Source organism: Halichoerus grypus, chromosome 2 (genome assembly GCF_964656455.1).
Source record: "Halichoerus grypus chromosome 2, mHalGry1.hap1.1, whole genome shotgun sequence".
Classification (NCBI taxonomy): domain Eukaryota; kingdom Metazoa; phylum Chordata; class Mammalia; order Carnivora; family Phocidae; genus Halichoerus; species Halichoerus grypus.
In genome coordinates this window covers 27070770-27127843 of record NC_135713.1, presented here as the reverse complement: position 1 = coordinate 27127843, position 57074 = coordinate 27070770, and the positions used below count along the sequence as shown (strand labels likewise).

Here is a 57074-nt window from a genome sequence, read left to right as displayed (position 1 = left end):
TATTTTTAGGATTTTTTTTCTTCCTGTGATGGTACTAGGGGTACATCAATGTAGTAAGTGAACTTTAGCAGAGGTGTCATTAAAAACCACTCTTCCAGCGAGTTCCATTCGGCACCACCACCCACCAGGACCTGGCACCGGGACTTGATCCATGCTCCTCCAGGGGTCCTGAGCCCGTTCCACCAACCTGGGTTAGAGGGCCCTCTTTATCCTTGCTAACAGCCCTGGAGTCAACTCCTAGACCCCTCCAGTAACACCCCTTCCTTCTTTTTAGCAATATTCTACCCTCCATCTTCTTTTTAGCAGGGAGCTTTTCCCCTTCCCAGGAACATTGCCTTCCCCTACATGTACACCTCTTTTTATAACTTCTTTAAGTAGAATCTTACACCCAGAATTAACTCCTCCCTTACTTGTCTAACTCATCCAGAAGGATTGTGGGGAGAGGTGGTGGGTTTGGGTACAAGGAAGCAGGATGTATTTTCACTCAATCCTTTTAGTGCAGCAAAGAAAGGGTAAAAAAAAAAAAAAACAGTTTAGTTTCTGTATTAAAGTTCTGAAGATTCAGATTTTGCCACTCTCGAAAATACCTTTCAGAAATGCATGCTGTCTAGATGCACAACTTTAAAAGAATATATTTGAACAAGAAGGACAAAGCTGAAGGATTCACATTTCCTGTTTTCAAAACTGATTATGAAGCTACAGTAATCAGAACAGTGTGGTACTAACATAAAGACACACTTTTAGATCAAGAGAATAAGATAGAGAGCCCAGAAATAAACTCTCTCGTAAATGGTCAATTTTTGACAAGGGTGCCAAGACCATTCAATGGAGAAAGGATAATTTCTCAACAAATGGTGTGAGGCAAGCTGGATACCCATATGCAAAAGAATGAAGCTGGACCTTTTCCTTACAACATATACAAAAATTAGCCCAAAATGGATTGAAGACTTAAATATTGAGCTAAAACTTTAAAAGTCTAGAAGAAACACATAAAAAAAAATCTTCATGCCATTGGATTTGGCAATGATTTCTTGGATAAGGCAAAATAGGTAAATTGGGCTTATTCTGAATTAAAAGTTTTGTGCATCAAAAGCACTGAGAGAGTGAAAAGACAGCCCAAAGAATGGGGTAATCTGTTTGCAAATCATATGTCTGATAAGGACTAGGAATTGAGAACGTATCAAGAACTCCTACAACTCAACAAAACAGCCCAGCTCAAAAATGGGCAAAGGACTTCTCTAGCCATTTCTTCAAAGATAATATACAAATGGCCAATAAACACATGAAAAAAATGTTCAACATCACTAGTCATTAGGGAAATGCAAAGCAAAACCACAGTGAGATACCATTTATACCTGTTAGGATGGCTATTATCCAAGCATACACACACACACACACACACACAGAGTAACAAGTATTGGGGAGGATATGTAGAAATTGGAAACCTTGTACATTGCTGGTGGGAATGTTTTCCATTATGGAAGCAGTGTGGTAGTGTGGTAGCTCCCCCCAAAAAGTGAAACACAAAATTACCATACGATCCACTTCTGGGTATACATCCAAAAGAATTAAAAGCAGGAATTCGAACAGATATTTGTATAATTGTGTTTATAGCAGCATAATTCAGAATAGTCAAAAAGTGGAAATAACCAAGAGCTTTCTGGATGAATGGATAAACAAAATGTGGCCTATGCATAATGATGGACTAGTACTCATTCTTCAAAAGGAAGGAAATCCTGTCACATGCTACCACCTGGATGAACCTGGAAAACATGATGCTAGGTGAAATAAGGCAGCCACAAAAGGACAACTACTGTGTGGTTCTGCTTGTATGAGGAACCCCGACCAGGCACATTCATAGAGAGAGATAGTAGAATAGAAGTTAGCAAGGGTGGGGGGAGGCAGGGATGGGAAGTGATTGGTTAGCAGGTCCAGAGTTTCTGTGTGGGGTCATGAAAAATGAATAAATGGGTAGTGGTGAGGGTCGTGCAACACAGAATGTGCTTAACACCACTGACCTATATACACTTGGAAATGACTGACATGGTAAATTTTATGAGTTTAAACATTTTTGCAAAGAAGATACTCACGTGTAGGGAACACTTTCTCCAGCAAGCACAGACTGCAGGATTAATATAGAGCTTTGGATTACATAAGGCAGTGCAAGGACACAGGGAATCCGTTGCCTTAAAGCCAACAGGCCTCACTTCTCTGTATCTGGGTGAGAAAAAAATGTTCACTGCAGCACCGAGAACTCATGTCTTCTCTCTGCGTCTGGGTTTCTCCATACCAGACCTTTGGTGTGCGGCACCTACAACTTTCGTCTGTAAGTAGATGTAAATACCAGCAGTGGTCACTGTCCACTGAGCGCCCTTACCAAAGTAGGGGACAGTCTGTTCCCTGCAGCAAGTGCTCTTATCTGTAAAACGAGCAGGTTGAACTAGATAGAACAACTTGAAGACCCATCTCGGTGCTAGCATTTTCCTGCTCCCCGAAACTTTAAAGCAGTAGGTACATCGAGAGGGCTTCGGTAGAGTTCTTCCTGGAAACAGAGCTGAAGTGGATTCTTGAAGGGTCTGGGCTCGGTGACTTCGGGGCGTGGGTGTTGCAGCCTCGCTCGGCCCTGAGTTCTAAGGTCTCCTGGAGAACAGGCGAGTTTCTAAGCGGCTAACAGGATGCAGATGGTGCTAACGATGTGGGAAATTGCCAAGACCTGGGAATATATGGACTATGGAAGACTTTCTTTCCTTGACGGGTCAGAAAATGCCTCAGGCTTCCCTTGACCGCTTGAATCCGTTCTGATTATGCTGTCTCTCGGCATTCTACCAGGCAATCTGCTCTTACGTCCCATTGTTTTCCATCCTGTGATGAAGCTGATGGCTCGTGAGGAAAGTGTCAGGTGCAAATGATAAATGATTGAGAGATGGGAGGATTTTGCTTAATAAGATTACCGTGCGTTAAAAAAAATGACAATGAAGCTTTAGATGTTAAGGCTTCCACAGGAATAACAAATCAACCCCTAAAATTTCAAAATAGACTATTTAAAAATGTATAATGCTATTATCAGCCCCCCACCCCCAGCAAAGGGTGATAATGGGGAGAGGTCATTACTTCATCTTCTCAGGAGGCGAGACGGTGCTAATCCTGACAATGATAAAGAATTAAACTGAATGTTAATTAAATTTTAAAGAAAATAAGACCTGGGTCTAACAGGCTGAAGTTTCCATTTGGAAATGGACTAGGGGATCGAAACACAACAGCCCTCACCGCCTATTTCTGCTTGCCTTGGGCAGAGTGACTTGAGGAACAGGCTCCCCGGCAGTGGTGAATGGAGTATACCCTTCCAAAAGTTCCATTGTTTTGCTCTGGAGGAAGAATATAAGTGTCAGATGGTAGAGGAATTCAGAAGAAGAAAAACTTAGACTGAGGAAATATTGGGGAAGCTTCATGGAAAAGGAGTCATTTAAACAACATTGCTCCAAGGCAATGTTAGGGGCATCAGGGGCTCCTGCTCGGGGCCCTCCGCTTTAGAGGGGTCCCATCCTGGTCTTGCTTTGAAGTCTAGGCCATAATCCAGACACACAGTTCCCCAGAACTCCCACATCCCCTGCCCAAATAGCTCCAAGCTCATGTGCAGGGTGTCCGTGGGTCTCCCCTCCCCCCGAGGAGCTGGTTGCAGGCGTTTAGAAGGAACTTGGAAAGGGGTGCTGGGCTGTCTACAAAGCCGGACGGAGCTGAGGCTGGGAAGACAGGGGCATGAGCAGTCAGGGGTCAGGTCTCCCCATGCCACCACTCTCCGGTAGGGAATGCAAGGAATCTGAGGACTCAAAATCGGAACCTGACCTTTTGGGTCTTTATCAAGTTATAATTAGCAGGGAAGGAGGATAAAGCATATTTAACTTAATAGTTTGTTAGCTTGATTTATAACTCTGAAACATTTTAACATCTGGTGTGTGGATCCCCATTTGTTCTCCTCCCCCCAGGTCCCCAAAATTTGAGGGTGTGCCGAATTCTAAGTGCAAAAAGCACCCTTGGACTTCTGAGCCTTAGGGGGAACCCACTACATAGTATTCTTTTTCCCAACTGAGAGAAAATGGACCAAAGCAAATGAGCATCAAAATACCAGCTTTATTATTATCCATCAGTGGAAGGTGTGTGGCAACAGGGGCTTCCTATCACTAACCCCCAAAGTGAGCCAGAGACCACCCAGTCACAGCCGCACTGCACAGCCACGCGTTTCGCCCCGCACCCCATTGACCCTCCCTGCTGGCCACTCCCCGGGAGCAGAGACTTCGCTGCTTCGCTCCCCTCACTGCGGACCTGCGTCAGACCATTCACACTCCGCAGGCACACTGGCTAACCCAAAAAAGAAGTGGAGTCACTCCACCCACACCCAGTTCCTCTGCCAAACCCACCAGTCAAATAACCATACATTCTCTTCTAGGGCGAGGATAGGGGCAAAGAGAGGCTGGACGGTTACACTCAGCAGGATTGGGAGATTAGCGAATCACCCCCGCGATTGCCCTGGTATAATGCTGCTTTTTGAGTCTGTCTCCTACAAAGTATAGGAGGGCTTGAGGAAAATATTAGGAAGCTGACAAATTTCAAATTTCTTAAAAAAAAATAATCGGTTCCTTCCGAAAACCCGCCGAAAACCCAAAGCTGCATGTGATTTCACTTTAGAAGGGCCATGGTGATACTGATGGAGGAAATGCATTTGATCTGGAGCTGGGTGGAGAACTCCAGGCCGGTGCAAAGCTCCCCCTGGCCTGGATATTCAGGGGGTTTAAATGGCTCCACTTCTCATCACGTGTGTATGGAGAGCGAGTGAGGGTCTGCCCTCTGGGGCTGGAGAGCAGCTCAGTCTCCTTGGATGGTTTTGTCGTGTAAGCTCAGCCAGGCTCGGTGCTACTGAACAAGAGTCCTCCTGCAATCGCCCCCTCCGCGTGCTGCACGTGCACACAGAGCTGCACGCGGAGTCTGCGTTTCATACATCCAGAGAATGGATCGCTGATGCGCATGTATTTGCCGCAGAATGAACCACCATGAGCAGCCAGAGCACGCTTACCACCGTCTGTTTTCTGTGTGCTCTGCATTGCCTGAATTCCATTTGGGGAGCATTTCCCAAACCGGCCCTGGGGCTCCAGCACTGGGCCAGGTAGGACGGAAGACAGAAAAGGAGGACGGAGTCCCTACCTGCGCTCAAGGGGCTTGAAGTCTAGTTGCAGCCCAAGACTGGTCAGCCCAGGGCGGTTGTGCTCAGGCTGAGTGCCTAGTGCTTCCTGCTTCGCAGACACGACCACTTGGGTCTCTGCCGCCGCGCTGGGTTCGGGGCCTGTGGCAGGCAGCACGACGCGCCTCCCGCCCCAAAGACCTCTACCTCCTCATCCCTGAACCCGTGCATACATTTCCTCACATGGCAAAAGGGACTTTGCAGGGGTGAGGGAGGATCTGGAGATGGGAAATTATCCTGGGAGAGCCAGGTGGGCCTGTAATTACAAGGGTTTTTATAAATGGAAGGTCAGAGTCAGAGGAGATGGGACAAGTAGCCATTGCGGACTCTGAAAATGGTGGGGGCCACGAGCCAAGAATGCGGGCGGCCTCTAGAAGCTGGAAAAGGCGAGCAAAGGGACACTTCCCTGGAGCCTCCAGAAGGACCCAGCCTTGCTGATTGATGCCTTGACTCCAACCCAGTGAGACCCATTGCAGACTTGTGGCTTCGAGAACCTTAAGATAATAAATTTGTATTGCTCGAAGTCCTCAAGTTTGTGGTGATTTATTACAGAAGAGGAAACTAATACGACACCATTACCCTCCTTCTGCAGATGGGGAAGCTAGAACGCAGTGAGGTTAATAAGCTCAAGGTCACGCAGCCGGTGCGAGAAAGTGCTGGGATTCAAACCCAGCTGCGTTCCCTTGCAAAGCCCAGGCTCTCTGAAGCACACGGTCCTCCATTCAATCTAGAACAGGTCAGTGAATTACAGGACAGCACAAGGCAGCCCGTCAGCAAGCGTTCAAGTAAAACAGACATTTCGTGGCTTTTACATATGCTATTCTCAGCTGAGGATCCCAGGGAGTTGGTGACATTTCCAGAGCAAAAGAGCTTCCCAGTCTCCAGCGGGAGGAAAGGGCCCTAGTTTTCCATGTGTTTCTGTCACGTTCAACCCCTCCGGGGGGCCACTGAGGAAGTGGACTTGGTGTCCCGGGACTGGAGGTGGTGGTAAGTGCCTCTCGCAGCGGCCCCAGGACAAGAGAACTCATGAAATCAAGGTCCTGGTTCTGCCTCCCCATAAAACGGCAACGAAATTGAGATCCAGAGAAGAAAACACCCTGTTCAGGGAGATCTGGGTGCAGATCGATTGGCAATCAAATCCATGCTCCTCGGTGCACTCCGGGGGAAGGGGACGGGACCGGGAAGCGGGGTGAACAGGCACCTGTGTACCACGCACTCCGCTAGGCCATTCGTAGAAGAGACGTCATGATTTTAGCCACTAAGCTAGGACACAGCAGTCACCATTTCTATTTTACTCTGAAGTTAACAGGCTCAGAGCCTTGACATAATGTGACATGGTTAACAAACCTTGTAAAGTCTGCAGCTGAGAGATCTGAACCCATGTGGCTCTAACTTGAATACCTATACCCTCTCCACTCCGATCCTCAGTGGAGGAAAGAGCGATCCCCACCTTTGGGGTTTGAGGTGCCTCAAAAGCCTGCTCGCGTACCTGCCTTTTCTCAAACTGTCGCCGTCTCGGAGGATCTCCTCACTGTTATCCAGGACTTGAGGAGGGCAGGGTCCCTGGGCAGCAGGGCCAGGAGGGACACACACGGGAGGTACCAGGATTAGGGAGTGGACATGGATCCCAGGCCCACGTCCAGCTGCCAAGGGGCCTGAGGTCAAGGTACCTCCAGAGAGTGGAGGGGAGAGCACTGAAGGACGTGTCTCTCCAGCTGCACAACGTTCTCTCAGGCTGACCGGGATCGCAGAACACACTCAGTTCAGCTCCTTATTAGCTGAGCAGACGGGCCTGCTCACCTTGGGAGGGGATTTCTCCTCAAAACTCCTTGCAGTGATTTGCCATCTTCCTCCGCGCCACCTTTTCCAAAACACGATTCGTGTCTGGGGAGAAAGCAGATGCATGAAGTACTGTGTGATCACCCGCCCCTCTGCAGGAGACCCAGTGGGCATCTCCAGCCTCTTCGGCAAGGAAGCTTCCTGAGAAGTGAGATGCTCCACTTAACACAGACTGCTAAAAGCAGAACCACCGGGACCTCGAGAGAGATTTTCAACACTGGCTGTGCCCGCTTGCTTTTTGTTTGGGGAAGGTACAAAGAAAGACCAAAAATAAGCAGATCAAAGCCAGAAACGATTAAGATCTCTCTTCATCCATGCGAGGACTCTGGAATTACATTAAATGCCTAAATATTCGGGTGGTCTTGGGTGTGAGAGTGGTGTGCGGCTCTGTGAGGTTCAGTGCGGCCATGTCGCTGGCAGCTCTGAGAGCGTGCCCCCCAGTGGCTCCCTACCGCAGGCCCTCGGTGGCTGTCACAGAGGAACACGGCGTCACTCAAAACAACGTCAAAACAACGCTTTCACTTCGGTTTATGTTTAAGACGTGTTGTGGACAGTTCTGTGGTTTGGCCTGGCCATGCTACCCTCTCATGCACGGTGAAGAGAACAAGCAGATATGCTTTTGGGGGAAGGCAACCCGGCAGGCGGGCCAACGTTTTAAACGGGTAATCCCTTTGACTCCACATTCCCCCTTCCAGGAACTTACCCGAAAGGGGAAAAACACAACCAGCGTAAAGGTAAGTCTAAAGATAGCCATTAGAGTGTCGCGGTGAACAATTTTAGGACCTAAATGATCAGTTCTATCAACCACATATAGTCCTTTATCGTGCAGTCTTTAACATGATAATATATAATAGTTGACATAGGGCATGTGCCTAAGTGGAAAGGAAGTTATAAAACTGTATCGAGAGGACAAGTTCAGTTTTTACGTATCTTTATCTGCCTAGAAATAGTCTTGGGAGTATTCATTAAAATGTTGATACATGTGGGATTCCAGGTGACGTCCGTCTTCCTTTTAGTATTCTGGGGGATGTTTTGCAAACCGCATTTCCAAAGCCTATGGTTAAAACACCGAAGTTTCAAACACACACAAAATCAGTTTTTGAAAAACTGTTGCTCCTTTCTGAAAAAATGAAGATTCAACTCCAAAACAGAAATACGACAACTTGTCCCTGGCGGTCTTGCCAGCAAGAGCACGACTCCCAAGACGTTCAAAAAGTACGTCCCAGCTGCTCAACTGGCAGGTTAGAACAAGCGTCACTTCGGGAATCAAGAACGACAAAATCAGTGCCAACAGAGGTGTCCTGAAAACAAGGTTGCCGGAAACGCAGAGCTTGAGCGCGAGCCAATGGCTGGGACAGGTGTCTGCAGGTGGGGACCAGCCCGGGCCCCTGCGGTCACCCGGGGCTCCTCCCCACAGCATCTCCCCACGGCTGCAGGTATCCTCCTTGGCATTCTTGACAGTGAATTCTCTTGGAAAGTCTGCTTCATAACATGCTGAGACTAGGGTTACCTTTGAACTCACAAAAGTAGGAGTTCTTATTAAATTTGAATAAAAGTACCTGAAGAGATTATATAAACTATATACCATGTTATCCAAATGCAAAGAGATACCATGATCTTTTCATTTTTAGAAATCGTTAGAAGCTTTCTCTAAGAGTGACATTCAAATGATCTGTAACTCAAAGGATCATTTGAGCCTTTTCTATTTTCAGAAGGCACTTTGTATCTGAAAGGACATTAACGATGTTGGGGCCCTGAGTGGCTTTCATGGCAAAGTAATTATGTGTACAAATGCACTGAGCCTTCTAACATAAATTAAGATCACTGATCTGGGAAAGTTTCCGTTTGTGTCACACCACCACGTTGAAATAGCATATTTTCAGCTTCAGCCTATAAAAATTTTGTTCCAGTTAGGCAAGAATTTTAACATATACAATAGTACCTTTTTAATACATTCCAGGATCAATATAATCATGGATTTCTCTCACGTCATCACTTCACTGTTTGGATTATTTCAGAAATCAAAGTAACAGTCGAAGCAAGAAAATTTCTAGCAGAAGAGATGATTGAAAATAAGTGAAAGCCACATCACTGAATGCCTACTATGTGCAAGCACGGTGCTCACACCTGAAAACTTTAACCTTTACAGTTCTGCAAGGTTGGTCTCACCCCTATTTTACAGATTTTTTTTTGTGAAGATTTTTATTTATTTGAGAGCAAGTGAGCACGAGGGGCGGGGGGCGGGGAGAGGGCAAAAGCAGGCTCCCCGCTGAGCAGGGAGCCCAACTCAGACCTCAATCCCCGGACCCCAGGATCATGACCTGAGCTGAAGGCAGACGCTTAACTGAGCCACCCAAGCACCCTATTTTAGATTAAGGAAAAAGAAAAGGCTTAAAAAGTTTGAATGACCTGCCCAAGTTTGTCTAGTTAATGCTGGTGCTGGAATTTCATCTAAGATCTCTCAGAGTTCAGAGCCCACGCCCTTGGCACTGCTGAAGCCACACCTGTGCACATGCTGAATCAGTCAGGGCTCGCGTCACCTGTGACCCGAAGCAGAGAACAACAGAGGCTTCGGGAACGGGCGAGTTTGTCTGCGGCGCAGAGGTAGCTGGTCCAGGGCTGCAGGGTCCCTCTGAGGCGGCAAGAACAGAAGCTGCTGTGTTCCTGTTGCTTGGCCCTGGGAGGACTCGTGGCGCCAGGCTGGGCCAGAGTTCCAGCCACTACCTCTTCGCTTAAGCTGGCCAGAGGAAGGACATCCCACATCTTGAAGGACATGTCCCAAAAGTCGCTCAAGCCACTGGCCAGAAATGACACCTCGCTCCCAGGGCGGCTGGGAAGGTAATCGCATTCTAGATCAGAGCTAAGGGAAAAAGGGGACTGAGACATTGGTAATGGCCTCTGCCACCACGTGCTCACAGAACATGCCAGGGATCAAATGTACGTCTTAAACCCTTTAAATTCCCTTGTGTGACGGTGTATCTTGCTGGCAAGAAGGGAAACATTAACTCGTATTTCTCTGGATGTTTGATTATTTCATGAAAACCAGTAACAAACCCTCACTACCCACCATCCAGAATGAACAAATGCTAACATTTTCCTTCGGATCTTAGAAACAAGTGGACTCTGATGAGGCCGCCCTGCTGGCACACCCCACTTCCGTTCCTCTCCCGCCCTTTCCGGGGGGAGAGGGGGCAATTACTTTTCTGAACAATGTTTCTCAGTGAGGTTGCTGTGCTTTCTCTTCATAAATAACAAGAGTGTTTTTTAAAACTTATAAATGACATTCATTTCATCTTCTGACAGCCTATTTTCCTTCAATACATTCTCTGCCTTTCAAGATGACTTCATAATTTTACTGTACAATAATATGTGATCAGTATGCCCTCTTGTTCATCAGTATTCCTAGTCTTATTACCGCCAATTCACCTAGTTCTAATTAGAGGAGGGTGGCAAGTTTTCAGACTAAGCCTGAGAGAAGAGCCCAAAGACCTGGCTGCTATTTCCCCTGAAGGGACAAGAAAGGGACAAGGTCGGGGGGGGGGGGTACGACAATTAGGAGGAATTAGAGATAGACGTTAGAGAGAAACAGAAAAGAAGAAGATAAAGAAAATCTACTTATGGGGTGCCTGGATGGCTCAGTCGGTTAAGCGTCTATCTTCGGCTCAGGCCATGATCTCCATGTCCTGAGATCGAGCCCCACATCGGGCTCCCTGCTCAGCGGGGAGTCTGCTTCTCCCTCTGCCTCTGCCCCTCCCCCCACTTGTATTCTGTCTCTCAAATAAAATCTTTAAAAAAATCTACTTATATCTCTAAACGAAGAAAAAATTAAAATACAATGCATATTTTCAAGTCCATCACACAGAATGATCCACATGCTCAACACTATCCATGAGGCTTTCAGAAAAGTCTTTGCCATCAGAGACTCAAGTTTTAGAGCTCATACATAACTGAAGATTCCTTCACTTGAAGATTCAAGGATATAAGGAGAGAGCCTCACTGAACACAGAGTATATATTTTAAGCCGTTGAGTTCAAAGTTACTCTCAAGACCAATTGTAAAAATTGCCTGTATAATCCATCCTCATCCTAAAAATTGACTCATCACTGATCCATATACTTGACCACACTCACTTTCGACCATTCTCCGTTTTTCGAGTTAATATTCATCTCTGCTACAGAATGGATGGCATAAATATCAGCCCTATGAAAAAACTTTTATTAAAAAAGTTGTTTTCCATAAATGATGAAAAAAAAATTAAATACTTCTGAAAATAGTGAAGAAAAAAATCCCAAGGCAGAATATGCTTTGTTAAATCTGAGCCACCCGCCTCTTGGATCCGTCACGCTTTATGGCCAGCACCGTGCCAAAGGAGGAAGTGCCATATACATTGATTTGCTTCCACCTCCACAATTTAAATCAGAGCAAAACACCAAAAGATATATCTTATTGAGAATTACCTATAAAATCTCAAATTAAATCACCATGGTTATACCCTGAGATGCTAGTCTTGAAACATAACCATATATGTTCAATTAGTTTCTACCTACCACTGTCCTTGAGGGAAAAAATACAGTAATCAACAATAGGTTAAATCAAAATAATTTAAAAATCAGAACTGGAGTCATGGAATCAGGTGAGAAAAAAAATCTATGATGATTTTAAAACAAACTGAGTCTTTGACAGATCATGAAACAGAATACAAAAGCACTGAATCATATAAAAATGCTACGTGAAATCCACAAAATAAAACAGAAAGGAGCATTTGTATGTGTTAAAATAATTTAATTCTCCCTGTACACTTCTGTCCATGTGAGCCAAGAGAAATCAAGAATGTATACTTTACAATATGTACCTGTTTTGAGACATTCAAGTCAATTCAGATGGCAAAGTAGAATTCAATCACTAATGAAATGTTTAAAAAATATATATTAAACAAAAAAAAATGTTTTTACAAGATAAAAAATAATCTTCCACAATGCAATAAATTGCAGATCACCGAAATTTTAACTCTTTAGATGACTTCAGTTCAGTTTTTGGTTTCAAAATCTAGAGACAATCAAAAAGAAAAAGAGTTGGCAGAATTTCTATCTGTTTTTACGTTTCTCTTTCTTACTTCGACTACTTGTTACACTGTTTAAAGAACATGATGAAGGTGCTCTTGCATGACCTGTGGCCTTCAGATGGTCAAAAAGTTTATTCCGGGATGGAAATTCACTATGGCAGGTTGCACAGCTGGTAAGAACATCACTCTGAAGAGGGAAAAAAATCATAAATAAGAGCAAGTGTTATTAACTGAGAGCAGTGATTTAGGTTTTCGTGTAATGAAATAATAATACAAATAATTCAAATAATTCAAAATAAAGACCTTTTAACAAAATGACGGCCATTAAGACAGGCTCAAAAGAGGCAGCTGTTCATAGAAGTCCCATCAACCGCCTCCATCAACTTTAAGAGGCCTGAGACATTCAACAGTATGCACCGTGTGGACTAGACTGAGGCTTTAGATTTCAAGGTAACAGAAAACTGAGCAGTAACTGTTCTGTGAGTCTGCTATTCCCAACGTGCCTTTTACTTTTACAGAACAACGGTAACAGTAGCACAGATACAAATTCGACATCCGTCAAGAAACACTGTTGGTGGAGCCCCACCTGTACGCAGGTGCAGAAGGGCTCACCAAAACGTCTTCAGAATCCAATTAAGAATTTGGATTATATTGCTGAAACAAGGTCCACTGAAAATATGTCAATATGATTTTGACCTACCACTGTCTGTGGTTCAGCAGGTACTTTGACAGATTTTTTCATATCTTTGGCTTTCTTTCCTTTGGGTTTAGGAGCACTGGAAAATAAATCATAGAATTCTTACAATCCAATAATAATGTATATATAATAATGTATCCCTTTTAATTGTTATTTTGCTCCCAAGAAGACTCAAAAGAGTGACATGCACTTTAAAGGCTAATTCATTAATTTTAATGGCAAACCTAATTAATTTTCACATCTTAAATGAAGAGCTTTCAAGAGCAACTTTAAATCACAGTAGATGTCAAATTTGACACCAAAACTAAGGAATTTACTTAAACAGCTGAAACACAAGCTACGACACGTTACAGGACTGTGCGGTTCCCTACCCACCTTCTCCCAGAGCTCCAGGCCCAGCCCCAGGCCTCCACCACTGTGTTTGCCCCATTGACACCAACTCCTTTTTTTTTTTTTTTTTTTTTTTTTAATTTATTTATTTGACAGAGAGCTAGCACAAGTAGGCAGAGCAGCAGGCAGAGGGAAAGGGAGAAGCAGGCTCTCTGCTGAGCAGGGAGCCCGATGCGGGGCTCGATCCCAGGACCCTGGGATCATGACCTGAGCCGAAGGCAGCCGCTTAACCGACTGAGCCACCCAGGCGCCCCAACACCAACTCCTAAATGCCCACGTGCACTGCGCCGCCCCGTCGCTGCTGCTCCAATGGTCATAAGCGCTGGCAACTCAGGCTCCCACTTTACTCTGTCATTTGAACTTTTTTTTTTTTTTTTTAAAGATTTTATTTATTTATTTGACAGAGAGAGACACAGCGAGAGAGGGAACACAAGCAGGGGGAGTGGGAGAGGGAGAAGCAGGCTTCCCGCGGAGCAGGGAGCCCGATGCGGGGCTCGATCCCAGGACCCTGGGATCATGACCCGAGCCGAAGGCAGACGCTTAACGACTGAGCCACCCAGGCGCCCCTGTCATTTGAACTCTTTATCACGGTCCTAGACAGGGACCTGACGCTACCTACTGTTCAGACCTTTCCTCAAGGAGTAAGCAATTATTCTCTGCTCTGGAGGAACAGAGGAGGCTGGAGACAAGAAAGTAAGACAAGGCGGGAAGGAGAGGACCAGGAATGCTCTCTCCCCCGAGAGAGACCTTCCTCTGGCCAGCCACTGTGACCCTGTGAGGCGAGAACATTCCGGGGCCCCTGCCAGCAGGAAGGCCCCAGGCTGTGGATACAGATCCTGGTGACCTGCACTGTGGGGCCCAACACAGGACGGCAGCCATGAGCATGGACACACGGTTCCGGATGCTCCAGACAAGTGGGGCGCAGCCTCATCAGGAGACTTGTTCTCATGTGAGTGTCAAGGATTACTGATCTAGGATAAAATAAGGACCTCAGCAGGATAGAAACTGGATCAAAGTGCCTTTCTGATTCGGGCCATGTTGCTGAAATGTCTGTGACCACATTCCCCTAGCATCCTCTTCCCAACACACTTCGTCTGTATACAGTGGGATGTCTGTCTGGATAAATGTACAAGTCACTGATACACCTGATCTGCTTCATCAATTGTGGGAAAGGTGTTATTTGAGATATGAAAAAATATTTTCCCTACCAACATTAATTAGAAAACACCATCAACTTGACTTACTTCTTAGCTTCACTTTTTGGATCATCACAGAGTTCAACAGTCTCAGTGACACGGATACTTTCTTGGGGACTCCCATCCAATTCTTTGGCACGGTTTTGATTTAAGTTGGTATCTTCTAATTCAACCTTTACTTCTTCTCCAGTTCCATTTTCATTGAAATTATCATCATAATTCTAGGTAATAAAACATGTATGCATTACAAAATAAGTAACAGTAATAATCCCAGCTTATGATACCAAATAATTATACTAAACAATTACAATGTCCTGTACGCTCTGGAGGAGTAGATCTTCAGGAAGTAAAAAGAAAAAGCAGGTAATAATTTAAAAACATGAATGCTCATTACAGAAATATTAGGAAAAAACTGGAAACAATCCATATGTTCAGTAAGTGAATGGTTGAATTATGGAGGGAATTATGAAGTTCTTAAAAATCATGTTTGCAAAGACACTGATTCAATTTTGTGGAAGAGTACTTACAACATATTAGCTAAAATATAAAAGAAAGTTATACATAATGTCTGATTACAATTTAATTCCAAGTAGTATCTATAGGCAGAATTAGGAGTGATATTTATAGTTCTCTATATTTCCCAAATGATCTGCAATGAGCACCTATTACTTTTGTAGTTAGAAAAAAAAAAAAACCAGCAAAAAACATTATAAAAAAGACAAAGCTTGGCAAACATACCTTCACTCCGTGAAGAGTGTTTGTTGCTGTTGGTTTGGGTTGGGGCAACATCTTGCCACATTTGCTTTCCCTTCCCTTCCTCCCTCCTCTCAGCACACACACACCCCACCCCCATACCCAGAACGATGAAAGTAAGTTACAGATGGATATCATGACACTTCCCATGTGTCTCCTAAGAACAAAAACACACTCCTACATCCCCACAATACTCTCTTCATACTCAAGAATTTAATGCTGATGTGATCTGCTCCATAATCCATATTCACAACCCAGTAACATCCTTTCCTTCTGAGCGACAATCAAGGACCATATGCTGCGTGTAGTGGTTATGCCCCTTGAATCTCCTTTGTTCCAGAACCACAGCCCTACTTTTTGTCTTTCATGATATTGACAATCTGCTGGGTATTCTATTCCACAGTCTGGCTTTGTCTGATTGTCTCCTTAGGATTAGATTCAGGTTACACATTTCTAGCAAAAATATTAGCACCAAAATATCTATTAAGTTCAAGATTTATTTTTTTGCAGGAAATTTTGTCTTTGGAATGTGTCCCATGGAGGGTGTTCAGAGTACTGTGCTCAAAGATGACTTAAATTCCTCCTTTCTGTCAGCCAGGGTCCTCTGTTTACATTCAATTTCAGTTTTCTGGGTTTTCTTTTACCATCCTGTTGGGTTATACAAATTTTTTTTCTGACCATACAGAAAACTCTCCCAGTCTGAAGTTTCCTGATTCTCTGTATTTGCTGCTCTTCAATCTACTAGTTCACGTCTCCACGCTACCTTCCCTTCAAAAAGAACTGAGAAAACATTGGGAAAAGTGCTACATACAACTAGGTCTGAACTGGGACTTTCTTCCTGATAGAATCAGAAATCATCAACAAGAGGTATTACTATAAAGAAATACAGCTTTGGAGGGGAAAAAAATGGGGTAGTAAACGAAGCATTTTCATTGGTAAGAAAACACAAATACATGTGTTTATTACTGCAATCTATAGGACCTACCCTTCCTGACTCGAGACAAGATAGGCTTGGGTTAGGTATAAATCTCTCTTGTGTTTATTCTAGTGGTTCTGGAGAGAGGAAATGTTCTAAGCTAATGACTATAGAGTCTCTGGGTAGAAGACGGTATGAGTCATTTTAAAAAGGAACACAGAACTTGCTATGTGGTTTTATAATTGAAACAAAAGTTCCAAGTCACAAATTTTAACAGTGATAAGTTCATGTATCATGTATCATTTTTGGAATATGAGACAGATAAAAACTACTTTCAAATATATAACCATTTAAATAGATAAGCCAAATCTAAAGTTTTACAAAAAATTATTAATGTGTTAACTAAATTTTCTTAAAAATATTTTCAGTTTTCAAAAAGAACTGTAACATTTAATACTTAATATAAGCTAATATAATGAGATTATATTAAAATAGCACAGAAATCAATTCCATTCCCTTAAGAACCACCAAATATCCTTAGTAAAATGGACAAGCTCGTTGGGTGTTTATATGTCTACAGGATTGTTACACATATATAACATAATAACTTTTTATTTAAAAATATTCTTGAGATTGGATTTAGATGCCAGTTGTGAAATTTTAAGCTACTTACATTTCTGAGTAATACTAAGAAACATTTTTTCAAGAATCATAATCATTACACATTTCTAACCAAACGTTTCTTTTGCAAAATTTCATTTGTTGTTGGCAAAAGAAACCTAGATATACAATAATCAACCCTCAGATTTTCACATATTTCTGATTTTAACTGTTATCTTGATTTAAAGACCCAGTCATCACATGTGTCCAGATATTTTTTTAATATGATCACTCAGCTAATTAGTATCTGGGAATTAATTTCATCTGCAAAATTTTAAGACACATCGACAACAGTAATTAAGTAAATTAGCTACGTACATATTAATGGAGGTAAAATGATGAAAAAAGAAAATTGTTTTCAACTCCCTTCAATCTGTTTTATAATCAACATAAAACTATAGAGTGAAAAATCCCTTTCCTTAATACAAACTATACTGAGTAAACAAAAGCAGTCCAACTTTATGTTTGATATTTAATGTTAATAAAACTTTTTCAACATACCTGTGCTGGTTTCTGTTTCTTTTTCTTCTGCTTTTTGGAAAGCCTAAGAATAAATATAAATCAAAATGTCAAATATTTAACTCTGTGACTACTTACTAAGTGAAGAAAAAAAGTACTAAAACACTACTGATACAGAGAGAAGTGAAATTTTAAAAGTATTTAATATCATAAGATATTAAAAAGAAAATATTCACATTATCATTAGAAAATTAGAACGGTGGTTCCATTGATGGTAATTAGCATATCAATTACCTAGGTACAAAAGTGCTTTTAATAGTCATAATATATTCTGTAAAAATTCTATTTGACATCATGCTTTACCCGTTTCAATACTGTAAGTTCCCTTATGCAGAAAAAAATATGGAAAAATATTAGCATAACAGAATAACTTCTTAGATAAAATAGCATTTAAATGCAATCTCATCTCTAATGTGGTATGTCTAGAAGCATTTTTAGAAGTACTTTTGTTTTGGTGCATCTTCTATTTCTTCCTCAGAATTGGCATTCAATGGATTTTCATCAGTTGGAGGTCCTGAAAAATTTTCTTCCTCCTCCTCCAACTGTTGTTTTAATAAGGCAACCATTTCCCGATGCTTCTTTGATTTTTCATGATTCCTCATGCTGAAAGAACAATCTGACATTAGTAACCACAACAGGATTTGTATGTGCCCAAATATGTGACTGAATAAATGCAACCACGTTAAAATTCATTTTTCCCCAGTACCGGAAGCAAAATGTTGGGGATCCTACAAAGAGAAGCAGAAGAACCCTGTCAGACCTCTCAGGCAGGAGGACACGGCCAGCCCACAGTGGTGCTCTTCTTCCCCGTATCCCAGCATTCTCCTTTCCCTCTGTCCTTTCATCTACATATTTTCTTCCAATTTTTTTTTGGTCAAAATCTCTATTATTTTTATTTTCCAATTCTTAAAATTCAAGACTTCTCCACTGTTTCCTCTTAATCACTGAGTATTAGCCAAGCATGTGCACGTTCCAGGTTGCACTGTGGGCTTTGGAAGATGCTGAGAAATTACAAGACAACATTCCAACTTGAAGAGAAGACTGCTTGGGTTACGATGTGAGGGCCTCAGGTACCAGAGTAGTTTACCCCCTTTTGCTTTTTTCAATAACTGTCTTTCGCCTTCTCAAGAGGGCTCTCTCTTCTCACTCCCACCTTCCTAAATGTGAGTTCAGACACATCTACACCCGTCTGCCTAAAACTTTCTGAGTCATGTCTCTTTCAGTGCATCTGTGGGCCATGAAGTAACACTCCACAAAATAGGGTTGACAACACTTAAGTACCAGAGTAATCAGATGAACAAGAAGGTAGGAAACTTACGTCCATACTATCCACTTTATCTCATCTGTTCAGACTTGGGTTTTCTAGTCTCAGTTGCTACTCTTCCTTTCCACTAAAATTCTCCTTCATACCATGGTATCTTAGAAAAATTGGAACATCTTGTGCCAGAAAGTAAGTGCTCAAAAAAATGACTGGGACATGTCAAAAGGACACAGAAGCCACCTTGGAGGAACTCTCACTAATCGTATCTGGAAAAGTTTGAGCATGAAAAGTACAGGAATAAATTCGAAAACACTGAAAAACTTCACAAATTCATACTCATAATAGACAGCTAGATGGAGGAAAGGTAGGGCTCTTACTGAGAGCAGAAGGCCTACTGAGGACTAATAACGGAGAAGGAGCACTGGTACTAGAAAAGCCCCCTTTTGGAACCATTATGGTGCCAAGTAGCATAAGCTGAAATCATCAATGAATGCCAAATCTAGGACATTCTGAGGAGCAAGATACTTGCCTAACTTTAAAGTGTCTCGCCACAGATTAAATAGGCTATAAGGTAAAATCCGTCACAAGGGGAAAAGAATGCTAACTCTACAGTGAAAAAATCAGACAGCGTCCTGGCTGGCTGATCAAAACTATCACCACCAAAGAAGGGCAGACAGATGCAGACATTGTATGCTTCTAGAAATGAAGACCCGAGAGCAGCACATGTTGACGCAGTATTCCAGCTGGAGACACAGAATCTAATCATGAGGAGACGGACACTCAAGACGATAAGTACTCCAGTAAAAAAAAAAAAAAAAAAGGTTTTAAAGGGCCCATATTCTGGAGTTAACAACGGCACAGACAAGGGAACTGATCCAGATTAAATAAGACTAAATAAATGAACACAATCCATGAACCTAGACCGGATCCCGATTGGAGTGGAAGAGACTCCGTACAGGACGTGAACAGAGGATGTGCTGACAGAAGGGGGATTCGGGCGGTAAAGGAGATGAAAGGAACATATCAGTGTTAACAAATTTCCTGAAGCTGACAGTGGTCCCGTGATCACCTACCAGAACAGCCTTATTCTTAAGGAATACATACTGAAGTATTTAGAGGTAGACGAGCATTATGCACATAACCTACTCTCAAATTTTTCAGGGAAAAATGGTGTGTGGAGCAGGGGAGGTGGGGGGAGAGAGAGAGAAGGGGTGCACCAAATGGGGCAAAACGTCAGGTGAATCGGGCGCTCTGTATTCTATCCTTGCAACTTCTAAGTCTGACATTGTTTCCAAATAAAAAAATAATTTTTTAGATCTCCTTCACTGTTGCTTTTGTCTTCCCGTTTCTGACTCTTCTGCCCTTGCCACATCTCTTACCACTCTACAGTTTTTTCCCCCCGGGGTTCCACACCAACACTTTTACAACTCCCACACCCCCACTGGCATCCTTCGGTCTCCTTTCTCCTTCCCTGCATGTGTTTTGTTTCTTTGTCCCTTGCTGACTCTACTTTTGTTTTCTGCCCTATTCTTTCTCCTCTCTTTATAATAGTATCCCTTTAAATACTTCTCTCTTCTTCCTTGTTTCCAAAAGGCGAAGTCCCTCCGCTTCAGCAAGTATAATTTAGGCAGGACACATTTAAAGTTCCAGGTTGGCAGCACATGGGGGTGTGATGGCTGGAAGAGGGTCTGCCACCAACAACAGAGACTAGTTTTGGTCCAGCCTCCTCGTCTGTGACCGTGCCTTCTTTGTCGCAACAAGCAGCAACATGGAGGCGCATCCAGGTTTTAAAAAGCAGCATGAATGAGAATCAGCACAACGTGCTTATTCACCACCAGTACAAAATCCTTCCTCCTCTGCTGGCCAGAAATCCCCCAAGAGAACATGGAGGAGGGCTGGTGACCCACTGCTACGAGCACTTTCTTTTTAGGGCTTTCAGTGTTCTAGTTCACCTTGGAAGAAAAGGGGAGTCCAAAGATCTTAAACTTACGCCTTTTCCGTCTTGAAAGATTTGTCACACGCTGGGCAGTAAAGGTCATCGTACAGCTCAGCATCCTCAGCCTCATCACTGTCTTTACCTGAGAGAAGGAAGCCGACAGTAAGAATCCTGTTTGAATAGAACACACATCTAAAACATGTTAACAAATTACATGTCTTTAGTAACAATCTAATATCGCACACAAGTTAGAAATTGTATTTCCTTACAAAAAACAAATAACGTTACCAGGATTTGAGCTTTTTAAAAGCAGTCCTGAATTATAAGGGGAGGCTTCCAAATCAACCACATTATCTTTCCAGTTCTTCTCATAAGTCTACTGAGAAGACTCAAAGTCTTCTCAAAGTTCTCAGTGTGAGCTAAGTTCAGAAAATCAAATGCCACTTTCATAGTTCTACCACAAAGCAGTTCTTTCAACAAAGGTTTTTCAGTTTCCCCCTTGAGCAAGATTCGATGCAAACACATTTGTAACTGTAATCTACTCTTAAATGCTTTAGTTTATAACACTCCATCACTATTTGACAGACTGGTCATTAAAGAGCATATTATATGTAAACTTTAACATGTCTTTATACCCTTGTTTTTTTTTATAAGCTTGGGGCTTTATTACAATGAAATAATTACTATCAATAAAGTCCACAAAATCTAAGCAACTCAAAGCCTGAACTAAAAGTCTTTGCAAAATCCCATCTATCTTTATAAGAAATAAACAAGTAAATTGACTGCTACTGAGATCAATAAATGGGATCATACAATGAGATCAATAAAGATCCCAAGGTATCTCTTCTATAGTCTACATTTTGGTTCTTTATAAGTAAGGGATATTAACAGGACTTTGAAAGACATTCTCATTGAAATCATAAATGATCAAAACTCATTCTACCTAGTATTAATGTTTAATAAATGGTGTTATTGTGCAATTACCTGTACCCTTTCATTATATAAACGATTAATCAAATAGTTAATAAAGAATGTTGGATTTGAAGTCAAAATCTGGATCTAAAAATGAACATATGGCAGGCCTCTATGCCAAAGCTTCTCAGAATCTTATCTTCCTCTTCAGTAAAAGGGAAATCATTCTATGAGCAAAACATACATGTAAGGGATATTGTGTAAAAGCTCTTCCATGTGAAAGCACTTCATAAATTTTACATAAAACTCTAATTATGCCACCTCACGTTTATAGAATGCATTATAATTTTCAAAAGACTTGCACAAAAACTACTTCTAAGTCATTAATAGAAAATTTCATAATCATTTTGAGTAAATAAAAGTCCATCATTTTGTCATTTGGCTACTAGTCTAAAACAACACATTTATAGATAAGGTGAAACTGTGCTAGATCCTTCCACATTATTCCTCATGGAATAGCTAGAGACAACTCAAAAGGTCAGGTTACTCTCCATAATGCCTACTCCTCTCCTGTTCAGGTAGTCACATGCTCTCACGAGAGAGGCACCGAAAGGACAGTTCTCAGCCCACCAGGAGGAGCCCCTCAACAAAGTCAGAAATGAGAGGAAGAATTTATATACGCTACGTAGACTCCTGTACAATTTTTTCTGGAAAGAGCTGCTATTAAAACTTGACCTACTGAGCTTCATTGCAGGTTTTTAAGTAACCAACAGTCACACCTGTCAATATGCCTATTTGCCAAATTTACTTATGCAGCCAGAAGCATAAACTGTTTAAAGCATGGTCAGGAAAGAGTTTATTAATCAGATAAACTCTTGTTTATCTGTAGTAGTCTCGGGATTAGACGACGTCAGTGGTCTGCCTTTGCTTGGCCTATACAATATTGTTTTTCATTTTAATTGTCTGCCACGTTTAAGAACTGGAAGAGGTCCCCTAAAAATCCAGATTTCCAGCTCTGCTTAGAAAGCAAATGGACACGAACACCCCGGCAACACGGGGCCCAGCAGCAGTGGAGTGGACTCTGGCGTTCCCAGGATGCAGCCAGGCCCCCGCTTCCGACTGCCCCTTGAGAGCACCCTGGGTGCACAATGCCTGCGCACAGAAACATTCACTTGCTCGAGCTTCCTAAGGAATGAAGTTACCATCGTGCCCATCTTTGAGCTCAGATTCCTCTGTGTCATCTTCATCTGATCCATCTCCAAACTCCTTCTCATAGCGCGCCTCCATCTCCTTGAGCTCCTTCTCCAGGTCGGCCACGGTCATCCAGCTCTGTTCCTTGTACTGCTCGGCCAGTCTACACACACAGCACAGCCCCACTTACGCTGAGAATCAGGTCCCACGCTGGTTCTACTTACCCCATAGGCTTCCAACCCATGCCCTATAGAGCTCTTCCTCCACTGTCAGTGTTGAGTTCAAGTGGGGGCAGTTGCTTATCTGTTATGGGGTTGATTTTAACTACTCCATTAGATAATGGGCTTTGAAACCTATAACTCTTAGCAAGTTATTAAAAGTCTTGAGGTGTTTTTAAATCCTAAGTGGCGAGTAAAGTGCTAATTTTCCAAAAATGAAGGGTGGGGGGGTAGAATTTATAAGAGGTGAATAATCTTTAAAAGAATGCTACAATGCTCTGGACACAATGCTTTTACACTAACTGCAAGTAACAGAGCATTAAAGGCACGAAAACGAACTAAAGATCTGGAGTGTGCCATCAAAGAGGCAGGACTGCGAGGTGGGGCAGAACGGGGGCACTGCGCCGGCATCTTGGGTCCGAGGCCCGCCTCTGTGACTTCCCAGCTATGGGATCTCGGACCCGTCTGCCTCGCCTCCTCAAAAGGACAAGGAGAAAAGCCAGAACTTACTTCGCAGAACTGCTAGGACAAAAGTGCATAGAACAGGGCCTGATCCAGAAGAAGAGATCAATGGACAGTCATTACTATTACGTCTCACAAGAGTCTGGAAAGGATCTCAAGTATAAAGGACCTCTGAAGGCAAACATGCAATGCAAGGGTGGCTGATACAACCAGGATGTGGATGTGGCCCTCCCACCCCTGTGAAAGCGCCCCATCAGGCCTGGCCCCACATCTCTATGGGGCAAGGGGCATCCCAGCGCATCCCGTACTTGGCCTGCTTCAGCTTCTGCTGCCGCCTCATCTCCTCCGCCTTCCTGGCTTTCTCGGCGTTCTGTTCCTCCACGAGCTTCCGATGCGCCTGCACTCTTCTGTCTCTCTTACGGATGAATGCGACCAGCTGGCGCACAAGCTCGTTCTTCTCCTTCCTTGCTTTGTCGCGAATCTTTTTGTTTTCTTTTTCCATGGCTCGTTTCTCCCAGCGGTTTGAAGCTTGTCGTGTATCATATTCTTCCTTCCAAGCAAAGTTCTTCTGAGTGCAGAAACTCTGCCAATAGGCATAGAAAGGATGGACTACCTAGAGACAAAGAAAAACAAGTAAAATGCTGAGGTGTAAGATTTTTTTCCTCAGCAAGGCAGCAAATATCAGTGATGCAAAACATCTTCACTTTTTTCATATACATAACATCACTACTAGTCAATGGAGAAGACAGTCCTCTTAGGGCTTTACAGAATAAATCACTCTCCAGAACAAACTGAATGAGGTGATGAATGGGATGGGACCCCGCTTAAAAAAACAGGAAAAAGTAAAGAAGGATGCTCTGAGGGCGCTGAAAGCCCCTCCAGGAAGGGAGAGAGAGGAAGAGACTTAGTCACAGTATAGTACCAAGAGCTAGGATCCATGCTTAACTAAAGAAATGGGGACGGGGTGCCTGGGTGGCTCAGTTGGTTAAGCGATTGCCTTTGGCACAGGTTATGATCCTAGGGTCCTGGGATCGAGCCCCACATCGGGCTCCTTGCTCAGTCTGGAGCCTGCTTCTCCCTCTCCCTCTGTCCCCCCTGCTCATGCTCTCTCCTTCACTATCTCAAATAAATAAATAAAATCTTAAAAAAAAAAAGAAGAAGAAGAAGAAGAAGAAGTGGGGAGAAAACACACTGGTAAATGCTAATTATAAAATGGCAAAGCAATTTTCGTTTACCGTATCATAGTCACTCTGGGAGTCTCCAAAAGTGGGGAAATCTTCCATCTCCTCTTCTAACACAGATTCTAGTTCTTCCTTCGCAATCATTTCAAAAACGTTACGATAAACTGTATAAAAGCCCTAAAAAACAGTAGCAGGAGCACAAATTCTTAATACTTTTATAGTCTAATCACCGATTATGATTTTAAAATGTAACATGAAAAACTTTAACGTTAAAGAAGTAAGGGCTCAAGCTCTGTCACTGCAAGAACATTTAGGTTTCAACTGGAGGTTTTCATATGCTGACAGTTTAAATATGAAGGCAATATTTTTTCACTTTTCAAAATGAACACTGTTTCACCTATTATAAAATAATTTTGAGAATTTTCTTTGTGTTTGAAAGTCTCGTGCTTGGTCAGAAATTAAGAGTGAGTTCATTTACCTTTTCATCATCTCCATAACCAGAGTAACAGGTCACAGTGAAATAGTGAAGCAAATCTAAGCTGTCGTCTTGATATTCCCCATCAAGCCCACCTTTAAGTAGAGCCTCTCTATGATTATCATACCTAAACAAACAAGACAAATTAGTATCCCCTCAGTGATCACTGAATAAATAAGATTTCAGAAGGACGCTTTACTCTGAAACAGCCAAATTATTATACATTTTAATGTGTCCAATCCATACTAAAAAAAATTTTTTTAAATATCAACATGAAATCCTTCAGAGAACTGATTAAAACTATGACTGCAACTTCCAATACGATGGAGGCATTGTACAGTACTCACCCATATGAACAATGCAATTTAACAAGCCAGGGAATTTCCATGACTCCCCAAGAAAGTTAACTGCATTTCTACAGGTAAGAAATATTACTAAGTAGGTCAGCACTGGACATAATCTGCTCCACAGACTGATTATATATTTGTGATCAGATTTACCAACATAGACCAGAACAAGACTCTTCCTAGGTTTATGTAAACAATCTATGAGTTTCACATACACACAATTACTCCTTATAATAACTCTATAACGTTAGTTCTTACCCCCAAAGATATAACAGGAAACTGAAGCTCAGCGATACTAAACAATTTGTCCATAATCACAAACCCAATAAGCAGCAAAGCTAGAATTCCAAACCGGGTTTCCTGCACTAGAAGGACCGTGCTCCTAGTAACTGTGCAGTCTGGCCTGCAGGTCACAGGAGAGTTAACAGCAGGGGCTTCAGACAAAAAGACAAGAGAGTCCTTAGGACAGGAAGGCCTCCTGAGATCTGGAGAAGCGGACAGAGCCAAGGAAGTCAGGAAAGAATTTCAAATTTCCTAAAGGAAAGCAAAAGCATTTCTAAGGCCACATCTCCAAATTTTTCAGGAGGAGAAAAATGTAGGATTCTCTGATTTTTCACCTAAAAGACAACTGTTAAAGAATTTTTTTTTTACAGCCTTTCTCTCTCGAGAGCCAGCTGCGTTGTACACTGTTTAACACACACAAGACTCACGCAGCAACACTGAACACCCACCTGCTCTTTGTAACAGCAGGCTCTTGCACAGTTATGTCCGGGCTTAAAACCTATTCCTTCGTAGCAAAAAGTTCATCAAGAATCTGAAAACTTAAATTTAAACATAGAAATTTTTGTCTGGGGGCACCTGGGTGGCTCAGTGGGTTAAGCATCTGCCTTCAGCTCAGATCATGATCCCAGGGTCCTGGGATCAAGTCCCACATCGGGCTCCTTGCTCAGCGGGGAGTCTGCCTCTCCCTCTGCCCCTCCCCCCCCATGCTCACTCTCTCTCTCTAAAATAAATAAAATCTTTAAAAAGAAAAAAAAGAAATTTTTGTCTGAAAATGGTATTAAATTGTCAGGTCATCAAAAGTAAAAGTATCTGTCATAGATACAGAAGCTTAACTCCATTTCTTCATATAAAGTAGTTCTTTATACGCAATTCTTGCTCTGAAGCACTCTGTTTTTAAGGACAAGTCAACATTCTTGTCTAACGCCAGTAAACTTGTCATACACCAGAGATCCCATTTAATGAGAAGTTACTTCACAAGTATCGAAGTTAAATCTATCCAATATTGCCAAGCTTTGTTCCGCCACCTATAAAATGAAATAATTGGAATATTCACCTCTAAGGTTCCTTCCGACTCTAATACTGCATTTTCTTTCTTTTATTTTATTATGTTATGTTAATCACCATACATTACATCATTAGTTTTTGATGTAGTGTTCCATGATTCATTGTTTGCGTATAACATCCAGTGCTCTATTCAGTACGTGCTCTCTTTAATACCCATCACCAGGCTAGCCCATCCCTCCACCCCTCTCCCCTCTAGAACCCTCAGTTTGTTTCTCAGAGTCCATAGTCTCTCATGGTTCGTCTCTCCCTCCAATTCCCCCCCCCTCATTTTTCCCTTCCTGTTATCTTTTTTTTTTTTTTTTTTAACATATAATGTCTTATTTGTTAAGACATTATATGTCTTAACAGAGGTACAGGTCTGTGATTCAACAGTCTTACACAATTCACGGCGGTCACCATAGCACACACCCTCCCCAATGTCCATCACCCAGCCACCCCATCCCTCCCACCCCCCACCATTCCAGCAACCCTCAGCTTGTTTCCTGAGATTAAGAATTCCTCATATCAGTGAGATCATATGATACATGTCTTTCTCTGATTGACTTACTTCGCTCAGCCTAATACCCTCCAGTTCCATCCATGTTGTTGCAAATGGCAAGATTTCATTCCTTTTGATGGCTGCGTAATATTCCATTGTATATATACACCACATCTTCTTTATCCATTCATCTGTCAATGGACACCTTGGCTCTTTCCATAGTTTGGCTATTGTGGACATTGCTGTTATAAACATCGGGGTATTTACCCCAAAGATACAAATGTAGGGATCCGAAGGGGTACGTGCACCCCGATGTTTATAATACTGCATTTTCTATAATGAATAGGTGACAGATACCTCACAACACACCAAAACATCTGACAAATATACATTTTTTTAGACCTTCTATTGATAATTCTTCCCAACAAAATACACTAAGATAGGAGGGACAGTGTGATGCTCACCATGCTCTTTCCTGAGGGTCACTCAACACATCATATGCTGCTTGGATTAATTTAAATTGTTCAGCTGCTTCTGCGGCATTATCCAGATTTTTATCTGTTAAAATAAAGTCACAGATATTCAGTCATCAAACAGGTAAAGGACAGAATCTAAAAGGGACCTCTTCCACCACAAATGCCATAAATAGATGAGGAGTATACAAAACAAAGAAAAACAATCAGGGAAAAGCAAAGAGATCCTGGTGAGAGTTGATAATCAGGATATGTGAGAAGTATCTACTTGAGTAGAAATTGCATGCTTTCCCCTAAGCCTTGGTGCATCACTGAGCACTCAATCTGGATATCCACAAATGGAAAACCCTGAGTAGTATACATTTTATTTTTAGAAAAAGCAAAATATATATATCAAATCAGTAACAGAAGGACTGTTACTATTTAGTGCTAAATTATGTTTATTGTTCGCATGGTCTTTATGTTTTTTCTTTTTTATCAACGTAGACCAAAATAAATCTCATAAAGCTTTAAAAATATATACTAATTATTCTTCTCTTAGCTGTGCTTCCTTAACTATGAATCAGAGAGCATCTCTGCCTCAGGGAGGTAGGCAGCTTCCAAGATGGACCCCAAGGATCCCCACCTCCTGGCATTCACACCCTGTGGAGCCCCTTCATAGGTCACCAGGGTTGGTCTGTGTGACCAACAGCAGGCAGTAGAAATGATGATGGCATGCTAAATTACTTCTGAGATTAGTTTATAAAAGGCTGCAGTTTCCATGTTGGGCTCTCGCTCTCTTGGATCGCTCTGGGAGTAGTCAGCTGCCACAGTAAGAAGACACTCGGGTGGCCCACGTGAAGAACAGAGGCCTCTGGCCCACAGCCAGCAAGGAAATAAGGCCTGCCACTACCATGTGAAAGAGACTGAAAAGCGGATTTTCCCAATGAGGATACCACCTCATGAGGAACCCTGAGCCCAAACCACCCAGCTAAGCCATTCCCACACTCTGATCCTCAGAAACTGAGTCCATATAATGAATGTTTGCTGTGTTTATTGGTTTAAGCCCTAAGTTTTTGGTAATTTGTTATGTAGCAATAGATACCTAATATACTCAGAAAGTAAAATATTTTCAATCTACTCTGGAGCATACCAAAATCTTATAAGCTACAACTCAATACTTCCCCTCTAAGAGGCCAGAGGAAAAATAGGACAGAAACATATTCCCTCGGAATAATCTTGCAGCCTTAGAACAAGACCCTTGAAGGCATCCTGCCTCCTCTTTTTAGGTACCATCACACTGGGTGTCCAGTCCTTCAGGCGATTTTCTGCTCGACCACTATCATGGACAATACTTTCTCAAGTGCAGCAATTTGCCATAGCTCTCTTTACTAAGATGCTTTAACCTAAAAAGCTTTCAATATCATTTTAGAATCATGGTAACTTTAAATCAAAAGAAAAAAACTCCTCCATCCCCGCAGCCTAGCTGTAAATGGCAAGTAATACAATGCCAGTCTAAATCCCCGTCCACAGTGCAGCCCCTCTGAAGACAGCCAATGGTTATCTCAAAGTCCACCTTTCCCCAGGACTAAATATTCCCATTTCTCATGACACACCATAATCCTCTACTTCCAATGCAGTCAGAAACAGGCACCAATAATCAAGGAGCCATTCATTACTTCCTCTTCTTCACACTCTACTTTTAATCACTAGAGCTCATTACGTTAACTTTCCACAACAGCATCATGTTACATCATTCTGAATTTACAGCTGACAAAGTTTCATGCAGGTTTCATACTGACAAGCCAAGTGGTAACTATATAATGGACTTTTTAAAAACTCTGATAGAGCTCTGAATCCATTCTGTGGCAGACATTGAAGGCTAGTTCATCCGACACCTCTCCCCTTTTCTCTTGCAGCCTCTACTGTGGAGGCTAAGCTCAAGGACTTGCTTTCCAGCCTCCCTTGCTGCTAGAATGGCTATATGACAGCTCTGATCAATAAGGAGGTCAGCAGGAGTCTATTAGTGTATTTTCTTTCCTTCCTTTCTTCTTGTCTTGCATGTGGACATGATGTTTGGCGCTTCAGCAGCCATCTTGAGACTGTGAAGAAAAAGCCAAGAGATTCAGTGATATTAAGGAACAACGCCAGCAGGCACCTACCTCCAAACCTTCTTGCGGTGAGAGAGAGAAAAAAAACCCTTTATTTATTGGTTAGGTTTTCTGTTATTTCCAACTAGTACTACCAAATTCCATCTCGTTGTGGCCCTGTTGCAATCAGGTTTTAGGTAATACAGGACACTCAGTGCCCTGTTGCAATTATTTTAAATTTTGATCCCCACTCTGTGAAAGATACTACTAGCTGCCTACCCAGTATCTAGTCTCTTCTTCTTCCTAACAAAACCCTGATTTTGTTCACATTAGTAATGTACCCAGCTAAAAAATTCACCTCCCCAGACTTTCTTGAGGTTGGGGAGATCAGGTGACCCAGTTTTAGCCAATGAGATAGAAGCATACACCTACCAAGTGAAACTGCCCAGGAAAAATTTTATTTTCCATATGAAAGAGATGGGCTTTGGTGGCACTCACCTTATGGCCTTACCTCAGCCCAATGTCAGGGTATAAAGCCTACAGGTGATTATGAGGATTGAGACAGAGACTGCTAGTTTATTCTCTTCTTCCAGGAACAAGCGAGACCTGACTTTGTGGTGGGCACCTGGTCCCATTATAAAGCCTCCATTTCTCAGTCTCCTTTGAAGCTTCGCATGACCGTGACTATGCTCTGATGCGTAACACCTGTAAGAATGTTCCATGCCTGCTTTCACGAACTTCCTTACAAGGCAACTAGCACGCACTCTCTGTGCCTGCTCTATCCTTTCCTCCTCCGCTCTGCTCCCTGGGACCCCCAACGGCCACCCTGGCCAGTAAGTGAGGGCCCACCTGAAAGCTGCCGAGCAGAGTCCACAGGCCTCCTGGAGGAGAACTGCTACACAGCAGCTCGCCTGCCTGTCTCTGCACCTCGACGTGAGAGCAAGAAACTTTGAGCTCTGAGGCTTACTTGCTTACATAACTTGGTGCGAGCGCTCAAGCCTTAGGATCAGGACAACGGAGGTCTTTGACGGTCTCATCAAGAGCTGGAGCTACCAAGACGAGTCCCCTCTGGATTTCTTGCTAGGTGAGAAAAATAAAACTATTTGGTTTAGTTACTGTCGCCACCTTCCTGTCACATGCAGCTGAAAACACAGTCCAGATATGCCTTCAAGGTGAGAGTCATGATTTCTACAGCTTTCATGATTCAAAAATACTCATGATTTCTACATCTTCATCAAATCATTCATAAACTTTGTCATAAATAAAAAAGCAGAGTCCCAATTAAAGCAGAATGGCAGAAAACGCCAGCAAATAAATCTTCCCACATAAAACAAAAAAGGTGACTGGGGGAGGTATGTGGGTGGTTCTTCTTCACCTTTTAATCAGTACTGTACTTCGTTGTCCTGTTTCTTCCCACACCCTTCCTTCCTCCTCCAAAGAAGTTTGGAGAAAGCTCAAGCTTTTAAACTCAGAAAGCCCATCAATGTACCAGCTGAAAATAAGATCTAGCCTCTTACTAAAGCGTCTTTCTTAAATAAGTTTTTTCAGTCTGTCATATGGCTTATTTCACTTAAATATACCTGAACTGGTTGACTATAATGTTAAACTGAGATCTAAACACATAAGTGCAGTAAGTTAAGGGGTGCCTGGATGGCTCAGTCGGTTAAGCGTCTGCCTTCGGCTCAGGTCATGATCCCAGGGTCCTGGGATCGAGCCCCACATCAGGCTCCTTGCTCGGCAGGAAGCCTGCTTCTCCCTCTCCTGCTGCCCCTGCTTGTGTTCCCTCTCTCACTGTCTCTCTGTCAAATAAATAAATAAAAATCTTAAAAAAAAAAAAAAATAAGTGAAGTTAAAAAGCAATAATAAAGAAACAAAAAGCCCACATTTATTATTAGCCACACACAAAGGCCACAGGTATTGCAAATCCAGTCATCAAAATTTAAAAGGCATTCTCACACTATTCTTCATGCTTTTCTCTCAATCTACTCACACACTCTTCTACTCCCTCCCAAACTTTTTTGCAGTGCCTTCTGGAAAATTCCATGGATTGAGCCTTTTAAGTCCTGCCTTGACTGAAGCCAGGCTCTCTGAGAACACCACTTCCCTGCACGGCTTCCTTCTTGGGCTCCTTCAGCCACAGCCCTCATATGGCAGGTCTGGGGCTGGAGCTGGCATCCTGCTGCCTGCTGGCCCTTTACTCACCCCCAAGGGCACACTAGCATTCCTTCCAGATTCGTACCATCGGCCAACCCCACCTTCTTCCCCTTCTCACTGACTCTGGGCTGAGTTAGGGCATAAGGTGAATGCCACCAAAGCCCATCACATCACTCAACCACTCCCCCTTAATTCACTGAGAATTCTGGCACTTGACTCAGGAGTTTCCATTCCCAGGTCCTGTGGTCATCATGGTGACTTGAATGTGCTCTGACCTCCTGGTCTCCCTACTCCCAGTCTTGCCTACTCCAATCCACTCTCTCCCACATGGCCAGAGAGATACCTGACAAATAAAAACCTATCTTTCCCCCTGCTTCCCACTGTCCTTAGGTTAAAATCCAATCTACCTCATCCAGTTTACCCCAACTTCCCAGACCTGGCTTATGCTTACCTGGCCATGCTCCCCTCTTTGCCCTTCCTGCACTCTGTCATGCTTTGTCTGGCCTCCCTCCACCTGTACTCCCTTCTTTCTGGCTTTCGGTCTCGCCTTAGAGGTCACTTCTTCAGGGATGCACATCTATCCCACCCACACAGAAACCCAGTCCAGGTCAGGCACGTGTGCTCATAAGCATCTTGTACTTGCCTTCATACCACCCTTATCTCTCACCAGACTGAAACTACCTGTTTTCCTGGGACTCCCTGATGACTCTACGTGGCCGCAGAGCAGGGACCATTCCTGTCTCATTCACACAGTAAAGTGCTCACGGCAGTCATCAAATAAAAGCCTTCCTTTCACAAGGAGTGATCTCACTAGGAAGTAATGTTGACCCTACTGAAAATTATTTTCAGTTGCTCAATTAAAAAAAACCAAAAAACAAAGAAATACCTTTAACAATGAAAAATGAGCAGCCTTTCTTTTTGAAGTACAAATTATTCTTTGAAGCAAAGCCCCTATGTTAACCTCAGAAACATTTAACACAGGACCTTGCACATAGAATGAATTAAACATTTGCTGACTGATGGACTTAACAAGCCGGCACAGCAAAATATATCAAAATCATGTGTCGCCTGTAGAGTATGTATCCTTTAAATGTGCAGGCATCTTCAAACCAAAAGATATTTAGGATGTTATGATTTATGATGACATTCAGAGAAGACATTCACATTTCGTTTCTAACCAGTTTGGTTTCAAAATAGTTAACTGATGTTTTAGTAACGTTTACATACTTCTTCCTTCCTTCCTTGCACTGATTTCCAATTAATCACCAAATCTGATCATTTTTCCTTCACAGCATCTCTTCAACCCGGCCTTGCCCTTCCCTCCCACTGACCCCCAGCCCGGTGTGGGCCCTTCCTTGCCATGGTGGACGCTACCTGACTTCTGTCCCCGTTCCTCTTCAATCCACTCAGCCGCCCCCACAGTATCACATCAAGACATCTTCGACCCTCCCTTATTGGAAATACAAATGTCACAGTCCTTAGCCTAACATTCAAGACCCTTTACAATCTAATCTTAAAACTACACTCAAAAACATCTTCATATTATCATCAAAATTATATATGCATTTGGTCACAAGCATTAATCCTCTTCCTCACACTTTCCCAGCCAGAAGAGTCAAGGAATTCCTAACTTCCTTCTAATTCCTAACTCAATCTCTGATGACAACCCCCATTCCTCTAAGAATATGTTTCTATACTATTTTTGGATTTATTAATTTTGGATATAGCTACTGGATTCCTGCTGTGATGAATGTTTAGCTTACTTACTTCTTCCTTTCCGATATATATCACATTTGTTTAGTTCCTCTGTTGGTAATCGTCACTTTAACAAACCCATACCTTTATTTCTTGTTCCACCAACTATAGACATTACCTTTTGACTTTGGGTCCCAGGCCCTTCCTTCAGCTCTCCTCTCAACCCGTATTTTCAGATTTCCAATTAATACTGCCGTCAGTCAAACTGTCCCCTGGACCACCTTTTGTGCACCACGATGCTCTTCCCTCTACTCTTAAGCTCACTTTTCCCAATTCCATTTCGCTAGGATCCAGCTAAAAATCTAGGCTCCTCTGCCAAGGGGAAGCCTCGCTGCCTCTCAGGACATAGTGAAAACTCCCTCCCCTGAATTCCTGGGGCATTTATTAGTTGTTTTATTAACCCAACTACCAATTATGTAGGTTGGGCTATTTTGTTTGCACTTGTATTTAACTTTTCGTGGTTTACAGCATGTTTTCCCAGAGATGTCTTAGCATTTCAGAACCTTACTATGGTGACTTGTACATACCAGAGATTCTATAAACATGCTAATATGTAAACCTCTTATAAGCCTCAAAAAGCTGATATTCAACTACAGCCTTAGTTTCCCAGTCTGAAAGATCAGATTACTTCACAAAAGTCACCCAGGGCTGAACTGCCACCAACTAAAACATCCAAAGGAAGCATACTTCTAAGTACACATACAAACTTCCCTAGGGGAAGACACCCAATCAAAACTTTCAATCTGCAAAACATCCGAAGTGGAGTACAGAGGTCTGTGTTTCAACAGCTTACTGGGAAAGGGAAGGGGGTGGGAAGCACAGCTATTTAAAAGACAGTTTACTAGCTTCTTTGTCTTAATTTCAATAAGGGGCCATAAATTACACTCGGGTAGCTGGGATTCCGTGATGAAGTTAAGGGCTGTTGAGCGGCAGAGACTCAAGCAAGGGCCAAACTCGAGAGCTCAGGACTCCTGCTCCTTCGGTGGTGTCTGCGAAGGGGTGGGAGGAGCGGGTGAAGTCGCTAGAATGTGTACTCCCCATCAGGTGCCACTGCGGGTAGCGTCGGGGTGGGTGAGCAGGGGAACGTCTGGGGAGGGACGGGCTGCCCCGGGCTCCAGTGAAGCCTGGGGTGAGGGATGCGCCCGCCGACGGGCGAGGAGGACGCCCGGCGGGAAGAGCACTGCGCAGGGCACCTGGTCGGGGACCCGGGCGGGGTTCCCAGGGCGAGGGGAGTTACAGGGCGGGCAGGTCGAGACTGGCCAGGGTCCCGGAGTTATTCCGGGAAGAGGGGGGCGAAGGGCGGCGGGGGCCCGGCTTTTGCAAGGGCTGCGACGGTTGCGGAGTAGTTACCCGGGTGCCATTTCAGGGCCAGCTTCCGATAGGCCTTCTTGAGCTCCTCCTCGCTGGCGTCGCGCCGCACCCCCAGCGCTTCATAGTGACACTTCATCGCCCGGCCGGGCAGGGGGCTGGGGCCGGGGCCGGGGCCCGGGGCGGGGCCGGGGCCCGGGCCCGGACCGGAGGGGTGGCGGCGGCGCTGCTGGTCCTCTTCGGCAGCGGGAGCCGGGCGCCCGCACCGGGCCAGCCAGCGAGCACGGCGGCGGCGGCAGCGGCGCGGGGTGGCGGAGGCGCGCGGCGGCGATAGGCGGCGCGGGCTGCGGAACGCGGGCGCGCGGAGGGGGCGGCGCCGGCGGCCGCGGCTTCGCATGGGCTGGGGGAGGGCTCGGTTCCCGGAAAAGCTGCGCGCGAGAGAGGCGGGGCCTCGGCGGCCGGGAGGCGGGGCCGCGGTGGGATGGAGGCAGGGCCACGGCACGTGGGAGGTGGGGCCGCGGCGGGATGAAGGCGGGGCCCCGACAGGTGGGAGGCGGGGCCACGGTGGGCGTCATTGTGAGGGGCACAGTAGGCGGTCTGTGTAAGGAGCGCCAACTGGGCAGCCCACCTGAGGGCTGATAGGAGTCTGATGGGAGAAGATTCCGGAAAGCATCTTGTTTTCTGAAGAAGATTTCTCAGTGGAGTCCCGTTTTTCCAGATGGCAACTCGGGCTCGAAGTGGTCGAGTGGTTTGCTCAGGCTTCCCCAACTGATCGATGGCAGGATTCAGGTGAACCGAATACAGGATTTAACTCTTCAACTCTCTTCAGTGGCCACTTATCGAGATCTCTAATACTGTTCATCCTGACCAATTTGCAATGAAATAACAGTAAATATGATACCTTAAACTGGAACAATTTGAGAGAGCATCAACACATTTTATTTATTTATTTATTTATTTTAAGATTTTATTTATTTGACAGAGAGACACAGCGAGAAAGGGAACACAAGCAGGGGGAATGGGAGAGGGAGAAGCAGGCTTCCCGCGGAGCAGGGAGCCCGATGCAGGGCTCGATCCCAGGACCCTGGGATCATGACCTGAGCTGAAGGCAGACGCTTAACGACTGAGCCACCCAGGCGCCCCAGCATCAACACATTTTAAAATAACATACCAAATGTTTTACCACCGATACGGATAAAATTGTGCTGACCCATCCATCCATCACTCTTTAACCCTAACTTTCTGGCTTCTAATCCTCCATTTCCTAGATTGTTAAGAATGCAGTTAAGGGATAGTATTTAAGTAGTTTTTGTTGATCCAACCGATACACTGTTATTACAGGATGGAAGATCCCTACAACTGTTCCAATTTGATAAGGTGTCAAAATAGTATCCTAATTGTCATTAAAATATATTGGTTTAATATACACACCAGTATATTTCACTGTAATGTGGAATGTTTACATATGTCAGTTGTTAGGTGTGGGTTTTGTGAACCATGTGTAAAGAGAAGAGAAGAGTTGGCTCTATTTCTAAGTCTATTGTACAAGGTGGTCCCTCGCTTCCCTAATATCCTGCCCACTGCACAATCAAAACCAACCAACCCTAAACCTCATCAAGTTTCTCCACACACTACTGTTCAACCAACCCATACTTGAAATTCATACACCTGCCTCTTTTTCAAAGAAGGAAGATACTATCCCACCTTAGTTTGTAAATTGGCAATGGAGAGGGATTGAGATGTTTGAATACAGGTGAAAATGGAAACTTCCCCATTTGAGAATGGGACTGGCAGTAAGGGATAAAAAGTAACAAAGAATAGAACTTTTTCTTCCTCCAGCTACATCTGGTTTTGCTTACAACCTGTGAGTCACTTGCCTTTTTCCTCCTTAGAGAAGAGAAAACTGTTTCCGCCTGTAACATTGTACAGAAATACAAAGACAATTACACTGGATATAAATTTCAAAGGATTATCTTTATTAAACAAGTTGACTTCTAAATGAACATGAACTTGAAAGAAGATGAATTCTCATTCAAATGAGGTACCCATATAAATTATCGTGAAAGGGAAGTAATTTGGGACAGGAAAATATGTAGAAACTGATAATCAAAACCGCTAAAGAAAGTCCACTAAAACTCTACAACACACACCTCAGAAAATGTTAAAAGTTTGGGTCTTCATTCAGACAACTTGTTGAGCCAGTTTATTTTATAACCTGTAATTAACTTCTTGGGATGTGGGTGTTTAGATACAAATCCTGAATACAACTTTTCATCCCAGGCTATATTCAATTGCTTAATAAATAAGCTTTTTCTCCGCCTGCATTTAACCAGAATTGGCCTTCATTACCCCCACCCAAGTATTTAAAGTGAATCTCTGAACTGAATCACCTGCTTAATATAGATTTCACGATAAGTAGCCTGATGTAGACTATTTCAAAATAAGGTGGCCTAATTGTACATTCAAGGTTTCTTTGAAAATTAAGAAAAAATGAAATATAATGGAAAATTGATTGTTCTGCCTACAGATTCAAAATAAAGAAAATTAAAATACAAGTGAGGAACTAGGAAAGATGTCTAGAATGACCCTGCCATAGAAGAGCTCTTACAAATTTGTAAAAGATGACTACCATACAAAAACAAGATTAGTCCCAAAAAGGGGTATTCTTTTTTTAACCTACCAAATTGACAAAAAATTATTTCACTGTTGTCAAGGGTACAATAAATGAACACTGACCTCTGGTGAAGTACAGTATTTAGGGGAACAATCAAAATTTCTTAATGTTCACATCTTTTGACTTGAATTCCACTTATAGGAAACCACAATGGTGGTATAAATTTGTCAAGAAATGTTTGCCATAAGCACCCATACCTGAAATACTATCCCATAATAAGGGACAGATTGTACAGCTACAGCAGAGTAGAATACTGTGCAATTATTAGTCATGTTGTAGAATAAAGACACGGGGAAGTGATTAATATGAAATAAAAATAAGTGGGTCACAAAACACCACACACATGATCCAATCCTATGTTATATGTGCATATGTATCAGTCTCTCTCTTACGCAGCCACCTACCTGTCCACGGCCACTAGCACCCAGAATCTTGTATTTCCTTCCTACTAACTGACCTCCAGGAGGGTAAGCCCTGTGCTCTTCACCTCCGTTCTTTCATCAGGGGAAAAACTCAAATGTTCCAGTGCCCTCCAACTACTATTCCTTATTTCTTCCTTTTACTATTAAATTATCAAGTCATTTATACCCACTGCTTCTAAATTAAATTTGTAATCTACAAATACTTTCAACACATGTATTAAGTCATTTGATTCTCAAAACCTAAGAATTATTGTACTTTTTTTTTTTTTTTTAAAGATTTTATTTGATAGAGAGGGAACACAAGCAGGGGGAGTGGGAGAGGGAGAAGCAGGCTTCCTGCCGAGCAGGGAGCCCGATGCGGGGCTCGATCCCAGGACCCTGGGATCATGACCTGAGCCGAAGGCAGACGCTTAACGACTGAGCCACCCAGGCGCCCCTGTACTTTTTTGTAAAAGAGACAGAGAGTGAGAGAGCAAGAGCACACTCCCACAAGGGGGGTGGGCAGAGAAAGAAGCAGACTCCCCACTGAGCAGGGAGCCCAATGATGCAGGACTAGATCCCAGGACTCTGGGATCATGACCTGAGCCGAAGGCAGACACACCGAGCTACTCAGGTGCCCTACTGTACTTTCTTGAGGTGAGAAAACAAGATCAAAGATTGGCTTTTCCAAGGCCTCATTCATTGGTGACTCGGGGACTCCAACCTCAGTAAGATGCTTTTTATTTCTACCAGTCTATCTGCACTTTACCATCCGAAACTAAGCTCTCAAAGTGCCTAATTCATTGTTTTAAAAGTAATAATGACCCAATAAATCTGTTTGAATTTCAGCTTTGCTAAACCCAAAATTTTAATCCAAGAAAACAGGCCTAAACCTGAGGTGTGCTAAATTTTTAGTAACACCAAACAAGCTTTGAAAAAAAAAACCAAAAAAACAGAAATTAACTGATGAGTTCTAAATATCACTAATGGTGATATTTAGAAAAACATACACACCACGGAAGCCACAAATTTTAATTTGATTTTTCTTTGTCTTAAATACCACACTAATGAGATATAAGGTAGTCCTGGATAATAAAAAGTATTTACACATTGAATACAAAATAAATATAAAATTACTGAAAAGTTAGTTATCCACTGATTCATTTTGCATTCCCGCTGTTCATCTTCTGTTTCATTTTTCTTTGCCTTTTGTAAATCCTTTTCTTTCTTGCTTTCAAATCAACTTTCGGCTCTGGTTTTACCCACTGTATTTCTATCGGCTTTTCCTCAGCTGGTATAACAAAAACATCTGCAGTGGGATCATGTGGAAGAATAGTCTTTGGTTCTCTCTTTTTCATTTTCTGTGCATCCTTCACTTGTTGTTTCTCTTTGTATTTTGCAGCTGTGATGGATCTTATGATACGCCGATGCTAAAAACAAAAAAAAATCAGATGCTTTCAAAATAAAAACATACTACATATGGTGAGGACATTCACTTATGAGTCCTATTTTCCCTTCACTTTTGTCATTAAAAAAAAGTAGTAATTTACAAGACTGTATGCAGCAAAAAAACAAATTTAGTTTCATAGTTAACAGAAATTGCTTGACAGAATCATTTTGGCCAGAGAGTTCTGGGCATCCAGGGACCACTGACAACAAAAATAGCTTACCATGTTTGGTGACTGGTAGTGAGGATTTTCATATAAAGTTGGTCCTCCAAAACTTCCCTGGAAAATCTTTATGAGATTTAAGACAAAGCGAGGTCCTACTTCTACAAGAGCAGCATCTTCTTCTATGATCTTCAATAAAAGGAAACATTTCATTTTGGTTTGGATATACTATTCCTCAAAGTTAGGCTATAACCTCATTACAAATATGCCTAAAACAAGTGAGAACCAATTAAATTAAGGTGGAATGTATTTTCTGAAATATATTACTAGTTACGGGTAATTGTCATGGGAAAATATTAACTTTTTTTCAGGGTGTTCTTTCAAAATTGAGTAATTTCAATTTGGTCCTTATCTTGCTTCTCACAGTGCACATATTGAATGAATTTTAAAATGAATTTTAAAAACTGCTACCACTGTAACAGAATGTATTAAAGCACCCTGTGGAGAACCCTTTTAAAATTTAAGTCAACCCCTAAATTGTATTTAGACATCTAATTCAAATTAGATTAAAAGGTATATAAAAGGTATATAAAAGGATACATGGCCAAATTTATTTTTGAATGGCTCCTGATTGTGGAATTAAGAGGCAACTTCTGAACTACAAATACTAACACAACACTGTTGGTTCAGGTATGTCTGCCCTCAGAGGCTAAGGGGCTATGTTTAACTCACACTGCAAGGTATCCAACAACCCATGCAGGAAAGAACCCAGATTACTTCACATGCTGTTCTTTCCACCTCTCTACCTTTCTGACTTCTTATCCTGCCAAACTCTTGCTTCAAGATTTCCAGAATCACTTCTCCTCCTAAATGAGTCGCTGTATGACTCATCTCAGTTCTCATTGAATGCATTCTACAGGGATCATGTTTTTCTAAGTCTTAACAACCTCCACCCCCAGATTCCAACCTCTTTAGAGAGAAACTTGTATCTTACTGAATATACAGTTGCATGTTAGCAAACCCTTACAGCACACCAACTGATAGCCGTGGAGAAAAGTAAGTAGAGAAGTAGGTAAAGTATGAGATAGTAGTTAACTGCTACGACTCTGTGGGGGCAAAAAGCTATTTAAAACAAAAGGACTTATTATTTGCATCTTCTACAAATGCTATATGCTATATATCCTACTTCATTTCAAAGTGTAATTAAAAATTAATTAAAGCTAACCTGAAAGTTCCGAAACCATATCCTATTATCCAAAATGGTGAAAGTAAACACATGGTCCACAAATGGTTGGCTTTTGGGATGATATCGTGGTGTACTAAAGATCTAGTTAAAAAAAAAAAAAAAGTGTTAATTTCTCATTCTAGCGCATATCATGTATGTTTTAGATAGCTAAATTAACAAAAAGTCCAAAGGAGACACTCATTTATATTACTAAAAATACTTTCTAGAAAAGATATTTACCTGAATTAAGAGTTCTTTTAACAAAGCATAATGTGGTAATTCATCAAAAGCCTATAAAAATAAAGTGAACATATCATTTACAACAGCAGTGTTTTGTTTAAAATTGTGGGTTTTTTGAAATTTTAACTAAATTGAATTACACAACTACATCCACTAAAAAACAACCATGCAGACTAAGAAAATTAGACCTCATACACTAAATGAGAAACTTACAGGGTCAAAAGACAAAAGGGGCCGAGAACCTTTCAAACAGTTTCCAGTCATCTTTAGTTCAGCTAGGGTATGGACTAGAAAAAATATAACAACAAAAGTAGTCATAACTTTGGCACAATTATCCCAAAAGAGCATTTTTAATTATGTCTTAAAAAAAATCTTAAACTGAGTCAACTTACTGTTTTGAACGAGGAATTTAGCAGATGGCCCATGAGGTGAATTTGAAAGCCTGAAAAATAGGAAATTTTTCAACTAATTAGAATTTAGAAATGTAGTAAATTCTTACTATCTCACAGTTTAAAAGACACCATACCATGTTTGTAACATCCACATATTTAATTTTCTTTAAAGGTTTCAACTTTTGTGAAATCAAATGAATTTGTTTCATCCCCTGGCCCTCTCTTTTTATATTAAAGACTGAAAGAAGTCTATAACCTAAGAGATATAAATAATAAATCCATTTACAAGAACAGTTCCACCTAAATCCTACTTAATACATTCTTACCACATATAGAGATCCTGTTTTTTCTTAGCTTCAAAATAGATACATTTATTGCAGTTTTTCATTTCACAAACCTAAACAAAGTATAAAAAAAGGAAGTAGATAATAAAAATGAGAACCAAAGCAATTAATATCTAGATTCCTCCAAAAATACTTAAGCAGGTTAATAGGCTACCAAGGTCTAAATCTAGGTAAATTCACAAAAAGAAACATTTAAAGTTCCCCTTCGGTATTCTAAGGTAAACAAGATACTCTGGCCTCTCTTCTGCTTACTGGGAACCTCTATCTTCCTAACATACTCCCATGTTCAACCTACAAAAAGTAAAAAAAGATACCCGAGGGATAAAGCACACTACAATGAGCCTCATCAATCTTAGGAAAATACAGTCCTTTAAGAACCAACTACATCCATTATAATGGTTATTTTTATTTTTAACTCTTTAGCATTTTGATTTTAAGCTTAAGAAATTTAAGATTTTTCTTCCTCATCTGTACTATCATTTCTGTGATTTCCATTTTGTGAAATCACTAAGGGACTGGTGAAAGGCAGAAGTATAGAAAACGTATTTCAAGTTGAATTAAACTTCAACATCTTGAAGGTTTATATTACTATAATATTCATAAACTATCTAATACAGTACTCATCAACTCTCAACTACTTGAGACTTTAAACCTAACAACTTAATAAAAAAACTCTTAGGTCCACTGCTTTTGTTTCCTATTGGTCTTAGAACAAACAACAATACTGAACAACACTAAGCTGGTTGTTTTCTAGTCAAGCCTCAACTGCTGGAAACTCATAACTGGTTTTTTTTCACCTATCTTCACTTGAAATTATACTTGTTCATGGACTGAATCCCCCATTGGAATGTAAGCCCCACTGGATGACAGGGCAGTTTTTCTGTTAAACAGTTTCCATAGCACTAGAATAAGGCCATTTATAACAGAGGTTCAAAAATCCATGCTAAATGAATAAAATAAGCTTTTCTAATAGTGAAAGGAAATGAACTTAAAACACAATTCCTCTAAATTTTTAAAAGTTGGCTTTAAAATATAAGTTCAGTATCTTCAACAATACTTTGAAAATTAACCTATTACTAATTTGTAGTATCTTAAGAGCAATTACCACGTGTATCACCTTTAATACTGGCAGAATACTTTCTAAGATGTGTGGTTTGGGGATAAATATAAAAATATTTAATGGACTTTTAATTTATTTTGTACATGTTGATAGTTTTTTAATAAGTACCCATTATAAATTTAGCACTGTATTGTACATAAGAAAAAAAGAGATATAATCCTTGTCTTCCAGAAATTTCAATATGTTTGGTAAGATAAGACAAACATAAGAATGATCAAAAAGTAATATATACTGAATCACTAAACTGTGAGAATAGACAGTATATAAAAATTTATAAGGCAGATTATTGAAGAGTTAAGAAAATTTGTCTGAGTTACCTTTTACAATTTAAAAGTCACTGAATAACTGACTTATTGTTTAAATCAACTATCTTTAGTGTTCCAAAATATTTTATTTTACTTGAATTACTATCTAAAATTACCTCATTAATGACAAATAACTTGTCTTTACGATCCATTTTTGTATCTATAAAAAGAAAAAAAAGAAAGTAAGTAAGATTTCAAAGCTACTTCAAACAAATCATACATGCTTTCTAAAAAAGTATTTTAAGTGTTTTTATAATCTTCAGCTTAAAAGAGATTTTATTTTCAAATTAGACCTAAAAACACATGACCTCTTTAAAAATCTTGTTCATTTTTTCTAAAAATGGCTGATTAGAACACAGTCCTCGAGAATCATAAATTATGATCTAAGCAGTGTTTCTAGTCAACTTTACATATTCCACAAGTCCCTTTCAAATATGGAAACATTCTCACAAACTGAACTATGTTCTAGGATTGCAGTTTAAGGAACACTCACTAAAGAAACCAAAATTTGAACTGAAGAAAGTTTCTTTGAATTCTGAATCATAGTTGTCAAGGAAATGGATTGAAAAAAACTGTTTCAGATTATCACAGAAAAAAAATTAGATCTCTTATTAGTTTCAGAGATATAAAGATACTAACAGCGGACCCCAGTTTGAGAAACAGTGGTCTAAGGAACAAAGTTATTACCTAGAATTAAAGCCAAAAGCATCTTCCAACACAGGCACAAAAACAGCTGTATGATGGTACTGCCACAGTTCTAAACTTAAAACTTCACTTGCCTGCAAGATACACCATTGCTAAAAAGAGTATCTTGGCATTTAGAAGTAGGCTGAGCCCCAAATTAAAGGTGCTTCAAATCCCACTCTGGTCCATTAACTTTCTAATAAGAACAGGTTTTTTTTTTTTTTAAAAAAAAAAAAAAAGAACAGGTTTTTTTTTGTTTGCAAAAAAACAAAGATAGTAGGGCACCTAGGTAGCTCAGTGGTTAAGTGTCTGACTCTCGATCTCAGCTCAGGTTTTGATCCTGGGGCTGGGAGTTCAAGCCCTATGTTGGACTCCACACTGGGTGTGGAGCCAACTTAAGAAAAAAAATGCAGATAGCAATACATGGCAGTCCTCAATTACTTAGAAGGACAAACCAGCTCGTGACCTCTGAGAGCATTACAATGAAGGCATTCCTGGACCTTCAAGAAATATTTTGATAATAGGATATCTAAGAAAGTGAAGGGAATATTTAATGAATTTTGTAAAGAATTTCTAACAAAATATTAATTGGAAAAATCTTGTCACTGTTCTTAGGCAACAGAGTTCTTTACCTGAAAAGGCTGAACAAATGACAAGGTTAAACAATGACTTAAAGTGAGAATATACAGATAACTTGATAAATAAGAACTTTTAAAGTGTATGATATAAAGGCACCTGCTTTAGAATGAGGCATCAACATTCTCAAGTCTTGCATTAAATGTCTTGTTCTGAAATTTATTCCTCTGGAAGAAAAGATGAGAATCCGTTCCTTATTTTTCCACTTGCCCTAAACAAAAAGAAAATGTTAAGATTTTTAAATCTCATACTGAACCTACCTTGTTTTTTTAAAGATAGTTTTAAAAGTATCGCTTTCTTAACTACTCCACCATCCTCTAATGTATCAAGACTACATCCTTAATTCTGCCTCTCTCCCATGTATGTAATTCAGGGAACTGAGATGTTTCACTATACATAGAATCTTTCCACCCTTGAATTCAGAACAAACTCCTCAGTCAATATTCCTTTCACGAGAACATTTTAATATTAATATTTACTAGTTCCTACCAGGAGTCAGGCACTGTTCTTATGTGGGAAGATAGTCAACAAGCAAGCAAATCAATAAAGACATGAAGGCAAGAACAGCATGAAACCCTTATTTAGATGTTTTGCCATTTCTATTCTGTATGACAGATAACCATAACCATAACATATCTGTCATATAGGATAGAAATGGCAAAGCATCATGGCATCATGTGATTATGCAAAAAAGGGAACTTAAAAAGTCCCCATTTTTTCTTAATAAGACAAAATTTAGATCCCCTATCCAAAAAAGCAAGCTAAGATAGCCCTTAGTTCTAATAAAATAACATAGCCAATGGAAAAGTTAACTTCTTGTATGTAAGTAGAGACACAATAATATTCATAAAAAGCTTCCAGGGAGTAAGCCAAACAATCCTGACAATCTCTCAGTAGTATTCACTGACCATGGCTGCCTCCCAGAAATGCTTTCCTTGGCTTTCTTCATTTTTGGTTTTTCTTCTTCCATCTCTCCAATTCCTCCTCCTGACTCCAAAGTGTCTTTCCTAGCCCTCTTTTGGTTTCTGTTCTCTCCAGGACAGAGTTCTCATAATCATTCCATAGCTTCAATTGTCAAATCTATAGAAAGGTAAGGAACTCTCTCCACTCCTAATAAACCAAGTATTTGACTTAATACCTCAAATTCAACTCTAGAAAACTAAACCTTAAATAAAGTTTCCTGTTAAATGATGCAACCATCATTTCCATCCCCCAGGCTTTGAATCATCTATTTGCCCTATTCTCCTATATCATAAGCACTACTAAATGCTGTCAATTTCGTTTTCAAAACAAGAAGATATCGGGAGGGGAAGAATGAAGGGGGGGAAATCGGAGGGGGAGATGAACCATGAGAGACGATGGACTCTGAAAAACAAACTAAGGGTTCTAGAGGGGAGGGGGGTGGGAGGATGGGTTAGCCTGGTGATGGGTATTAAGGAGGGCACGTTCTGCATGGAGCACTGGGTGTTATACGCAAACAATGCATCATGGAACACTATATCAAAAACTAATGATGTAATGTATGGTGATTAACATAACATAATAATAAAAAAATAAATACATAAATACAGTACAGTAAAAAAAAAAACAACTCTTAATGTCTCTTAATCCCCTCCCATTCCAAGTACCCACATTCAGATCCTTATCATCTCAAATCTCCTAAATGGCTAGCCTTCCCAGACAGGTGTTTCTCCAATAGGTTTGGCCGACAAGCACCAGCTTAGTCTTTTTAAAGCACTGTTTCAATCACATCCTTAACCTCCCAGGATTTTCTAAACAAACTCCAATACAACATAGCTTTAACGCTGGATTCTAAAATACATTTCTATTTTCACCTCACTATCGCCCTAAATCAACCCTACCTTTTAGCTAATCTGGCTCTATTTTCATTTTTCCTCCACATCAATGCCTCTGATCATTTTTTCTTCTTTGCCCTTGTATTGTTCCCTCTCATTTTTGAATACTAAAATTGTGCCCTTACTTTGAGATCCAGCTCAAGGGCTGATCCCTTACCTGACTGTCCTAGGGTAAAAGTAACCTCTACCGTCTGTACTTCCATAGAATTTCTCATAATATGACTCAGGTCATAGATACTACCATATTTCCTTCCAGGTTAAGGGAAGAGGGAGCACTAACATTTATTGAAAATCCTCTAGAAGTCCAGCTTATTCTTCATAAAAAGTAAATCACATTTTCTTCTTCTTAATTTGCAGATGACAAAAGAGCTCAAAACGTGGACATTAATTATCTGTAGGGCTAGAATTTAAACTCATCTTTCATCCCTCAGAGCTAACTCCTTTCCTGGTGCTTGCCACCATAGTGGTCATTTATCACCTACTACCTGCTAAAGTGCTATGCTAAGGGCCAGGAAAGTAGAAATAGAATCAAAATAGAAATAAATCAAAGACCATCTTTGTGTCCAAAGTATTCGACCTAGCTTACGGAAAGGAAGTTAAGCCCAACAACTTGTGTTCACCTTCTCTTGAATACAAACCATGAACTTACATGAGCTCTTAAGTTTCCTTCTAAACTCCCAACACTTCAGAAAGAAAGTCACATTCTAGTTTAGCAATCCCAAAGCCAGAGGAAACCTAACTTCGTACAGTACCTGACCTATATATAACAAGTCTGAATACGAGAAAAGTTCATTCTATCTAGTCTAGCTTTCATCATCCCTTAAGAGTTAAAAACCTGATCAGACAAGTCAAAGTCATTATCCCAAGGGCAGCAACTTTTTAAAGGACCGCCTAACAAGCTTCAGGATCCCTGACTGACAGTAGCTATGGCGGAATAGGGGGACTAGTAACTTCTGGAAGATATATACTCAACAGCGAGAAATAACTTTAAGGAAAAGCAATACCACCCCCAAGGGCGGGAAATGGAGTAATGAGAAGACACAACACTGGGACTGAGTACCCCAAAGGTTGCTTCCCTGTGAACCGTTCCGAAGCCCGCCCGCTTCCTCGGCCGCAGCCTCCAGGAGACGGCCACGTGCATGAGAGCTAGCTGTAAGCGCGGTGTCTGACCGGGAGGAGAGCTGAGACCGAGCTCCGGTAACAGACAGGCAACTTCGAAATTAGCAAAGCTCTCATCAGGGAGGTGGCCCCAGGGAAGGCGTGTAGAGCCGCAGGTGTAACCTGGATGAAAGCCCTCTCTACCTTGCAAACGGGGCCTGGGATACGGTCTCCCTCTTCTTCCTCCGCCTCTTCTGCCATGTCGCGCAGCTTAGCTGGCTGCTTGGCATCTTTTTCGTTCCTTTTTGTTTTTTTCGCCTGAACCGCCAAGCCTCCACGCCGCTTCCTCTTGGTCGCCGCCATCTTGCCCGACCGCCTTCGCTCTCGGCTTTCCTTCCGGCTCTGCCGCTCGCTCCCCTTTCCGATCTCTATGGTACCGAGCGCTCGGCTCTGCAGTCCCCCGGCTCGATGGTACCTTTTTCCGGTTTCTGGTGACGCACGCGCAGCTCTCTAAGCCGCCTCTATCTCTGCGGTGACGGTGGCCGAGGTGGCTGTGTGGTCTGCAAAGAGTGGCGGGAGCGGCTGCATTTCCTCCCCAGGAGGCGCGGCCCGGCTTCTTCGGTGACCTGGCTGCGAAGGGCTCTCGGGCGTCGGATCCCGCCGGAAAGGTAAGGTTTCCGCGCCCCGGATCCCGGGGCCAGTAAATAGATGCCGCCTCTCGACGGGTTGGTGAATGGGGTTGTGTGGGACTCGAGGATCTTCCGAGGAATGGGGGCCCGCCCTCCATCGCCTATTCTGTTAGGGTTAAGGTTGGGGGCACCGGACAGCGCAAACCCGACTCTGCGGGGACACGTAGTCCCAGTTTGGGGGGACTGGCCCTCCGTGGAACTACCGTGTTAGTTGCCTGTTTTCATTGTTCACAATTTTTCCTGTGTTACTAGCCTCTTACTAAAGACGAGGAAATCGTAGCTTAGAGTGAAGAGTAATTTCCCCCAAAAGTTAGAGAGTTGAAGTGGCAGAAGTGGGGTGCAACCCCTGTCCGGTGGAGTTCGATGCCCAGGCGTCTTCCACTCGCCTCAGCGCAGGTTGACATCGCGGGCCTTGCCAGCATTGATCCGGAGTTTTATTGTCGAATCTCATCAGGTGTTTGGTGATTCTCGGCAGCAAGTGTTGGCACCGGGAGCATCCCTTGGGACCAAATGTGCAGTGGACGATGCCCCTCCTAACCCCACAGATCCAAGACGAGAATGACTACAGCTTAGTGGCCAGCCTTGACAACGTTAGGAATCTCTCCACTATCTTGAAGGCTATTCATTTCCGAGAACATGCTACGTGTTTCGCTACTAAAAATGGAATCAAGGTTACAGTGGAAAATGCAAAGTGTGTGCAAGCAAATGCTTTTATTCAGGTATGGAAATAGGCATCTTTTAAGTGATTTGCCAACAGTCCCGCAGTTGACAGGTGGCTGAGTTGGGATGAGAACCCAAACATTGTTTCCAGAGTATATGCTCTTGGCCAATACTTCCCTTTTCCCTTTTATTGGTTATAATCTGTCATTACAAAGTAATATATATATGGTTCAGAGAGGATTTCAGATTTAATCCAACTTTTTTTTTTAAGATTTTATTTGACAGCACAAACCGGGGGAGCGGCAGGCAGAGGGAGAAGCAGGCTCCCCACTGAGCAGGGAGCCCAATGCCATGGGGGGCTCAATCCCAGGACCCTGGGATCATGACCTGAACCGAAGGCAGACGCTTACCCAACAGCCACCCAGGCACCCCAATCCAACATTTTTTTGAACACCAAAGTGCACAGTGTGACCTCAGGTATAGAGGGATAGATAAGACATGGTTCCTGTCCTCAAAAGAAATTGAAAACTAGTATCACTCATGCATTATCAAATTGTTTGGCTATTTTCCAAATGACTTTAGCCCTGTCGATGGGCAAAAAATGAGACAAGGGAAAGTCATGTGGGTGATAGTTTAGATCAAGAAGCTAGATGAAAGACCTTTCATAAAGTTTTGCACGGTGCTGAAATCAGTTAGACCTTTAAATACTGAGTAGTAGTATTCTAATGGATAATAGTTGAAAAAGCTTAAGATGTTTTGATTGGTAATCAGAAATTATTTTCATGGGGTTAGCGCAATATTGTTATTTTTAAAACGTATAAAGTGAAATCTCGAACCTTGTATGTGAGTTTTCATTAATATATATATACATTTTCATGTTTACTTTTTTTCACAGGCTGGAATATTTCAAGAGTTTATAGTTCAGGAAGAGTCTGTTACTTTTCGAATAAATTTAACTGTTCTTTTAGACTGTTTATCTATTTTTGGATCAAGTCCTATGCCAGGTGAGCCATTTTATTATGACACAAAAGCATTATACAGATGGTCAGAAAAATACAGGAAAAGTTATTAGAAGTAAGAAACATATCTTGGAAATTGCAAATTCATTTTTCACTGGTCACAATCATGGATTCTAACTTTTCACATTAATAGAAAGTGTACTGTGGTTCTTTCCGTATTTGCAAAAGTATTTAATCTTTTTTTAATTTACAAAGTTTTGGGGATTTTAAATTTGAACTGGCCAAGAGAAGACTTTGAATATGTGTTAACTTTAACATTGCAAAATATGTATTAAATGCTTCCTTTCCCTAACTTGTTCAGAATTACAGTTTAGTGGCCAAGAAAAACAGAAACCAATTCTCCTCACACTTAGTTTACTGTGTTCAAAATGTGCTTGCTTTTATTTAAGTCCTGTTTATAAATTGTCTATTTCCTGAAATGTTTAATTTTAAAATATATGTTTTATTTTTTTAGGAATAGTGCATTCAGTTGCTATGGATATAAAATTACAAGGAATCCCCTGAAGAATGATTTTATTTCACAGGAATCTAGAGATTAGCTAGGGAAAGTTCAGTTGTGGTTCTTTAGAAAATATATTTTAATTTTGTACTGACAATTCCATTATTATTATACATTTTTCTAATGCAGCATTCCCTAGCTGGTTTTTCATAAAACATCTGCCTTCCCCCATTCCTCACTGTGGCTCTCTATCCAGTAAGAGAAAGCAGATAGAATGTCTAGTCATATTCCTCCTCCTCTCTAGGGGTTTGTAGTGTTAAAACCCACACCACCATGAACCACCCTCTCTTTTCTCCCAATTTGATCTTACGGTTTGAGGAAATGTAAATAATATCTCTCAATAGGAAAGGTTGGAAGGATCCTTATCACAGCGAATACACTGACATTATCATACAGTATCAAGCAGTCCACTGTTGCATACACTGCACCTTTGAGAAAGAGCATAGCCTATTCTCTAGTAATTCTGTTACTTGCAGTATTGGCCCATGTAGATTCTCCATCCTGAAAATTGTAGATATATAAAACCAATAAGCTATTTCTGAGGTGTTTTTGGCAAGCTGGAAAATGATTTCAAAGAGTTACAGTTTGTTCTCATTGCCAGTTTTATTAGTTATTGTTTGAATTGTCTATGCGTAACTTATCAGGGAAAATATACCTTTTTATAAAGAGATGCATGCATATGTGTTAGAAATTGGGCAGAATAAAATAATCTTCAGGAATTTAAGTATCATTTAAGGAGAAGCGGAACCTGCATTATAAAGCTAAGCCCAACATGTGATTTATTTCCATTGCAGGGACTTTAACTGCACTTCGGATGTGTTACCAAGGTTATGGTTACCCTTTGATGCTATTTCTGGAAGAAGGAGGAGTGGTGACAGTCTGTAAAATCAATACTCAGGAGCCCGAGGAGACTCTGGATTTTGATTTCTGCAGCACCAATGTTATCAATAAAATTATTCTGCAGTCAGAGGGGCTCCGTGAAGCATTTTCCGAATTGGATATGACAAGTGAAGTGCTACAGATCACCATGTCTCCCGACAAGCCTTATTTCAGGTACTTGAACTCAGGGCAATTATAATTAATACTGTAATCTACTCTTATCTCCCTGCTTACACATTTGCTTAGGATGCAGAACTTTTATTATCCAGGTTCCTAGAATTTTCAGATCTTTAGAGAGCTTTTACTCTTATTTCATACTTCTATAGATTGGGAAACCTATGGTCCAGGAAGATGAACTCAGTATTTAAAGTTTCATAGTTAGGTAGTGTTGGTTTGTAGGTGAATAGCCCTGTCTCCTACTTTATAAACTAATGGTCTTTTCATTGTACTACTTACTGGTGTAGCTCAAGTTACATCACGAGGAAAATTTGGGCTTAAACTTTTGGCAAAGGTGTTTATATCATATGGTATCTCTTCTTTTTTCCTTTCAAGTTAGTATAGGATGCAAAAGGAAACATGTTTTCTATACATGGTTCATTCATTAAGTATCTATTAGTTACCTACTGTGTGCCTATCTACCTTTTTAAGCACTTTGGAAGGGAATGGCTTAAAGTCAAGGTGAAGAGAAAAATATGTGAAACAGCCTCGAAGGAACAGAATTGCGTACCACTAAGTACCAAAATACAGAGACGCTTAGAGAACAGTACCTGAGTACTTATGGGGGATTGATCGAGGCAAGCTTCCTAAGGGAGGGCAATTTTCAGCAGGAATACAATGTCAAAAACTCTCAAGCTGCTCCTGATGTTTTGAACCAACAAATTATGAAATTTTCAGGATTAGAATCAGTTTGGAGAGAGGATTTAAATAGTTCTTCTCTTTTTAATTACATCAGAATATTAAAAAGTAAAGGAACTAAAAATACATAAGGAATGAGAGGTATGTTGTTCTTTTTACATCTACTCTAGAAAAATTGCAGGCCCTTATCATGACATGGAGCAGTTAAAAATTTGACTCAGGATTGGTTAAAATATTAACGAAAATGGAAATGCTACCTAAGCAGTGATAAGAATTAAAATCTGGGCACTTAAACAGTATATTTCAGAGGATCCCCACCTAAGTGAGATCTCTCAGCATAGGTAACTAGATAGATCATGGTATCTTTCATCTCCGGTATGGGAAATGATTTGGTGGGGAACTAGGAGTTGAAATTTTTTTCCAGATGTGTCAAATTTGAGGTGCCCCTGAAACTAGGGAGTATTGGACATATGGAGTTCAGGACATCAGTCTAGAATGGAAATTTAGATTTTGGAGTCGTCATAATGGCTGGGTATGGACAAGATGGCTCAGAGAGAAAGAGCTTACTTTAGAGGAGAGAAAAGATGGAACCTGAGGAAGACTAGCACCTAGGTCTTCTATCACTGTGCTCACACAGTACTTACCAATGTGGTAACCCCATAGCAAATGATCAATAAATTCTTGCAGATTAAACAAACATACAAACATTTACAAATTGCTAAACACACAAACTGCTGACACTGCCAAGCAAGGAAAACCATGAAACTGCCTAAAGAGTAGTCTGACTAAGATACAGAAGAGCCAGAATTCCGGGGTGTGGTGGCGAGGATGGGGCTCAGGACCCCGGGCTTCCCGATGAGTTTGATCAGGGTCTTCCATCATTCTTCAAACTCTCTCTCCTTTTATATGATTTCTGATTTAAGGATGAGGAAAGGTGAGTATCAGAGTAGAATTAAGGTAATGAAATTGAGGCACACACCCCTGGATTTTGATGGATTCATGATGGATTTTTTCCAAAGCTGCTTATTAGTTGCTAGATCTTCTGAACTCCCACAGCATCCTGCGGGAATCTTTATTACTGTAATTGGTATAGTGTATTGTCAGCGTTTGTTTATATTATGTGTTTCATTCACCAGAATGAGCTTCTTAAGGAAGTGTCTTCTTTACTGAGATCCTAATGTGGCTTATTGCTGGACCAGTGAATAAATGAATTGCTCATTTTTTTACTGTAGGTTATCTACTTTTGGGAATGCGGGAAGCTCCCACCTTGATTATCCCAAAGATTCTGATTTGATGGAATCATTTCATTGTAACCAGACCCAGGTGAACAGGTCAGTTCTTAAAATATTCGTGATGAAGGTGAGGTTAGATATCACATATCTATTAAATAAATGTAAAACTTTCGATCTGTTGCTAAAGGTATAACATCCTAAAGATATAAAGAGTAGGGTGCTGGGTGTACTTGGGGATTTGGGGTTGTGATAGTGGATGAAATTTTATGAACGAAAAATATTAGCAAATTGGACAAGTATTTGATTTTATCCTTATATTTGTTACTTGGTAGTTTTTGGCTAATTTTTGTCCTTTATTTGGAGTTATGAGCACTGCTTCAAGTGTGTCCAAATAACAACTGTTTCTTATTTACGCCCCTACAGATACAAGATTTCCTTACTGAAACCCTCCACAAAGGCCTTAGTCCTGTCTTGTAAGGTATCTATTCGAACAGATAACCGAGGATTCCTCTCATTACAGTATATGATTAGAAATGAAGATGGACAGATATGTTTTGTGGAATATTACTGCTGCCCTGACGAGGAAGTTCCTGAATCAGAGTCTTAAGTATGGCCTTCCCTGTGGTTTCTACCTGAACATTCATGATAGGTCACATCCTCATTCTGGGTATAGTATCTCCAGGAGACTGGGTTTTCTAAAGGGAAGAAGCATGGAGGAGACGCAAACAAGGTCCATGTACCCTAATAGTTGCTGTATATTTTGTAAGTAAATGTTTTCATATAGTCATGGATTACCCACTACTGGACTGTCCTTTGGTTCTGTCTTTTGAACTCATCATTATGAGCCAAGATGAATAATCTATTTAAGTCAGACATTTCAAGAGTCTAAAAATTTAAAGTTTGATGAATCCATACCTGAAATGTTCTTTTATTTATTTACTATTAGAAAGAGCAGCTGCATATGGGCATCGCTTATTAGTTTGAATTCTGAAGAATATATCTTAACAGTGGTTCTCAAAGTGTGGCATCTAGACCAACAGCATCACCATTACCTGGAAACTTGTCAGAAACTCTGGAGGTGGGCCAATAATCTGTAGCTTAAGAAAACTTTCCCCCAGGAAATTCTGATGCATGCTAATGTTGGAGAACCACTGTTTTGAAGGATACTTTTTTTGTTGTTTTAATAGCATTTAATTGCACTGAAGTGATTGCTTTTACATGTGATTTCTTCCCAAATGTTCTGAAGTTTAGGCTTTGCCAAACAAGTCTGAGTAATTATATGATTTATTTTTAAAGTATACATTTTAAAGAAATCTATGAACAAGATATATAAAACAGTCTTCAGAGTTGAGTTACAGGATTTCTTCTTGTTCTCTGCAACTGTTCAGTGCAGTAAGTACTGTAGTAAGTACTTATTAGATAACTTCTGTTTGCCTGTAAGAGTTTCTCATCCAGACCAAGATGTAGAAAACCAGTTATTAAGTGATTTTGCACTTTCTTGGGTAGTTTTCCATCAATTTTTATGGCATGTGGATATTTAATAAAATGAAATACTAAAATTATCTGGCTTGTAAAAAATATATAACTAAAATAAAGTTTCCTGTACCGTGTGATACAGATCAGTGTTGGGCAGGCACCATTGGCCTTTGTGGGTGGGACAGTTCTTCATGGAGAAAAAACTCATCCCATTGCAGGATTCATTTAGCCTCCTTGGCTCCTACCCACTGATGCCAATCCTTGTGACCTGTGACCCCCACTCCCCGCTACTGATGGTTAAAAACCATTGAATAATATTCATCAAAAACATTCATCAAAGGGGTATATGGGTATATTTGGAATGCCTTACCTTAAAATAGGCCACATGGCATGAGAGGAGATTGGTTTGGAGAGTAGTTCAGCAAAGCACTTCAGGGAAACACTCCCCCAGAACAGCTGTGGGCTCTGCTCCCCGGGACATGGACAGTTCTGGGTGTCTAGCTCAGAGTGACTCCCTGATAACTACTGAGCCCCCCAAGTCATCTCAGGATGCCGGCTGGCACAAAAAGAGTTAGAGTTTTGTAAAGTATAGTATATGTTCAAGAAGGAAATGAATGACTCTACTAAATGTTGTGTACATTTTTTTTTAGATAAACATCAAAAACAGAACAAATATAAAACATAATTATGAAAATATTTAATCAGTTTCAAGGACTATAATTTTCCTTTAAAATAGGGCAGTTATTTTTGGGTTTTGTTCACTGGTATGTCCTGTACCTAGAACAATGCCTCGTATGTAACACATTCAGTAAATATTTGTTACATGAAAGAACCTCCATTTCAGATTATCTTTTAGCATCTTATTAGTCACTATAATTTCAGTTATTTAGCTCTGAATTGATTTTGGTCTAATGTATTTTTTGAAAGTTAGACCTGTAAGGATTTAAAATATATATTGGTTTAATAGGGAAAGATTGACTTTTTGCACATTTAAGACCATTTTAGTTGCACATATCTTTAGCTATTCAGAATTCATAAGCTAATGAATGTAATTCTTTCTCCATCAGTCTAACAGGAAGCTACCGATTTAACACAGAATTTCCTATTCAGTGTGTTCTCTTGGACCTAGGAATTACTAGTTTAACTTTGTTCAAATTCCTATGACAGTCCGCTAGGGGGAGTGCTTTCCCAGGCCAACCAGACGCACTGGTGACTACAAATTCAAGTGTCACACACAGAAAAATAGAATCTTATTTTTCAGACCTTTAGTTTTTTGCCTTTTTGAAGTTTATCTCATTTTCTTTTTTTTTTTTTTTTTTTTTTTTAGTTTATCTCATTTTCTTATTAAATTGAGCTTACTACGGGAATGGGTAGTTAATCTTTTTCTCCATTTTTAATGTTTTTCCCTGTTTGATGATGGTGTGTTTCCACCTGGAATTGATGAAATGATTCAAAATCAAAATAAAATGATTTTTAAAATTCTGCTTTTCTAATAAAAATAAATCTTGTAACACAATCACTTTTATAAGGAGCCACCGAGTTTCTATGGTGCATCAAGTAGTGCTGGTAAGAATTCATTACAGTTCCTGAAAGGGCAGCGTGTAGCATTCCTAACAGCTTAGGCCGGGGAGTTTTTCGGAACAGTGTACTCCCTTCTTCTGTTCCCTGTCTTCACACCAACTTCCCCTTGTCCCCCCCCAAAACAAAATCTCCTGGGTCCTGAGGAATTGGGGAGATGGTCTGGTTTTTCTCTCCTACTTCTGGCGTAGGTAGTATTTGCACACACAGGTCGGGTTACGCGCACAGCCCGTGCAGATGGCAGCTGTCACGTGGGTCTCCCGCATGGGAGTGACAGCACCCCATCAGAAAGGCCACAGGCCGCTGTTCCACGGGCTTGTGCTATCCGTATCGCAGTCCCCACCAGAGATTTCCATGATGAGGAGAGGAAATGTTTAAAGTAGGTTTTACTTTTGAAACTAATAGCTCGTTGATCAATCCAATAGATGATAGTAGAGGCTGTCCTTGGCAGAACGAGAGGTATCCAGGCTGTGTGAAACGATTAAAGTCCGTCAGAGTAGTTCCCCGTGCTTGCGTGGAAAACACACAAGAGTCTAGTGAGGCTTGTAGCCTGTACGTTTAGGCTTGACCCCTATAGGGTCTTGCTTCCGGCCATTTTGTCCAAGGATTTCTGGTTGCTTGTTGCTGACTGGATTAGGACAGTCTCACCTCTGGAATATTGTCAAGTTTGCCTTACATAGGCCTTTTGTGGAAACTGGTGGGTGAGCCACCAAGACAGAGAAGTGGGGCTTCACTGACCTAAAGGAACAGGCTGCATAAACTGTTTGCAT

General features: G+C 41.4%; 3 protein-coding genes and 1 long non-coding RNA gene across 6 annotated transcripts; 1 reads left to right on the top strand and 3 right to left on the bottom strand.

Moving 5' to 3' along the window:
• Positions 1-11833: 11833 nt before the first annotated feature.
• DNAJC21 (DnaJ heat shock protein family (Hsp40) member C21) lies at positions 11834-35127 on the bottom strand. Its single transcript, XM_036107430.2, has 12 exons — positions 34875-35127; positions 27538-27631; positions 24905-25028; positions 24481-24603; positions 23554-23858; positions 22577-22728; positions 20517-20604; positions 17710-17868; positions 17248-17290; positions 14466-14638; positions 12835-12910; positions 11834-12321 (listed from the first exon to the last, which is right to left on the bottom strand). Exons 1-12 carry the CDS (start codon positions 34969-34971, stop codon positions 12157-12159), a joined length of 1599 nt encoding a protein of 532 aa, XP_035963323.1. The 5' UTR covers positions 34972-35127; the 3' UTR covers positions 11834-12156.
• LOC118545282 (uncharacterized) lies at positions 29355-33636 on the bottom strand. The gene is made up of 2 exons (XR_004922025.2): positions 32221-33636; positions 29355-30695 (listed from the first exon to the last, which is right to left on the bottom strand). It is a non-coding gene; the product is annotated as an uncharacterized LOC118545282 (long non-coding RNA).
• Positions 35128-36787: 1660 nt separating the features above from the next.
• BRIX1 (biogenesis of ribosomes BRX1) lies at positions 36788-47918 on the bottom strand. Of its 2 annotated transcripts, XR_013445520.1 has the most exons (11): positions 47622-47918; positions 44563-44674; positions 43260-43303; positions 41701-41771; positions 41375-41424; positions 41196-41269; positions 40983-41033; positions 40743-40844; positions 39578-39706; positions 38371-39337; positions 36788-38183 (listed from the first exon to the last, which is right to left on the bottom strand). XR_013445520.1 is itself a non-coding variant. In XM_036107432.2 (10 exons), exons 1-10 carry the CDS (start codon positions 47778-47780, stop codon positions 39068-39070), a joined length of 1062 nt encoding a protein of 353 aa, XP_035963325.1. In that variant the 5' UTR covers positions 47781-47918; the 3' UTR covers positions 36788-39067. The 2 variants fall into 2 exon arrangements, 1 of the variants encoding a protein (XP_035963325.1); XM_036107432.2 differs by having other exon boundaries at positions 36788-39337.
• A 12-nt stretch (positions 47919-47930) lies between these two features.
• On the top strand, positions 47931-56245 carry RAD1 (RAD1 checkpoint DNA exonuclease). Of its 2 annotated transcripts, none has more exons than XM_036107433.2 (6): positions 47931-48085; positions 48561-48825; positions 49662-49770; positions 51079-51337; positions 53251-53349; positions 53674-56245. In XM_036107433.2, exons 2-6 carry the CDS (start codon positions 48631-48633, stop codon positions 53855-53857), a joined length of 846 nt encoding a protein of 281 aa, XP_035963326.2. In that variant the 5' UTR covers positions 47931-48085; positions 48561-48630; the 3' UTR covers positions 53858-56245. The 2 variants fall into 2 exon arrangements, with proteins under 2 accessions (XP_035963326.2, XP_035963327.2); XM_036107434.2 differs by having other exon boundaries at positions 47938-48085; positions 48582-48825.
• The last annotated feature ends 829 nt before the right edge of the window (positions 56246-57074 follow it).

Excerpts from the sequence above, each read along its gene's own strand:
- DNAJC21 (XM_036107430.2), bottom strand. The coding sequence starts at position 34,971 with ATGAAGTGTCACTATGAAGCGCTGGGGGTGCGGCGCGACGCCAGCGAG. Across the intron at positions 22,729-23,553 it reads CAGAAGCTGAAGCAGGCCAA|ACTGGCCGAGCAGTACAAGG; the intron begins GTACGGGATGCG and ends CTGTGTGTGTAG. Across the intron at positions 12,322-12,834 it reads CTGCTGAACCACAGACAGTG|AGTGATGTTCTTACCAGCTG; the intron begins GTAGGTCAAAAT and ends TTCCCTCTTCAG.
- BRIX1 (XM_036107432.2), bottom strand. The coding sequence starts at position 47,780 with ATGGCGGCGACCAAGAGGAAGCGGCGTGGAGGCTTGGCGGTTCAGGCG. Across the intron at positions 41,772-43,259 it reads AGTTATTTGTCATTAATGAG|GTTTGTGAAATGAAAAACTG; the intron begins GTAATTTTAGAT and ends TACTTTGTTTAG. Across the intron at positions 39,707-40,742 it reads TATGGTTTCGGAACTTTCAG|ATCATAGAAGAAGATGCTGC; the intron begins GTTAGCTTTAAT and ends CTTTTATTGAAG.
- RAD1 (XM_036107433.2), top strand. The coding sequence starts at position 48,631 with ATGCCCCTCCTAACCCCACAGATCCAAGACGAGAATGACTACAGCTTA. Across the intron at positions 48,826-49,661 it reads AAGCAAATGCTTTTATTCAG|GCTGGAATATTTCAAGAGTT; the intron begins GTATGGAAATAG and ends TTTTTTTCACAG. Across the intron at positions 53,350-53,673 it reads AACCAGACCCAGGTGAACAG|ATACAAGATTTCCTTACTGA; the intron begins GTCAGTTCTTAA and ends ACGCCCCTACAG.